The following is a 72,089-nucleotide window of genomic DNA, read 5'->3' on the forward strand; positions in this document are numbered from 1 at the left end:
TTTCAGACTACAATTTTTGGTAATAGAGGTATTCATTGCAGAAAGATCTAGTACATGGCACTTAATAATAAAGGTACTGGTCATTGTAGACTTTCTGTTGCACAGCTGTTTCTTGAAATCTGAAAGGATGTACCCGCCTCCTTATGTTAGCTAGAAACGGAAATCTGTCAGTATGTTTTGTTTAAAATACAGCTGATCAACCCGATAGTTAGGCTGCTTGCCAAATATAAATCATAACAATAATAGTGAAGGACCATAATAACAAAGTGATGCTGACTCATAACTATGCCCAGCTACATCCACGCAGCTGTGCCATACAATGTGCATGTGTTCAGAAGAGCCAAATGCCCCAGAGAGAAAGCAACAGTAACTCATTGTTTGTCATCTTGTTCAAGCAGATTATGCGCTAGCTGTAATTTATGCTCAGTAAATACATAAATCAGTCATGTCAGGTGTCTTACTTTGGGGTTGCAAGTTCGAAGTTCTTGTAATCTTGCTTGTTTTTATTTTGTTTCCTTTGTGAGCATGAGTGACTTGGTTGCCTTCGCACATATTCTCAAAACTGTTTCATCACTGGGAATCAGGAAATTTAATTTACATATGAAATTCCCAGTTACTAATTTGGTAGGCTTTGAGCTTAATTCTCTTAACTTTTATATGTTTAGCTACCAAGTAGTCTTATCGTGCATTGAAACATATCCATGCAATGCAGAGAGGGCACCCAAATTATAAATATCTGTTCTTGCTTTCTACCCTGCTCTGGTGTTTTCAAAACCTAGCATTGGTGCAGTGGCCTGTCTGCAGAAAAGTAGTAAAGTGGCTAAATTTAAAGGTCAACAACATAATTAAGATACAAAGCAAAAATATAAGTTCGCAATTGTCCCCCATAACAAGAGTTCTGCTTAGAATTTAAAAAAAAATTGACATCCTGCTGTGGTGTGAGAATTGCTCTGGGTGCCAAGGGGACTACGTAGCACCTCTACTAGTGTATACAAAGCAAAAAAAAAGGTCACTCCAGATTGGAACGGCAGTGGAAAGTCAAGCACAGATGCTTTATTTCATGCACCATTAATGTGGCTTATCATCTGCTCCTGTTGTATGGGAATGCATACGTTGGGAAGACAATCCTTCGCACCATTGTTACCTTAGCGGGACACCAGAGAAAGGTAGAAATCGAGAACAGGTATTCACACTTGGTTGCCCACAGTGTGTTATTTGGATGTGTTTCACTCTACAAAAGACTACTGTGGTAGGTAATCATAATGACAAAGACAAAACAAATAAAAGAGGTATGTGTCAGTCATCCGTCCGTGACTTCCAGTGTTTATAGAAACACTTCTTTGTGTATATGTGCCAAGCCGTAGGGAGGCTTTACGTAACTCAGTCATGCTTGCTAAGCTAAAGATTGGAATAAGGAAAATCACAAGAACATTGTATGAGTGATTTATAGATGTGGCACCTAAAGTAACTTATTCATGTATGTCCTGAGGATAGATTACAGCCAGTGCATAATGTGCTCTTACAGGATGACTTGTGATGAGTAAAAGAAGCCTTCCTCACATCTTCCTCTTTGTTTCTTTTGGATCTTTGTGCACTATGAGTATTGTTACAGCTGCGTGCATGCAGCTGGGTATAGTTTGTTTATGTGTTCTGCTTCCTCTCTTGTCCTCATCATTCATGCGCTATCTTTGCCGTAACAAAATACAGCTGCCTGTGCTACTTATTTTGTCAACGTGTTTGCATTATGGAAAGTTTTGTATTAGCGGTTATTTCGACCTGTGAAATTGTCTGTGTCAGCTATTTTACTTAGTCTTGCAAAAGTATGTTTCTCAACATAAATAAATGATCAGTATAAGTGTTGCTGTATTTATTTTTGTAATTTTGTCAGTTATGAGATTTTTATACACTGTTGCATGTTGTATGACAGAATAAAATTGATGCACAACTTTTTAATGTGTTTTTCAGATCAATTTTCATCTCACGCTAACATGCACAAATTGTGTGGGAAAAAGTGCCAACAAGAGTACCATAAGGTAAGACAGCTGTCTTTACTATTAGACTGGATTATCAATTGCCAACCAGTTGTTTTCAGCAAGCATAGCATAATGCATAGGTAATGTAATCTAAGTTGGAATATTGTTTTTATTGCACTTCCTTATATGGGTCTCCTTTATACATAAGTGCAGCCTCTCTTATTTGTTATGTGTAGCTTACTTGCTTAGAATGTTAAGTCGTAAGTTAAGTCTTTTAGAACAGGGAAATAGGTGGAACTTATGAATCTTTTGACATATTATAAGAGACTTGTGCGGTGGTGAATTAACCTTCTACATGAGTTACATAATATTTTGGGGTCTCATTATGGTTCTGAGTGGCATTGCAGTGTCATGCATATGCAGCTGCAGGCTACATATTGGATATTTATTTAAGACTGTTTTGCTTAGTTGGCTATTGATTCCAGTTTAATGGTAAAGAGAACTGTCTTGCTTTCATAGTGATTCTGTGCTGACTTATACATTTGAATTTTCCAGAAGACAATAACAAAAATTGATGAAATATTAACTTTTTCTTGCTAACCTGCCATGTGCTTTTTGTCAAGTTTACTGTGGATTCTTTGTTATCCTATGTTGTCTTTTCATAGTAGTCTTCTTGAGAACTAGCCGTAGTCGTGTGTACTTACAGCAAGAGTTGTTGACACATTTTGAAAAGCGGCTCGACACTGCCATCCAAGAGTGAAACGACTTACATAGATTAGTTACCTTACTTTATTTGCAAGAGGCCGGCACCACGCACTAAGGGTAACTTGACACACTGCTGGAGTCATCAGACTCATCTAGAATAGTTCGGTGAGTCATTCTTGCAGTGTTCATGAGACACTTTATCTTGAGTCGTTGGACTCATTTAGAATTGTTAACGGACTCCCTCAGCACTAGTCTTGTGACCCTTTTGAGAGGGTATAGGTGACTATTACAACAGAGTATGCATGACTATTGTGTGCGGAGTCACGCAAACACCTTGTATTGAGCAGATAGTCTCGGGACTCTTTGCCAAAAGAGAGTTCGGGTGTCTCCCACAAAGTGAGTCGTATACGTGACGAGTCCAGACTCTTCGAAAAGAGTAAGGGATACTCTTTTTTTTCTTAGTGTGTACCGTCTCCGTTCATGGTTGTCGGACCGGTTAAGTTTTTCTTCGGTGGCTCGAAGCCTTTCTTTTACTGCCTTCCGTGCATCTCGCTGCGTACCGAGTTCATTTTCCAGCTCTTCTATCCGCTTCACAAGCTCATCCTCTATATGTTCCATTTTCTTTAGTCTAACATCCGCGTCCCAGTGTATTTCAGTCGACTCCATTTCCTCTCAATTTTCATCCTTCCCCTCGTCTACCTTGAGGGGCCCCTGTACGCTGCACGCTTTACCGTAATTTTTTGCCATACCTTGCGCTTAGCTTTTTGTTATGCAAGCATCGAACCTTTCAAAGCATGTATAATCGCGGTGAAAAATACGTGGCCCACGGTTCCGGGCGCAGGAGTGGCTGCGGGGCCACACCGCGGCGCTGCTATCTCCTTCGGCCTTAGCATGGGGCTCAGGGACATTGCTTTGGGCGCCTGCTTTGATGAGACGTTCATTTGAGGGATCGCGAGTCGTTTGAGCGCAGGCACGAGTAAGAACGGGCGCGAGAGAGAAAATCTGGGGGCTTTTGCTCCTTGAATATATGATTCTGCCTATACATAGTATGCAAGTGTCGTCACATCCGCTGCTGTCGTCGGCTTCCGCACTACCTTCCGCCATCTTGGGGTACCTGATCAAAAGGCGCGCGCATAGGCTGGCACAGACCTATAGGTTCCCCATCATGGAGCTACCGTAAACCGGAAGCCGCGGAGTATCGTTGAATGACGTACGTGCATACTATGTATACTCCGTTTCAAGATCTGGTGCAACGCTGTGGATGTTACGCAAATAGTACGATTTCTTAATTTTATTACTCCGCGCGTTCAGGCTATGCTTCGCTGGGCGCCAGTGGCGTTTGCTCGCGCGAGCATGCAGGTATGGCTGCCGCGACGGGATGCCAATAAAAAACAACGAAAATAAAATTGGCATAAAACGACGCGTTAGCAGCCGAATGAGCGCATGATTCGCCTGTTTCTAAGGGTGAATTATTATTTTCATTCAGAACTGACCTTATACAAAAAACATCTTCACAAAACTACGTCAGAAGCCACTGAACTGTTTCCAAGTGCGAACGCGGCCACTGCAAGAAGTATATCTAGCCTCCACAACGTTGCAGCTGCTGTATGAAACGGAGTATAGGCACTACAGAGGAGGTTTCTTAGCACGTGCTCTAGTCGTCTGTCCCTAGGCGTGCCGGCATTGCGTATTGGGATCGAGTTTGCTTACGCTCTGCCGCTGGCTGCCTGCGCGTTGAGGCAGTGGGTCCGACGCCCCATTAGGTGATCGCAGTGCCTGAAGTGGCAAGGTTCCGACTGGTGTTGTATGAGTCGCGGGTTGCTTTTTTCGTCGCGACGATAGATTGGATTTTTTCAAGCACTGCTCCAGCAGGGTACATGTAAGTGGCAAACGGAATACTCAGGAGAGCACCTGATGTTATAATAAAGCAGGCGGCGCAGAATCTCCAGTGCACCCAAGGGCTAGCGGGGGGATCAAAGCTGGAAGCAGGGCGGCCCGTGGGTTGGGGCCGCGAAGGCCGAAGCGTGCCAGGAGGTGTTCGCATAAAAAAATGGCTATATTGCCAAAGAGTTATTGTAATCGATGTTCGGCTCACCGGTGGCTGCGACGCAAGATACGCACACAAGGTAGAAAGGTTCCTCCCCTTTTTATTACCTCGAGAGGCCACGACATGTGAAGTGCGTGCGAAGGAGGAACTCACCGGCTTTGAGGAGGTAAGCTGCTGGTTCCGTCTTTTTCGCTTCCTTTTTTTCAAGAGTGTAGGACCAGGTAACTCAACAATAAATCCTCGTATGTCACCTCATGTGCTATTCTCAAGTGCTACCAAAGTGACCACATTCCAATGGAGTCGGAATGCGAAAGCACTCGTATAATCACATTTAGGCACACGCTAACGAACAATAACGGAAAATATTGTCTAGCTTGATTATAAGATAAACGAAATAAGAATTTTTAGCAATCGCGGAGCTTTTGTATGCAACAAAATGAAAAAACAACAACTAAAGATTCGAATTTTCTACTGTCATGTGACGTAAGCCCTGGCTGATTCCCATTAATCGGCATAGAGGAAGGTCGTGTCAACTTGTCCGTTGTTACGCAGGCGATTAATATTGAGGGGCAGCAGCGGGACTAGTGTTTAAGAAAATTATATTCAGTGAACTCTCGCTAAGACGAACTCCGTTAAGCAGAATTCTCGCATATAACGAAGAATTGGGAACGTTTGTTTGGTTTTCCATAAACTCAATGCAAAAAAAAAAATCTGCTTAAGATGAACCGCCTCAGAAACGATCTTCGTTTAAGACAAATATTCGAAGTGACCGCAGCCGGGGTTGCACCCATCAAGGCACCCTATTGCAGGCCTGCGGTGCACATCGTCCGTGGACAGAGTCAAAAACAAGAGAAAAGAACATACATACAGTGACATTTTACTTCGTGAAAACGGGTGACGCGAAAACGCATAGGGTCTACAGTACATACGAAACCATCAGCCCTTGGCGCGCCTAGACTGTCCGCATCGCAGATCGTATTTAAGACAGAGTTCGCAAGGCCGCGCCATACGCAGCAGCCGCAGGAGTAGAACATTTCCCTTGTAAACATTCGCTTACTAACCAAATTAACTAGTATGGTGTCAGCGCGCACAGGCAAACATGATTACATCACACTCGATGACCGTGTACTCTTGCAGTCAAAACGTTAGCGTGAGGAAGCACGGCAGCAGCAGCGACCGAATTGACCTTCCAGCTGTCTATCGCTTCAACGCGAACTGAGCGGCGAGAACAGAGCGCACGCAAAGCTACCAGCCATCGGCCTACCTAGAATATGCCCCTAAAGCACATCGCGTTCAAGATAAAAGTCCGCGAGACCTCGCGCAGCCGTAGTACAACACCCCCCTCCCTCCCTTCACCGGTACCAAGCGCACGACGGAAGTGGGCGCGCTTCCCCACCTCCCCTTTCATCTTTTGTGCAAGCGAGATCTATGCGCCATCATCTGCTCGCCGTCGCACGCTTTCACCCGCATACAGCTCGCGGCGCGCGAGGACGATATTATAAGGAGACGAACCCAGTACGTCCGTATCGCAAATGAAACCTGTAGCAACTGCCAGAGGAGTTGAACCCAGCGCGCGTAGGCCTAGCTTCCTCCTCCGCGACGCTTCGCCTCGTTTCTGCTTCCGCACTTCGCTGAACATCACCTAGGCTTTCCTCTAGGTTGCTTTGTTTAACCGCGTGCCCAGCGCGCTACTTCGTACTTCCCCTAGCTCGGAGCCTTCACCCATGACCTGAGAGGCGGCAGATGCCTGCTTTAACTCCCTAGTGAACTTTTTCCATTAGCACAAAGGCACTGAAGGATTTTTAAAGCCATTAAGTGAGATGACATCGTTTCTGGCTGCTCACCAATTTACACAGAAGCGTCGAACATCCATCACGGACTGGATAAAACAAAGAGCACCAATTGAAGAAAGTTTTCTATTAAGTTGAGCTAAACAAATTCCTTGTATGTCATCTCCCCACCCCCGTTTTAAGTCTACTTCGCTTACTGTTTAGAAGTAAGATACTTTGATACACCTTGTCATGTTACCAATTACTCGTCTGATAATACGAACAAATTTTCATGGTCCCATCGAGTTCGTGTTTAAGCGACTCTACTCTGTTGGCACGCGGAAAACGATTACGGATTTCTAGAGGAGTATTCTATCTATCTAACACTAATTAGTATTTTCATTTAGTGTCTGTTTAAAGGAACCCAAGGTGGTCGAGTATATTCCAAAGCTTCCGCAGCGGCATCTCTCAGCTCGCGAGTTGGCCCGTCAACAAGGCAGTGAAGGCGCTCCTGTGTTTCTTAGGGCAATTAGACTGTGTGGACGTCTTTGACTGAGTGAATGTGCCTGCTTGCAAGAACTCATCGCGTGTTTCCTTCCTCTGCGTGTCTTCTTATTCACCTGTTTCCAAGGAGACGCCCGTTTCTCATTAACATTCCTACCTTCTGTCGTTCTTTACCCTCCACTTCATGAGCCCCATAATTTGATTTGACTTCTAAAGTGAATAATACATCTTACTGACTACCGCCGTTAAAGAAAACAAAATAGGAAAACAAGGACGGCTCTGCAAATGCTAGCGCTTAACAGGTAGTGATATGCAAACGGACCGAACAGCGCAACCGACAGCGCAGTGACAGGCAGAGCATGCCTCCGTCAGCCGCACAGGAGTTTACAGCGGCCCTCTTTGACGGCACGTGGCTTCAAATGCGGGAGCTGCCAAGCAAAAGTCGACAAGTGTGAGAGCAAACCCGTCATCACGGCATCACGTTCTTGTCCTCCCATTTGTTCCGGCTCGCGCAACAACAATGACCTTGTTCAACTGCCTTCATCGTCTTCCTCCGGATCGGCATGCCTGAGGTTGACGTGGACATCTCAGTGCCTGTCAGCTCAGTGAGTACCTGCCTTTCAACCTGCACGTGAACGCACGACGGTAAAGCTGGCGCTAAAGGATACAATGAATGGCAGAACAGCGTGTAAATGAAGCTGGTCGACATTCACGTTTAGAAAGTCTGAATTGCAGCAACGAATGAAGCACAATGAAACCCCTGAGAAAGACGGCTAAAGGCATTTTCTGATTCACGACGCAGACATACATACTGAATGCGCGAAAGTAAAAGGGTGGGTAGTTTCCAGTAATTGGGTGCAGCACCAATAAAGCCACAGTAGTAGCAAGAAAGCGCAGCTGCATCACAAAACTCGCGTTCAGGCCGCTTTTATGCACGTTCCTCATTTGAAGCTAGCTAACTTGATCTTCACCCCCTCCCTCTGCAGAGGGTAATCCTTTAAACGAACTTCAAAAAAAAAAGAATTATACGCACAAACATCTTGATGCCATAAATGTTCGTGGACGCAGACCTTGATTCTAAGCTAAAGTGTCTGGTTTCAGACATTTGAGGAAGCCATCGTAGCTGTGGTGTATAACATAAATAACAACAAGGATCAGGAGATGACGTCCACCACTGAAAAAAAAAAGGAGGGTGTCGGTGGTTGTAGGTTCGTTGTAGAACTTTCATCCCCGCTACAAAGTGCGCGTGCTGTTACGCAACCGTGCTGTGTGGTGCATTCGTCGCCCGACAGCAGATATTAGACTGTCTGTTAATGTGAACGTAGTTTTGCCAAACTCATGATTTCTATGTGCGGCAGTTGCGACGGCAAGCTTTTCTTTCTTCAAACTTCATGGACCCCCCCGGGCTATCGCGAAAGTTTGGCAGAGGGTAATGGGCGGCAATGTGAAGGTTTTACCGGAAAAGGCAGTTGGAGACCGGAGGGAGAGGCTTTCGTCCTGCAGTGTCCTTAAAATAGGCCGATGATGATGATGATGATGATGATGATGGTGGTGGTGGTAGTTTGGCTCCATTAAAAGGACGCCTCCAGAACATTGTTTTCTGTGTAAGCGTGTAAGCGAAGAACCTTGCGTCTCAGCACGTGTTGCCGCGCGAGAGCAAACCGGTGCCTCAAGGCTAACGCTCGTGCGGGGGTGCTGTTTTCGGGAAGGATTGCACGTCTCTTCTCGCACCGCCTTTTCTCAATGCGGTGGCAGCAGGAGAAGGCTCCGGCACTGCTACAGATGTACTTGGTAATGATTCTCTTTTACTGCGAAGCATTTGTTGGCGAACATTTGCCACTTTGACAGTATCTATCTATCTATCTATCTATCTATCTATCTATCTATCTATCTATCTATCTATCTATCTATCTATCTATCTATCTATCTATCTATCTATCTATCTATCTATCTATCTATCTATCTATCTATCTATCTATCTATCTATCTATCTATCTATCTATCTATCTATCTATCTATCTATCTATCTATCTATCTATCTACCTATCTATCTATCTATCTATCTATCTATCTATCTATCTATCTATCTATCTATCTATCTATCTATCTATCTATCTATCTATCTATCTATCTATCTATCTATCTATCTATCTATCTATCTATCTATCTATCTATCTATCTATCTATCTATCTATCTATCTATCTAGCCGCCTACGTCTTGGTGCTCTCGTGGCCGTTTCGTTAACTTGGTAGCTAGCAAAATTGGCATAATATGACATGAGTGTATGACGAACATAAATCATAGGTCATTACATGAATCGCATCGCATACTTGTCATGTAGGTCATGAAACAGCCGGCTACGTCTTGGTGCTCTCATGGTCGTTTCGCTAACTTTGTAGGTTCCCCCGCACATTGCTTCGCATAACATCGATTCCCACACCGCGCGGGATCTGCCGGCTGTTTTATTGGATAGAATTTGCCAAAAGTCTTATGGGTTCTGTTCTCTACAGAATTACTCCATCAAGCAGAAAAACGCTGCCTAAATTCTAAATGTCCACGTTACAATAAGTGTACGCCTTGAAGCGCGCCATTCCTTTAATACTGCGAATAGCTTTTATGAAAAGATTTTGGCTCTTCCCTTAAACAGATGTTAGCCGTCGTCAGTGTGCGCATGATTTTAGTGCGTTAGCATTAGGAGTATCAAAGTAAAAAAAGTGTACGAGAAGTGTGCGATGTCGGTCACGCGAGGTATGTAGATATGTATATTTATATTTTGTGGACCCTGAGGACGATCGCTCCACCTCTCGAAACTGGTGAAATTAAATGCTTGTTCTCTGTACCCTGTAGCACAGCTCAAGTTCTTTGCGTTGGAAAGGTAGCCAGAATAATTCCTCTTTACCTACTATATATATATATATATATATATATATATGTGTGTGTGTGTGTGTGCGTGTGTGTGTGTGTGTTGCTTAAATCACGGATCCGGTACCTCAAATGAGTGCGACGTATTGCTAACACATTTATGTCGCATTTAGCGCTAAATCGCCACAATTGTTTTCCTGCTCCCTTGCTTTGGTGAGCGCGTTTCCGTTGACCTCAGATAGCGACGCGTGGTAGCTTTGCGTTGTATGGCGCGAATTGTAGCTGCAAAGTAACCAGTCAGGGTTGAACTAACTGACGCAGTTTGAATTGTAGCTGAGAATCTAGCGTAGGTACGATAACGAAAATTATATTCTCACCTTGAACTCACTTACCGGAACGCTAAATGAGTTAAGCAAATATATGCCAAAGCTGCTACCACGTCTGCGCATAACGCGCGCAGGCGTCCTCGATTTTGGCGGGACACGTTCCACTGTTGCATTTTCCACCGCTTTCACTTGCCGAATTCAAGTTGAGGCCAGCGGCACGGCCCTGCAAGCCACGCTATCGCAAAACGTAGCCTGTGGCACGGAACATTCCCGACGAAACAGACCATGTAGCCCAGCTCAATTTCAAGCATCAGGCGTGTGTGAGAACGCCCTAAGTTGGATTGCTCAAGTGGAGAGAGAAAAAAAAAGTAAGCGGTGACGTGTCGCTATGGAAAGGGCTTAGACAACCTACTCCACTATCCTTTCGCCGGTCACGTGAATAGAGTCCGACATTGCAGTACACACAGAGCTTGTTCGTGCTGCGTAGGTGTATTCTAAACTTTTGCGCTCGAACGAGACGTAATGGCCATAGCCTAGGGCACGTGTGTTTCGTTTTGCTTCCTTTTGAAAAAAAAAATGTTTACCATGCAATTCACAATGCTTTTATTACGTGTCTGCACTGAAAACGTGCGCACACCTAGTATACACTCACAGTTTTCCTGAAACTTGTATTGTAAGCAAGGTTTAGTACTCATCACGTGGTGAATACACCCACCGTGATTGCTTAGTGGCTACGGTGTTGGACTGCTCCGCACGAGGTTGCGGGATCGAATCCCAGCCACTGCGGCCACATTTCGGTGGGGGTGAATTGCGAAAACACCCGTGTACTTTGATTTAGGTGCACGTTAAAAAACCCCACGTGGTACAAATTTCCGGATTCCTCCGCTACGGCGTGCCTCATAATCATAAAGTGGTTTTGGCCCGTAAAACCCCATAATTTTACCGTGGTGAATATTTATTTATTTATTAAGTCGGTTACATGTTTATCTAGCTAGCTAGTTAGTTAGTTGGGTAGATGGGCATGTATACAGCAGCCGTGAATTAGTTATAGCAGAATTGCAGAAAAGCAGACACAAGAGGCTAACAAGGAGAAAGACATCAAAACAAGCACAAGCAAATAAGTGTGCAATTGGGGCCCAGTCGGTTAAATATGGCAATGGATAAAAGCGCTGTATTGCACAAGAATGGCTTTGAGACGGGACGGATCAGGCTCTGTGTGGTGTGCGTTCCTTCCCGTTTCAATTTCGTTCGTGTGCGGGACAGCGAGTTTAATCAATACAAGAAAATAATTGACGCGGTTGACATGCTTGTCTCGACATGCAATTGACAGCTTCGTTGAGCTGTAAACTCGAGGGCATATCGCCTCGCAGAAGTTCCTCAATAATCTGAGGTCAAATTCAGAAAATTATTTGTTCGCATAAAGTCCTTGCCACTGACCCGCTGCCTACGGGAATTATATTTCCACCATCAGGATTACATGACATCTGCTCTTACAAAGAATTGAAGCGTAACAAAATGTTTGTGTACGTGCGCACGGTTTTTCAAGTGCGTGGAAATACGCTGACTTGCTAATTTCTTAGCTTTAGCATCTAGCGCGGAAATTCTCATCGAGAAATATAATGAGGAACCCAGTATGTGTACAACCCTAAACGCTTCTTGGCTACAATAAAGTTACAAAAAAAGAACTAAAGGTGCTTTGTCTTGAGCATTAGCCAAACATGCAAGAAATTGCATTTTTTATAATGTTGTGTACCAAACGTTTAGAGAATTCAGACAAGCGTTTAGGCAATTATCGTATTCCTTTTCATTTTGTTTGCGGTTGTTGATTTGGCCGAGTCCACGCTCCGCGCTCCCAGCGGCTCTGGCAGAGATGGAGCGAAAAGTTGGGCTGGCCGTGCCATAAAATCAGACACGCCAAGTTAGGCGTGCCCTTTGAAAGCGCAGATGGCGGGGCAAGTACATCTGCGCAGGACACGCATGTCGGGAGCGCAAAGTAAGCATTGTTTAGGCTCGGCGAACTGCAGGCGTCGGCCGCAAAGCGCTCGAGCCGACATGTAGCCTGCGTGTGCGGCTCCACGGTGTTGTACACGCCCGCGATAGATGGTGCTCGTAACAACACACCTGTGATTGTGTTCCGAGCGTACGAGAAGCGACCCCGGCGAAATGAGATCAGCTGAGGCGGCTTTCTCGTTACTTCCTTGAGTGACACCTCACGGTCATCATGTGTCAGGCGCTGGTGGCGTTCCGTGTTCTTTTCAGAGCAACGGCGCTCTTTTGTGCTCGCTTTGAGACGCGACGGAATAAAAGCGCACGAATGGGCGTCAAGATATTGTCTTGTTATTGATATTTGCCATGTCTCGCAGCATGACACGCGTAGCTGGTTCACAATACCATTGCGAAAACTCTGCAGGAGTAACACGCTAAAACCGATGAGGGACAGTATTCACAGAGGTGTACGTTCACACGGGTTTCTTAGAATGTCAGTGGCCGGCCATCTAACAATGAATGCAGCATCAGCCATGGATTCTATTTGTTGTTGTCGCTCCTCTTTATTTTCCTTAAGTACCGCTGACTGGGGCGGTATTACATAAGTGGTGAGTTTGCATATATGTGCACACACAAATAAAAGCGTTTATGGGTAAGATAGTTTTGTGAATACAAGGCCAGACTGTTTCTAGATGAGCGGCTTTAACTTTGTACAATAGCCATGGGGAACGTGCGCAAACCTCATGTCACGTAAATATTTCTGAGGTCACATGTTGCTTTCAGGTTGTTAGTTTTAACCACAGGACAAGTAAGGTTTGTCTACCAAAGGAACTTGATGAAATCTGCAGTTGAGAGCGCAAGCACTAGAACGGCTCTCCATTTATGAGGCAAAATAGACAAAGCTCTGCCAGTGTAGCAAACACCTTTATTATCCTAATCTCCTTCGCTATGATATTCTCACTAAAGCTTTCTTTTTTTTTAATGTGCCCAGTGAGCACTGACATTACTGTGCACGTTACATATGCAGGTGGCACACCCAGTGTCGCAAGGCCCACTAGGGGTTCAACAAAGTAAAGCGGCATTCAAACGTGCAACGTACTCGAGAACATTTCAGGTGTTAAACCTACTTGTCCACAGGCTGCCTCTCCCGTACCCCGTTTGAATTATAATATGTGTGTTGCAGACACGTACTCCAGAGATGTGCAGTTCTATCTCGAAGCAACAGAAAGACTCAGCGCTTCGACAGATACAAGCCTCTATACGCGTGCTATAGAGTCACCCTAGGCACAAATAATTTCGAGGGCTTCTTTGTTCAGCTCATGGCTATAGGCTGCTGTCTATACTTCCTTTGCAGTCTAATTAGTATTCTTCTTGTGGTTCTAAAACGCTAGAATATCAGATTTTTTTGCCTGATACACATTGTGCCGTGAATAATCTTTAATATCTATTGGGAATCTTCAAGCTGCTTGAAGGTTGCCAATGATATCTTGCCCATGCGGCCAATTTTCCAAGGCTTCCTTCAGATCGCGGAAAAAAGTTTAAAATCCAATTCTTGCAATCATCTGGCACCGGCGACATCCGAACTAGCTTAGCTTGTTTTCATGCCATCCAGGTTTTATTGCGTTTATCATTCAACAATGCGTATCTCATATTCTCGTAGTTGACTAGGACAATCGCTAAAGCATGCATTTGGCGTATTCATAATGAACCAGTTCTCAACTTTTTTGCAGCCTTTTTATAACTACGTAGAATACTTAGTATATATTGCCGCGTAGCTTTGACTCGAACTTAGAGCAGTAATATTCGATAGACGATATTTTAGATGGCTGGACTTAATTCTACGAATTGTGCACTGTTCCATAGCTGCTGGCAAAATACGTGAAAAACAGAGGAATCGAGGGGCTGAATTTTCGTAAGAGGTAAACCATCTTTATCCAACAGGAAATGAAGTCAAGCAAAGCGTGGGCACACTTAACTCTTGTGTTAGGTTCAACCAAGAAGTAATAACGAAGCAAGATATGAAAGAAGACGAAAAGGCAGCTTGCTGAAGGAGGGAGCCGAACCCGCACCTTCCGCATTTACGTGAGCGCTGGTCAACCAACTTAACCTGAGCAACATCTTTTCCATCTTTCCGTTCCATGGGAATTTACGTACGAGCCAGATGTCTAGCCTTGCGAGTGGTAGCCAGTGCGTCACGGCCATCATGGTAACCAGTCTACTCCACTTCGCTGCTTAACCCTGCAAAGCTTTAAACGGCGAAGTACGAGACAGTTCATTTTTTTTGTCCATTATATGCCAAACGTTAACATTGTATTATTGCCGCCACATCCACAAGCAGTCCAAAAACTGCATTTGGCGCTGCTATTCTACTGAAGCTTGCGTGCTTTCGGAACCTGTCAAACCGCCTCGGCCACGCGAAGTGGCTTTAACGAGATCGATTGTTAAGCGCTCGGTTCAAGAAACAAAAATGGGCGCAATTTTACGCATGGCACGGCCCTAGACGATGTAAACGACTCCCGCTTTTCATGCTCAGCAACAGCAACAACAAAAAAAACCTCTATCGCAGTTTGTCCTATAAAATGCAACGCGGCTCAGACACGCAAAACTGTATCCCTTAATAAACGTATACAACAACTTCCTGCAACACAATGCATTTTTCTCTTGCATTAAATAAAAGATCCATAAACACCACAAAAAACCTATCATTCTTCAATAACGGCGGCGCTCGTGTGATTTACATGCCGTGGCACAGCGGTAAGTGGCCATTGTCCGGACGAGTTTTCAAAATACGCGATTTTGCTGCCTTCGAGCTAACAAAATTCAAACGCTTTTCGGGTGTTGATCCGATCAAGGAGAAAGAATTGCTTTCGTGGTGATGTGTAGCGGCAGCTGCATGGACTCTGCGAGTGCTAGACTTTCTTCCCGGAACCGAGAGCTGTATCGCCGTTGAGCCACCATGGCAAGGAAAGTCAGCAGACAGAACAATACGGTGCACCGGAAAGCCGAGACATCACAGAGTTAGTATCTCTGAATAAATCTAGAGGTAAGCCCGTGCGAACGATTGGCCACCGCGAATGCACCGCCATGATTTAATATTCTTTTGTCAGCTCAAGTATTTTCAGAAAGGCTAAAAATAATAATAAAATATGCCACGAATACACAACACAAATACAAAAGTACTCATCCGCACATTATACGTGACTATGTCGACTACATGTGAAGTTAATTACGCATGTGTTTAAACAGATTGATAGGTATATTGAATTTTCAGTGCGTAAAAGTGGGCGTTTTCAGACGCCCTAGTGAACTATAGATGGCTCTGCCTAGTCATGGAAGGCCCAGCATTGCGCGTTTATTCTTAATCGCACGTGGTCGTCCGCTGCTTCTGTGGTTAGCCCACCATGGTTGCTCAGTGGCTATGGTGTTGGGCTGCTGAGCACGAGGTCGCGGGATTGAATCCCGGCCGCGGCGGCCGCATTTCGACGTGGGCAAAATTCGAAAACACCCGTGCACTCAGATTTATTTGCCCGTCAAAGAACCCCAGGTGGTCGAAATTTCCGGAGTCCTCCACTACGGCGTGCCTCATAGTCAGAAAGTTGTTTTGGCACGTAAAACACTATAATTTAATTTTCAATTTCAGTGGTTACTCGTACTGGAAACTCAACGTTACCCTTACTCAGCGCGTCAAAGACAGCTTCGTTAGATATCATGAATCTGTGTTTTGCCATCATTATCGTACAATAACGCTGTCTACTGTTCTTGTTCTTACTTTGAGCTTATATGTGGCAGGCGTCCGAGAGGCAGACAAGCACTAAATCGATGTATCATGGTGGTGCGCTTGAGGTTGCCGATTGCATACTTTGGCGCGATGAAGAGCTCTTTCCGTAGCTTTACCCATTCCATCATCATGCCACTTACGGAACTCTCCGTTGAACTCCTGCTCAATTCGCGGATAATCCTATGGCAGCTAATTGACATAAGCATCACCAGTGAGCATGAAAACAGTTTTGCACTGAACTGTGATCTAGAGATTTTTTTCTCCGCGCTGTGGCAGCCATCGTGTTTGTGCTACCAGTAAAATTCCGGTCGGGCGTCTTTGGTGCCCAAGATGACCAAGAAAACAAAATCATTTTGTCCCACAGTTAAATATATGTACATGTTCTGCAGCTGAAACAAGCCGCTTTTGACGGGTACATGTATATGTAGTGTTCCTGAGCACTTCAGCCAAAATTCATTTATCAATTGCGTTTTATACGGGGGACAACTAGAGTGCCCTATTTTGTAGGGTCCACAATCGTGCTTTTGGTTGCCACCTAAATTTTTGAGTGCCATTTTTGTCTTCAACGCTTTTCAATTAATATATTTCTTCCATGTTAGTCCTCAGCTTTGCTTTGCGATATCAGAAACGGGCTTTGTACTTAACACAGCACACGCTCGTTACAACGAATTTTCTCTTGAACTGATTCACCTATTCCAAAATTGTTCGTTGGTATGACGTTGTTATCGCAACGCACGCAATAATCGGGAATTCGATAATTTTTCCATGTTACCTGGGCATTAGAGGGCTTATGACATAGTGAAAATATAGAATGCGGAAATCTGCCGCCAGTGCAGTAAGAAAAAAAAAGTGACCATTTGCTTTCCTTAGTTCTGATATATAGATGCAAAGTGCACAATGAAGGCTACTCAGTGAGGGATAGGTATAGCGCTTAGAGCCTATGAGGGTTTATTGGAGTAATAACCGACAACCTAGCCAGTTGGCGTTAACAGCTGGCGTTAATAGCCGGTTTGCCAGTTTGAAATGTCCGCATCCACGCTGCACCGGTTGCTTGATGTCCCATGACGGGAGCAAAATCTTACCACAACGTGGAGATAGAGGGGTGACTGGATGGTCAGGACAAAGAAACACGCCAAGTACCCTAAAAATGTTTCAAATCACTGCCATCTTGATTAGAATCACGTCCATTCGTTTTGTCACCTTAGATTCCAACCATGCTTAGTAAGATTCGAAACAAAGTTGCTTTGTAGTGGCAACGAAGAGATATCAGATCCCCCAGTGTAGCATTCATGAAGAGCATGAAAAGTGCATGCGTGCTTTTATTCTACCTTTGCTAGTTGCGGGGCACTCGCGAGGCCACGGCAATCTTTGTTTCCGCTCAGCGCGATCCTGAAATCACTTGATGCCACTAAGGATATGAAGCAAACCAATACAGGCACAGATACAACACGAGCCCCACCTTGCACCTGTTCTTCGTTGTTCGATGTACGCTCAAGTGCATTCGCGATGTGTGACCAATGATCTGCATTCAAAAATGCTGTTCTTGAAATTCTCGCAAATATGACAACAGTTCTTCTACGCAACACACACTGCTCGAAGGAAAAAGCGTTGAATCATTTCTTCGTCGTGGATAGACAAGAACACAACATTTTTCTTTCAACATGTTTATTACAACAAATTTGCGCAATATAAACATCCATAAAGCTTCAATGTACAGCTCAAAAATTCATTCAAACAAGGCATCGGCAAGGTATCGCTCCGCTCACAAAGCTAAAGCAGAATTATTTATGAAATCTGCCAACCTTAAAAAATAACATGAGCGAAATGAAAAGACTCATGTTGAAAGGCCGGAAGGTGAACTATTCATGTTACTCCGCAGCAGAAGGGCGTGCGTTACTCAACCAGAAACGTAACTATCGCATAGGGTGTGATAACCTTTCCGTTAATCGGGATGTACAAGACTCAAAAATGAGAACGCGCACCACGTGTTTTCAATACAAGAAGGCAATGCTTACAATGACACAGCGGGCACTGTACACAAGAGAGCACTTCTCTGCTGCTTGTTTAAAAAAAAAATGTGTACACATATGCGCAAACCACGGCACATGCTGAAACTTAGAATGGCAAGTAAGTGACTTATGGAATGTGGAATAAAATGACATTGTACATGACCAGAGACAACAAACTGGCATACAACATGGCTATACAATGAGGTGGCTACTTGAGATTAGAGCTGTTATAACGCGTACCTCCTATAAAAAACAACAAGCACTCGTAATTTCCACAGCCATAGGAGAAATAAAATAAAATTACAAATGAAGGTAGCGCCCGGAAGAGCATTATCTAGATATTACATTGACACGTGTAGTTCTTCATCGAGTGACCCCGTTTCATCTTCTAACAAATGTTATCGCTCAGCGCAGGACGCGCTTGCATGTATCGGAAGCTTATAGAATGTTATCGATGGCTTTATTCGCTGTCGCCGAATCCTGTGTAATCTGATTGCATGTACGCGCGACACGAATGGTGCGGAACATTCTCGAAGACATGCGGGCACCAGCGATTATTGTGGAACGTTCGATGGCTCATGTATAAAAGCCGACGTGCTGGACCCGGTGATCAGATTTCGACGACCGCCGCGAGCGTTCGCCGCTATCGTTTTTCTTCCAGTACAGCCTGTTTTTGAGGGCACTTGTTCGCCCAATAAAACCCTAGTTTCACCATTCACAGTTTTGCTGCTTACTTCACCGTCACTACTACGTGACATCTGGTCGAGGTGCTTTTCATTTATGTATCGGATGCCCCTGACAAGCCGTGATCCAAGCCTGGCCCGCAAGGACAACACCAACGTACTCCCGGAGCAATGAGCAAGCCACCGGCTATAACAGCGGCCCCCGGAGCACGGACGTCTACCTGAGACGACCAAGGATATCATGGCCAAGACAATCTCAATGGCAGCCGCAGCGAACATCATCCTGCTGCAAAAGCCCAGAGAACCACCTACCTTCCATAGATCATCATCTGAAGACCCAAAAACCTGGCTGGAAACCTGTGAACGAATTGCGGCTTTCAACAACTGGGACTTCGACGACAAACTGCGGCATGTATACTTCGCCTTAGAAGACGTCGCCAGAACGTTGTTTGGGAACCGGGAGTCGACCCTAACAACATAGGATTTGTTCCGTAGAGGCTTCCTGCACATATTTACGAGTGTCGTCAACACGACGCAGCTGTGATCCGACGCCAAGGTCAAACTGCAACGCACGACAAAGAGCCACCGACCTCGACGTGCTTCTCTACGGCCACGCGGTCACTCGATGAACAAATACACGTGTCAATATGTCGCCGAGTGTCTCACAGGTCTGAACTTCGAAGAAAAAGCATGATCCGTACTTCAGCAGCTGTTTCTTATCATTGAACTTCTGAGAGAAAAAATATTATGCCGCACTTTTGGAATCTGTCGCCAGAAAGGACACGGAACTCCCATGCAAATAAGACAGTTGTGGCCGTTGTGAAATGCGTAGCGAATGTCTTATTATTTTACAATGCTTGTTTACCTCGTTTTCTTTATTCCTTACTTCCGTAAATGACGGCGGTGACAGATAGTTAGAAGCGATAATATATGGCCACTGGCTTCTCAGTACAACATAATATTCGCCACACCCAAACAGAAAGCTCATGCGAGTTTTCTTCTTCGCCCGGGAAATTGAGTACTCCATTTTTATGACTATCCGCTATGTAGTAAATACGGCACAGAAGTAAGGATGCAGCTATTTATTTTTAATTGACACCCGGGCTTACGGACGCATCGGAAATCCTCAATGGACTTTGGCGTCACGGTTGATGTTGTGGGCATATGAGATACCTTCAGACTTCTCAGGTCATATTCGACATTTGCTCTGCGTTGCATGACAATGTTCACTTTTTCTGTGCCTCCCTTATTGAAGTAAACATATCTTGTCTTTGCTGTCGCCTACATATCGAGTAAACAAAGGCTTAGTATAAGTCTATATTAAAGACTATGCTCAAGTGTTTTGGAGGCCCATGGAAACGATGCAAAATGTCGCATACCCTCGAAGGTATGAAATCTCTTGATGCTGTGAGAGCAGTCATAGTTGGAACTAATGGCTAACCGTCTTTCTCACTTTTGCCGACAAAGAGTTTTTTACCCGCCTAGCCACACACAGGAGGAACGAAGTTTTTCTCCGTCTTACCCGCGTTGCCAGAATTCGCAAGAAGCTGCAATGCAATTATTGGTACACTAGAAGGCCCCGCTGTTCTATGCGACATACTGAACACACGTCAGTTTTTATCGAGGTGTCTGAAAGCTGGGTAAGCCATATTATAATTAGGAAATGTGGAATATCCTGCACATAGGTGCCTTTTTTGCACTTTATTCAAATCGGTTATTAAACAATAAGAGAGAGCACAGATGAGCGGACTCCCGTATCACGCTGTTCGCGAAGATCACTCACAAAAGAACTATCCAACGCTATCGCTGTTCCGATCATTGGAATAACAAAACACTCTTTCGCATTGAATTGACTGATCAGTGAAGGCACGGGCCCACAGGAAGGTGAGAAACGATGGCGCACTCAGCACGACATCGTGAGTTGCTCACAAAGCAGCAAACAAGATATGCATACACAAGAAGATGGAGACTTTAAGGCATCAGCAGTTCTCGAACAAGAGATGTTTCGTGAGACAACGCTCCAACATGATGACTTGTCTTCGTCGGTACGTCCTCGTGTCGAAGTCCCCACATCAAGACGTTGGCTCTTCGCTCTTCCTCTCTTCGAACACTGTTGACAAAGCAATGCAGTGTCTCGAAACAAATTTTATCGTACAATGCGATCCTTTTCCGGGAATAACTACGTTAACCATGGTTACGACATTTCCAAGAGCGCTCGTACTCCCTAGTGGAGCGTTATCTCTATCGGAGCCGGATCAGTGAAACGTCGTGAAGCATCACAACTCACGAAAATGGCGCTACATATGGGACACGCAGTGACTCACGCAGAGGGGTTGCCAGTAATGTACAACAATTAGAATGTGACAGCTGCTGTCAGCACTGTTGCAAGTGTTCTTTCGCGTGCGTTTTAGTAGGAAGGACGTCCCCAGCTGTGGAATGACGGCGGCACTGGCGGCGGTGGCGGCGGCGGCATCGGTGGCGGCGGAAGTTTCTCAGGCCGCAACAGGCACCAAACCGCGGGTGGGAGGAAAAGCAAAAGCAATAGCGGTGCCAGGAACGGCCACAGCGGCATGGGACGAGAGAACTCGGGTCCCGTCGCCTCGTTGGTCGGATCAGGAGCCGCGGGCCCTTCTACGGAAAGCTCGTCATCGGACACGTCAGAATTGTGGCTCCCGTTTCCTGCCGAATCGATGGGAACGGCTGCTGGTGGCAGGAAAATCTGCTGCTCGCGCGTACTCGGATCGTCGTCGTCTTGGCTCTTGGTAGGTTCACCACTGGGAGCCTTTGTCCCGACATTGGCTTGTTCGGGCAACTGGTTTCCGTTGACGTCGGTTTTCGGGGAGCTATGGTTACGGCGACCCTGCGGTGAATCGTCGCCGTCTACGAAATAGACGTCTTCGTCTTGGACGTTGACATGATCGCGGTCGGCTCCCAAGGAGTTGTGTAGTTTAGGCTGCTTGGTGGCCGAGATTGACCTTGCCTGTGTCGTTGTTAAAGTTGGTGCCTCCCTTGACCGAACACCGGAGGGATAGCCAGGGGATGCGAGGTGACTGTGAGATAGAGATGTTGACCAGGGAATTACGGAAGAGTTAGTGACAGAAAGTGGCTTCTGCGACACATTGTAGGAGTCCGTTACAGTGTCTGGGAAACCGCGCAGCGTAGGCAGTGCTCGTGTTAGAGTGGACAGTGTGTTCTTAAAAGCATTGTCCACAGCTAGCGACGGACTTAATGATGGCGACAAGGATGTTGTGGATGTGATGACGCTAACAGTGCTCGTCGATAACACGTTGGGGTGAACTTGCGATGGTTGTAGAGTGGGTGTTACATATTTCGTACCTAGGGTCCGTGAACGAGATGAAGAGGGAGGCTTCGAAGGTGTCTTTGTTTTTCCTGAACCTTGCGAGCTCTTCCTCGTTGACGTGCGTGCACTCTTACTCCTAGACGAACTTGAGGTATGACTTTTCACTCGACTGGATACGTTTTCTACATTGCTTGAGTCAAATGAAGAGCTTTTAATTTGTAAACGTGGTGTTTCTTTAAGTTCGTGTACTTGCGTGGCGTACACTGAGGTGGTAGTCGAAGTTTCAGTTGTTGAATTACTTAGGAAATTTTTTGTGTTGTTCTTTTTCGAGGGGGCCTTCTTCACAATTCTCCATTCTGAAGTATATCCGTGTGGAATAATTCTGCGGCTTTTTGTCACACGAGAAGTGTCGATTCGCGAAAGCGACGGCTCAGGCAAAACGGCAGTTGTCGGAGACGTATTCCTTTCAGTGTTTTGTTTACTGTTCAATCTAGTCCAATTAGTTGCACTGCTAGCCGTTGAAGAGCCCTTTGATTTTGCCACCACCAGAATTCTTCCTCTAAGCGTAACATGGGAGTTTTTTCGCGAATTTGACGTTAACGATTCGGGCGGCGACGAAGAGGCAGGAAGAGATGGAGTTGGTGAAAGTATAAAACTGTCCAATGGTTCGCCTGTGCGAGTAGCATTAAAAATGTCTGTAGAGCTTAATGAAGGCGACAGTGAAGGCGATAGCGAGGGCGTAGGGAGGCCGAATAGCGAGAAATCGGTACCTAAAATTTGCCTTACGTCTGATGACAGGCGCTCGCTGCTGTGCTCTGAGGACTGCTTAGATTTCCGCTTGTTCGCTTCCCGAGGTCTGTTTCGCGCGCTGGGCAGTAACGCTACGCTAGAATTTCCACGAGATTCTTCGGTGCCGAGGTCGGATAATTGATCAGATTCGCCCTCCATTCCCAAGGAAGATCGCATGGGTAATGTTTCGTTTCTGGACTGCGAAGCGGGGGCCGAGGATTTCTGAGTGAGACCACCAACCGAACGACGACCGTCAACTTCAGTTTTCGCTCTTTTGCCTTTAGATGATCGTGCACTTGTTTGGTTTACGAGGGCAGAGCTGAGCAAGTCTCCTGAGCTGATTGTGCTGCTTGACACAAGTAGTACAGCGGGTGTTGCGCTGACAGCTGTGCCTGTCGGCGAACTTGTGGCAATGTTTGCGACAGCCGACATCGGTTTGCTGCGGCGAACGAGAGTCCAGAAGCACGTATTTTGGCACGTCGGAAACTCGTCATTGTCAAAATTGCGCGTGGAAAGCGTTTTCGTCAGCTGTGGTGTCGGAGTCGGTTGCAACGGGGTATCGTACAAAGGTACGACTGCGGCTCCCGACTTTGATCTCTCCAGGACATCAGTGACTGTCAAATTCGAAGTCGGACTTCGTGTGCTGCTAAAAGAGGAAGAGGTGAGCGGAGTCGGCGTTGGTGTAAGTGGCTTATGATTTAGTGTCGTGAGGTGCTCCACGGAAATACTTGCCCCTACGGTTGAGCATACACTAGACAGCAATTGCGGATAAGTTTCTTGGGATGACGAGAGGGTTTCTGAAGTTTTGACGGGTGTCTTTTCAAACGTAAAGGACTGCGGAGATTTAGAGGCCACTTCAGTCGTCGATGGGAACACAGCCGTTTCTTTTCGTACGGCTTCCGCCTCTTCGTTTTCTGATTTTGCTTTCTTCACAATCCTCACTGTAGGCGTTTTTGTGCTCGTTGACGTAGCGGAGTGAAACAAATTTCGTGATGTTTGGCTGGCTTTGTTCAGCTCTTTCTCACTCCTCGTAAAAGTGGCGAGCAAATTTCTCGCATTCTCCGCGGAAGCATCAAACTGCGGCCGCAAAACCAGATCAGATGGTCCCAGAAGGCTCTCTTTCTTTAACAAAATTTCTTCTGGTGAATCAGTCGGTGCTGCTGTTGTCGTCGTAGTCACATTGGTGTCATCAACTTCGGAACTTGGTTTAACTACAGAATTTAAATAAATATTTAGTACTCGCGCTGGTCTAGCCCGGCCTGATGACACAGGCCTTTCGTTTTTCTTTGAACCAATGACTCTCGGAATTTTTTGTTCGTGGTTCGCTCCCATAACAGTTGCAGGCTCACCCAGAGCAATGCTTAGAACCCGAGATTTGTGCTTGTTTGTTTCATCTTCACTGTTCTCTCCGTGTTTTACGTTGTCATCAGCTGACGTCGCCTCGGTCACGCTTTCTGAGCCTTTGTCGCTCTTTTCGTGCAAGTCTTCTTCCTCAGAGGCCCCGGGAGACGCAGTTACTAAGTCAATTTGCCGCGGCTTCTGATAAGGTGGTCGAACGGTAAAGGGCAAGTCATCTTGAGTGTTGGGAACAAAGGAGCGAGGCATTGAGCTATCCGCCTTGTTTGAAGGAACCGATATTTTAGTTGCTCGTTGGCCAGCGTCGTGTTCATAATCATGGTCGTACTCCTCGTCAAAGGAATCTACCGGTGCTAAATTGCTCTTCCGCTCACCATTGGGTTCCGCTTGTTCTCTCTGTGCAAGGGTCCTGTTGTTTTCCTTAGAAACTGGGTCAATGTACGCCTTCGAACCTACTGACTGTCCCGGTGGCTGTACGTCAGACGTCGCGCTCGTCGTCGCGGGTTCTCGATAATTCTCGCCGCTGCCGTCTTCGTAGGCCTTATCAGTAAGCACTCTGTCTTGCGCAGGCTGCCGCGTTCTGGATAAAGTGATTCTCTTCGTGAGCAGTGGCCGTCGCGATCCGCGGCGCGCCCCACTTCGTTGCTGCTGCGCTTGTTCGTCCGCAGACGCGCCGCTAGGATACCCGGAAGTTGTGTCGGTGTTTTTTACTCGTACGCGAATCTTCCGGCGCCTCGGGGATGTCCTCGACGCCGGGTTGACCTTCGAACTGTTCGTAGCCACGAAAATCATACTGACCCCTCCCGTCGTTCAGCACGAGAGGGGTCTTGACGTGGTTCTTCACCACAGACGACGTGTCTTGGCTCTGAGAAGTCTGCAAAGCAACCGACGCAGTGGTGGAGGATGACTTCTCGTCACTGCCAGTGAACTGCCTAATGTTTTCTTCGTCTTCATATGTAGGTATGGATTCCTGAACGCCACTCTCCGGTACCGTACCATTGGGTTTCTGCTCACGTTCGTCTGCAGGTCTGGATAGGGGAGATACCACACCTAACCTTTCGTGGTCAGCATTTGTGAAGGGCACAACCTCTTGAGGGGGTTTGCGCTGGGCGCTGTACACTTCATCTGCTTCGACTTCCTGAGGTGCGAGGTCGCCGGCCTCAAGCGCAGGTGAGGGGCGAGGTTGAACCAGTAGCGTAATGACGGCAGCTTTTTTTCTGGTCACATCCGGCTGACCCGGGAACGAAGTAGCCAGCGGTGAGCCAGTCTGAACCACTGGCCCCAGCGGCTGTGACAGCGCGGGTTGCGACCTCACGATGGCCGAGAACGGCTGCTGCTGTACCGGTCCATTGGCTACACCGGGCGCGACGAACGGGACTGTGGGCACGGCGCGAGTACCGATTCTGGGTCCGAGACTAGAGAATGGAAGTGGCTGCTGAGAGTGGTCCACTTGGCCGATGAAACGCTGCGTCGGCACCGGAGGCCCCTCGGCGCCGAACGGTTGCGCGTAACCCTGAGGAAAAGGCACCAGCGGCGGCACGCCACTCTGGTAGCTCGGGTGGAAAAAACCGGCCGACAAATGGTCGGGCCGCTTGTTGTCGTAGTAGACCACGCTACCGTGTGGCATGCCTAGTGCGAACTCGACCCGGGTGAGGGCGCCGCCATGAGCGATGGAGCTGGTGTAGCGCGAGGTCCGGCTGTTGGGAGGCGCCACCTGGGCAACGTCGTCCACCCGTACGTCCGCAGCACCCGTCCGAACGCTGTAACCGTACCAGAGCACGCCGGGCTGCTTGGAGCCCGTGGGAGCCAGGCCAATGGGCGGCGGCGCCGCGAAAAGCAGCGCCTGCAAAGACAAAGAATCAGTACGCCACTCAAACATGTTCGCTGCACGAATACAAATATTTTGTACAAGGGCTAAGAAGCGAAAAAAGTTACGACTCACGTAGACAACTCTTTGAGTGCGTACTGCTGAGTGATCTGCTAAAAGCGGCAATGTGGAGACGCGTTTGCTTTCGTCGGCTCATACAGGATTGTGGGCTGTTGTAGTGCACGAGCAAAACTTGAGACACAAAACAACAAACATACATGGCGCTGACTATAAAAAAGAATGAAACCCCTCGCTTGTTTTTGTTATCTAAAATTAGTCACCCGTGAAAGAGGAAGACACGTCGTATATATATTCGGAATGCGACCAACGCACCGAAGTAACGAATGTGAAGGCTGTGTGAAAGATGCAAAAATTTCCGAATTTTTAAGGAGGGCGCTTTCCTTATGTCAGGCATCGCAATCGTCTTCATACCAGTAATGTTATCAGATCGTCGGAGCGAGTTTTGTCTTTATTGGACGACAGCCGATTTCGAAAGAACATAATTTAGGAAATGTTAACCATGCGCCGGCACGTGCCATGCGGTATACCCAAGAACACTCCAGTTATTCCTGAAATACAATCATGGGGTTGCGTAAGGTCTAAGCCACTTGCTCGACGTGGTAAACAGGACCGTTCACTGACATCCCTCCTGACAAAAGCTTTTCTGTGGAAATGAGTTTTACATAAAGTAATGTTTGCACTTAGAAGTACGTGCAAAGTTTATGCGTAATTTGGACTTTGACTTGTACGTTATGTGGGCTTCCATGTTATTGAGATTGCTTTGTTTTAAGTGTGTGATGGCCTGAAGTATCAAGTAAGAGGAATCTGTCAACCGAGAACTTGTAGCAGTAAACACACACTGCGGCTCTAGAGCACCCAACACATGGCCATCCCACTTCGTGCATTGTACATCATTTCGAAGAATTTGCACAGCGGGACGTTTAGGTCATGTCAAGAAGGTGAAAGAAATTATCGACGAGACAAATTTTTGGAAAACGTATATTTTCGAACAAACCAGAACAAAATCAAATAGCCTACATCATGATGTCGCTACTGTTATGTCATTTGATTTATTTGCTTCTCCATTACTAATGAATTGTAAATGATGCGATCGGTGAAATATGTTTTCTGCCGTCAAAAAGTGTGTTTCTTCTTTTGATTTTCGGTTAATAGCCTCATCCTGTTCACTTTCTTAAGTCCACCTTACCCACCCTCCTCTTCTTGGACATCTGCAATTGGAGTTCTGTGTATGTGGTTAATAAATAAATACTGAATAAAAAACATAAATATTTCTTTAGTATTTCTGTATGATGCCTTGATATGTGCACTGAGAAAAGCATTCCTTCCAGGCATCTCTCACCAGCCTGTACATGACAGTCGCAAAGAGACAGCTGTGATGAATAACTGCATGTTACAAGCTTAGAAATAGCTTCCCTACGTTATTATACCCCTGGATAAACTCAGTAGAAATTTCTCCACATTGTGTGGAATTATTCCCGTTTGAAGCTTTAGCCATCAGCCTTAATTTTACCGTTTGCGGATGTGACTGAAATTTAAATACATAATTTGCATACTGATATGACACATACTGACCAATAGCTTTACAATCATGTCTCAGTTCACTAATGCGCAGATCAGTACTTTCAGTAATGAAAAGACACAAGATGTTCTGCTTTTGTGCTGACAAAGTGTGCTGTGTCAATGTTGTTTCTAATGTTCCTGCGCAGCAAATGCTGCTCGTGTAATTCTTCTGCAGTAAAGTTCGTTTGAAGTTCGGCCACTGTCCTCGGTGTATTGTTTCTATTTCGTGTCCTAAAAACTCGCCGTTATAACCATGCTCCATGAAGCTTAGCATGAAGTCGTGGGATTGAATTCCGGCAGCGACGGCCGGATTTCGATTTGGGCCCATGTACTTAATTTAGGTGCACGATAAAGAGCCCCAGGTAGTCCAGATTTCCGGAGTACACCGCTGCGGCGTAATGAAATCGTGCTTTTGGCACGTAAAATCCCACATATTTTTTAAAATACTCCGCTAATCTATTGGCGTAGGCTGGATTAAAGAGGTTGCGTTAGAAAGTTACTGCTGGATTTTGGAACAATGAGCCACATCACAAATAATAAATGGCGGTAGAAAACTCACTATTCGCTGTTAGCCAGTCTGCCCCCTGCTTCACATTTATCTGCAGTACTCACGGAATAATTTAACGTTATTATGACGCGTATAGTGGACAATACAAATGATTGCAATGCCGTTAGGACCGTGGTTACTACGCTTGAAGGTTGTTCCATCCGGCACTGATGGTGATGTCGAGTGAGTAGATTTGGACTTTAACGGCGCAGCAACCGATTGCTGACCATAATACCCACGAACAAGATTATTTTTCTCGTCAACAAATACGGGTAGGTACCAAAGTGCGACAGATGCAAGATTTGCCAATGTGGGTGACACGCGTACGGGTCATTCACCATTTCATTTTTTTTGCACAAATATGTATGCGTTTGCTAGCGAGAGTAAAAGTTCCTCTCGTAGCAAAAGTTCTGGATCTATAGTGGCGTCCGACACGTATAATAAGTAGTAACGAAGTTTTGCCGATTCATTTCATAGTGTGAGCAAGAAATTAAGACACGGAAAATCGGCAATGACTCCTAATTTAAGTTTTCGTATTAAACGTACAGGCTATTTTTCAATCTATACAACAACATCATTCGTTAGTCTTCTGTGTCCAATTCAAAGGTGACAATGAAATGGCAATTAAGACGGCTGAAGCGGAAGAGGAAGTTTCATTCGAGCGTATGCGAGGCTCGCAGCAAGAAATTCTTGTGCAAACAATGCCTCCCGAAAACATAACGAGAGCGCGGAAGAAAGCGCTGTCGCCCGCCGACTACTTCAGCCGCCAAAGTGGCGTGCAGTAAGTTATCGACCTGATTCCGTTAATGCCAGACGTGAAGCACAAATAACCGGGGAAGCTGCATTTCCTAGATCTAGGTTTGCCGCAGCAACTCAATCATGATCGATATCTATATACGCCGCAACTCGACGGGCGCAAAGGATTTATGTCCCGTTCGCGGAAATGCTTTTACGAGGTAAACTAGTCACACGGCGGGCGGAAGCCCCTCTTTCTGGCGCCCTAGCATTCGTGTCCAGCGCCATTAGCGTTGTTGCCTTATCGACGCATCGAGAGACTCATGGGAACAAGCAATGAGAGAGACAGAGAGAGCGAACACGCCAAGCACACTCCCCATTCTTCGCAGCTCCAATACTAAGCTATTCTTGTCCAAATTATTTCGCGTGAGAAAGCCTAGAAATACATGATCCTGCTTTGCTGTCCTTCTAATGACAATGCTGGTGCGCTACACAACAGAAAGACATGGTTCGACAGAAATTCCTTCGTGTAATTGCGCTCAGTTAACGAAAAGAAACGCACTGTGTTGATGGCATTCTGCATTGGAAAGCCACGTGCTGTAACAAAGAGATACGTATCGTGTGTTGATCACAACTCTCATAACTATTTTTCGAATGCAGCACTTTGTTTTCAAACTCAACCACAACAGAGCTCGAATACTCCGAGAGCCTTGACCAAAAAAAAAAAAAAGAAAAGCCTCGCGTCACGCCTGTCTGTGATTCTGTGATTCTGTCTGTGATTACTTCGAGTAATCAGCGGCAATTATAAACGTTAGCATTCTGTTCCCGATATGGCTTATGCCTGGAAGCTCTGACGTCCTTGGCCCAAGGTAATGCGGTCCTTTGTAGCTGCGGCTTTTGTTATGCTATAGTAGGCTTCAGTGAGCAACTGCATCTATCTTGTATGTATGTGTTTGTGTCTTCACTACGTGCTCAGCATCTGCGCCTGTTAAACGCGGTTACCTCGTCTAGATGACCGCTGTTCAGAACATGTGACATCACCTTGAGCTTCCAGGTTCACTAAAGAAAACTGGAGACTGCAAGGTACTGGAAGCTCAATTATACCTAAACGGCCAATTCTTTCGAAATTCTACATCTCGTTCCGTACATAGATCAATAACCCTTGTTGAAACCACACCAAAATGGGTCAAAAGTAAAAGAAAAAAGAACATTCACCGACGATTACGATATTTCCTATTCAGATGACGCTTATAGAGCAGGAAAGGACGAGGACACAGAAAGACGTGGTACACACAGGCGCTGACTTACAACAGTGTTTATTTTGAGTAAGAGAACCACATATACAGGCAACAACGGGAGCTGTAACAAGTGCTCACTATACAAGGCTCACCTTTCTTTACGCAGATAGGATAGGTAAGTCTTGTAAACTCAGCCCTTGTGACGATTCCTGATGTGGGCTATTTATGTGGTTCTCTTACTCGAAATAAGGACTGTTGTAAGTCAGTGGCTCTGTGTACCACATTTATCTGTGTCTTCGTCCTTTCGTGAGCTATACGCCTCAACATGCAATACCAACACTCCAAAAATGCTGCGTTCCTTTTGAGAAATGTGAGACCTTTGATCAGATAAGAGAAAAAGGCCATGACATCTCTTTTCAATGGATACCAGGTTATTGCGGTATCATAGAAAATGATGACGCACATAAGGCAGCTCATATGTCAAACCAAAAAGAACACTGCCTCCGCATTCCTCTCTCAAGGACCGACGCCGCGAGACAACTGCGCAGTCTAGCTCGCACGATCTCCTTAGCAGAGTGGAATACCGCACATACAAGGCGCACAAGACTGCACAGACTTAACCCGTCACTGCAACTCAGACCTCCAGCCGGTCTGCACCACCGTGAAACGTCTCTTCTGTGTCGGTTGTGGCTTGAAGTTGCCCTCACGAATGCATACTCAACACTAATTGTAATGGCTGATAGTCCTGCATGTGATGCTTGCGGATGCGAAGAGAATATAGACCATTTCTTCTGCCATTGTCCTCAATTTCAAGCACAAAGACAATCTTTGTTCAACACATTGAGGAAACTTGATCATCGTCCTCTGAGTGAACAGACAATACCAGAGCACCGTCCCATAGATCATCGGCTCAGAAGGCAGTGAAGACACTTTTGTGCTTTCTCAGAACGTCTGGTTTGTACGAGCGCCTTTAGCTCAAGTACTGCCCATACACGTCTCTACACATTCTCTCTCTCTTCCCTCTCTCTATTCCCTCTCGTAGGGTAGTCAACCAGACCCTTGACTGGTTAACATCCCCGCCTTCCTATATTCCTCTCTCTCTATCTCTCTTGAGACCTTTTCATTGTTTACAAACATAGGCCCTGGATTGTTTCCGGTTTTGCTCATTGACGTAGCCCGCTAAATTTAGGGAGCAAGAAAGACATTGGCTGCGATATTGACTAGCAACAGTGCGTTAAAATCAAAGCCCGCAGATTTTCCACACCGTTCCTTTGTACATAAGAACAATTATACCAGTGAATGTTCACCTAAGTTACACGAACATTTTTATGTATTTGTCTTAAGACGTAAGGTGCTTGTCTTTTATCTGAAAACTTTAAATTAGACCTTCCGCCAGTAAAACAACTGAAAAACTCGCTTTGTGTTCCGGCGCAGTAGACACATGAGGCCCGCGACCGGAAGTTTCTTGGGCGCGCACTCTCGCTGCAGTTATCGCGCAAGTGAAACCGTCTATTTGTCGCGATATATTGGCTGGCGCGGACAACCTGCCTCGTTCGGCACATTGCAAACGGAACAAAGTGCCGCACGAGTGCCTCGCTAATCTGCATATCGCGAGAGACAGCACGTGGGTGACGCGTGGGGGCGATTAACAGCAGCCTCCACAGACAGAACTCTCATACAACGCGTGCTACTCTGGCGCCATCTCGTAGCCGTCGTCACCCCACTATGCTTTTCTTCAAAGTTTTTGCCATACCCTCCTCCTCCACTTTCTTCCCTGCGTCTTTCATCCCCCGGCTGCGCTCCGTGTTCGCCCTTTCCTTCTTCGCATTGCTCGTTCGCTCGGTTGCGCCAACGCCGACGCTCGCCGTTGGAACGGGTGCCTAACCGCTGTATGCAGAAATGCATCTTAACTTGAAACCCACACTTGATCTAAATGACGCCTATCATGAACGCGCCGAAGGAAACGCAGTGAGCGTTTTTGGGCACGTTAACGCCAGGCGTCGCTTAACTCAAGTCAAGCATTGCCTTCAACTGAAGTTGCATTTCTGAATGCGAGGGTAAGAGCTGCGGTCTACAATAGGTCTTCACCTTCTCTCCCTTTCAACATAGCGGCGCTTTCATTAGGTAGTCCTTCCGCGAGAAAGCCCCGATGCTGCTTAGAGTTCGAGTAAACTTCCTTCTAACAAGGGGATCTCCGCTCCATGCTTTTCCCATTTAGCGTCCAGGCAGGACGTGACAGACAGCAAGGCACCCGGAACACGCGTCGTGTGGACGCAAACAAATGCAAGTGTCCATCGCGTGCAAGCTATGGACTACGACAGGTCTGCACCAAGATGTGGAGGCAGACGACTGCGGGCAGCGTGCCGAACCGCTTTACAAGCCCGCAAGACGCGTGGCGAAAGAGCGACCGAGAACAGGAAGCGAGAATCGAGTGGCGGCCGACGCCGAAGTACCGCGCCTCGATCACTTCGTCGTTCTCGCTTTATTTTCTTTATTTCCTTCGTTTGCTCGCGTCGATGCAGATTAGCCCCGTTTACCAGCGCGACGGCACTGGACAAAAACCTCCGCTCTCCGTCCGTCCTGTATCGCTTGTATCGCGCTCTCGAAACGGCGCCGCTGCAGCTGCGCGACAGCGACAGAAAGCAAAAGTGGCCCGCGCCGTCACAACGCGGGCGAGCGGCCACGTGTGACCGTCGTTGTGCATTTATTGCGCGCCGTCATGCCACGAAGAGCTGGGTGCACCGTCTAATGGGAGCGCGTTAAGTACGCTCCAACTCTTGTCCCAGATAAGAATTGACTCCGACGTCACATTGGTAGTGTGCGCAGCGCGCAGTATCGTTGAAACGGATCGCGAAAAGTCCCCGCAGGACCCAGCCTCCGGGTGCCACACCGCGCAGGCATATGCAAATAATGGCACCGGCTTCCCCACCCCCTCCCCCCTACCCCCCGTCGAGGCTGCCTGAGCTATACGTGTTTTATGCCGTCAAATGGTTCTTATAGAAGGGGTGCAGCCATATATGGGCTTGACGATACGCTACTCAGGCGCCTTATAAGACGGTAGAAAACAGGGCATGCTTTGTATGACGCTGGCGGGGTGCACGTGAGATTTGAATACGTGCATTGTACAAATGATTACGTTGATAAAAAGTAAGTCGAATTTCTTGCTCGCTGTACTACATACTCAATTCCGTCGCGCCAACGACCGGTATCTACATGTCAGGAATGGAGCCGACAAATCACCGCGAAACAAACTTGGGTGTTTTTGTGCCTCATGTATCGGCAGTAGGAGTGGCATGGAACGGTATTGCTTTTGGAATTCCTTTGGATATAAAAAGGACTCGTTTGCGAGGTGAAACGTTTTTAAAACTGTTCAGAGAGGGTCACTTGATAAAGCCGCATGCAACGAAAACATCGTATACATTATCGCTTACATCTTTCAACCATACTACCCGCTTAGCTTACGTTGATGCCGTTGGGTACAGGAAAGACGCCGTTCTCCATCATACGTACGTCGAGTGCACTGATGGCGTACTTGTCGAATCACGCATGATTTAATCTAAAGCTAAATTTACCCTCGGGTGTAGCATTCCCAGATACACAAGTTGATGCCGTTGGGTGCAGGAAAGACGCCGTTACTCGATCATACGTACGTCGAGTGCACTGATGGCGTACTTGTCGAATCACGCATGATTTAATCTAAAGCTAAATTTACCCTCGGGTGTAGCACTCCCAGATATACAAGTTGATGCCGTTGCGTACAGGAAAGACGCCGTTACTCCATCATACGTACGTCGAGTGCACTGATGGCGTACTTGTCAAATCACGCATGATTTAATCTAAAGCTAAATTTACCCTCGGGTGTAGCACTCCCACATATACAAGTTGATGCCGTTGGGTACAGGAAAGACGCCGTTACTCCATCATACGTACGTCGAGTGCACTGATGGCGTACTTGTCGAATCACGCATGATTTAATCTAAAGCTAAATTTACCCTCGGGTGTAGCACTCCCAGATATACAAGTTGATGCCGTTGGGTACAGGAAAGACGCCGTTACTCCATCATACCTACGTCGAGTGCACTGATGGCGTACTTGTCGAATCACGCATGATTTAATCTAAAGCTAAATTTACCCTCGGGTGTAGCACTCCCACATATACAAGGTGTCCTAGCTACCTTTAGCCAGAGTAAAAAAATATGCGAATGCCACGTAGCTGGACAGAAACGAAGGTAATGTGATTTGCCGTCGTTTGGAGATGCTCAGATCTTTTTTTTTTCATTCCACATAATTAGATAATTAGTCCTAATTAATTAATGAACTTGTCAAATAATATATTAAGGAAAAGTGTCAATGAAAAAATGTGGAGCAACATGGAAAACTGCCGATACAGCTTTCTGTTGCTCAATACGTGCTACATAAAAGTGTTTTTCCGAGTGCGAAAGAAGCCTGCGAATATATCGAAACTGCGTCGAGCAGTCCAGTCGCGAAGAAATTTTGGGTGCATTTTCGGGCTTCTTTCACGCTCGGAAAAACACATTTATGTAGCACGTATTGACCAACATAAAGCTGTATCGGGAGTTTTTCATGTCGCACTACAATTTTCTCATTCACAGTTTTCAGCTTATTGCAATATTTGAGAAGGTAATTAATTAGGAATAATTATCTAATCATGCGGAATGAGAAAATAATAATTTGCCTGTCTCTGAGTGACGACAAATAACATTTCCTTTATTGTGTCCAGCTACATGGCATTTGTATTATTTTAACGTTTGGCTAAAATTACGTGGCAAACCCTGTACATCTGGGGAGTACGTCTGTCCATTACTGCAGGAATTAATGGTCGCGTTTCAGACAGCTATGCCATAGCAGGTATGTATGATTTCTTGCACTCAAGCAGCACCTCATCAGGCGGTATGAGGCCTGTAAGTTCCCACATTTTTTGCACAAATGTCACGCTTGCTCGGCTGTGGCTCCCCTGCGTTTACCACGTATATCGTCAAGGAATGTAGTGAAGAGACTCAGCCAGCAATACAAGGTGATGGAGATTCGCCCCCACCTCCTTTGACCACGGTGGGTCCATTGCCAGTAGAGAGCGAGCAAGATAGCAAAATTAGATCCCAGTGCACCCCTCTAGGTGTGACAAAGGTTACTCATGTAACATTTCTAATGCGTGAATAAAGTAACTACTGTATTTGCTTACGCCATTTCTCTACCCTAGTGCCTCTGCCCATTCTGCACTACGGCTGCCTCGCTGATACAGTGTAGTCAATATTTTTATTATTTATTTATTTATTTACTGCATATTTTGTAGGAAGCGAGCGGTGGAATCTGGTGAGTTTTACGGTTTTTGTGCGTTGCGAGTCATCGCAAAAATTGCGAATCGAAAACTTCTGCGAGTTCATGGAGTCATATTACATCAAGTAGAATGAGCAGGCGCACCTTATGGATGCACTAATTAGGCTGACCTGCTTCGTGACTCACTTGCTAAGTTTATAAAAGAAATATGTACTGTGACGTTAAATACACCAGCCATTGGGCCGCTATACCCGAAAAATTGGCACATTCGGGGTACCTCTCGCCCGCTTCATTATATCAAATCGCAGTAGTGAAACTGTGTCCACGTCTTGTCCGTGTGTTCATCTTCGCGCCATAATATAGTCTCTTTTTGGCAAATATGAAAGATGCAAGGAACCAGAGGGAGTGCAATTGAAAGTGCCGTTCCTGATAATTGGGTGAGGGTTACCATGACGGAAAGAATATGTTTCCCAAAATGAAACTGAAATGAACGGAAGCGATTTGTGGCAGTAGTGCAAGTTCAAGAGACTAGAGAGAGAGAGGCAAGAAAGAATAAAGGCACGGATAGATAGCCAGCATAGGAAGTCTGTCTTGCTACCCAACACTAGGATATAGCGGTGGGCTGTAGTAGGAAGAAAAGTAAATTAGAGACATTTAAGAGGTACTGAACAGAGGCGCACAGAATCCCGTGCAGCAGAATGAACACCGACAGACAAAATGTGCAGTGGATCAATGAAAGATCACGTGACATGTGCCTGAGTGAGAAAAAAACAATGTTGGTCAGCATAAAGTGCGGGAGCAAAGTGGACAGGCCTATTATAGTTATCACATTGTTAGTGCCTGGATAATTGAGCTTAATTACCGCCTATTTCTCGCCGTTCCCTTCGAATTCCGCTATTTTCTGAAGGTGCCAAGAAAATTCATTTTCATGGTGCACGGGACCACAGTTTATGGTATCGAAAGACAGGAGATGTCATCTAAGTACGGATAACGTGGCTTTGTAGTGGAGTTGCAACCATGAAAAATTCACGAACTTCACAACAATTATAGCGGAACAACTTGCTCCATTGTGAAAAAAGTGGACACGCTATGATGCCTTTCGTGACAAGTTGCTCAAACTCTGATGAACGATAGTATCCAACATGTGGCGGTCTTGTAATGGAACCCAAGTTACCTAAAAGGCTCTTCGGCGCTGGAATAATTATAAATAAGTTAAATGTGGAACAGACTGCTTCCACAACAGTGACCCCAAACATGAACGACGGCAGAAAAGAAATAAATGGTAATAACGAAAAACCGCATTTCCCCCCAAAGAAAGATAACATTCACGCAGACCAATGTAATGATTGCAGCGTTGCCGCAGCACTTAGTATACGACGGTTGTGGCCATGTCGCGCAATCGGCGAATCGCGTCGTTTAGTCAACAACAAGTCGTTTCGTAATGTCGCAGAGAATGGGAAACTGCCCTAGGTCCATTTTTACGGCATTGCCGCGAGCACACAGTTAACACTGGCAGCTAAGCTAGGCAAGGAACGTAGTCGTAATCGCCGTTATAACACGGCGTAACGCACAGCGCACTCTGACTTAACGAGAGGATAAAAGAACTAGGACATGCTCCACAGCGACAGCGCTTGGTGGACGGAAAAGACTACCGAGTTAGAAGGGAAAATTGTTATATCGCCCCTGGCTGCGGCAGCGCGACTACGAGTGATATTGAGTAATCGTGCCTGATCAACGGACCTCGGTAATTAAAATTCCCACACAGGAATTGCTCGCTTGCTGACGGACGACAGCGGGTGGTGCAGCCTTCGCTAATGGCGTGTTTGCTTGTCAGCACAGGAGGTTCCGATCAGTGCACGTCATTACTTGGATCCTCGTGCGACTTTCTGCAAGAAACCTTGCGCGAACCTGTGGATATATAATTGCGAAGACTGTAAGCGTCGTCGACCAGCAATTGTTTAATAAGGAGATATATCGTAATTCGCGATACCTGCGGTCAGGACAGGCTCGGAATGTTGTCCCGGAGTGTAAGCAGAGTAGTGTACTTCACGTCGGCGTTAAATACAGCGCAGAGGTCTGCTCTTTCTCTTTTTTAAAAAATCTTTCTAGTCGTTTTTTTCTTGCGAAAGGCTGTACAATTTCACAGCAGGACCTTCGCTAAGTTTTCTTGTCAACCACAAAGCTGACTTTTGTGAAAGGCTAATTGTGACTTTATCAGTGATACGAAAGGTCGTGTCATGGCTAAACTTCGTTAGCCGGCTCAACTTTATTCGAAAAAGGTAAAGTCGTTTGCTTGTTTGTTTCCTTGCTTGTTTCTTTCTTTCTGTCTTCCTTTCTTTCTTTATCAGATAGACGACAAAGCCTTCCACACACTGACCTCCAGAACCTGTATCATAAGAAATGAGTGTGTTATGTGAACTGGTGTGGAGGGAAGGCTTTCTTTTTAGGAATAACGGCCTTCAATTCGCCATAATTGAGCGATTCACTAAAACACTGACAATTACAAGCTGACATAGATAACAATTCTTTTTCTGTTACTTCCACAACTAGTCGCGTATAGCAAACACTGGTAGGCTTATCATGTACCCAGCTTTAAGCCGGCAATTGTGAAAGACCTGTCTCACTTTGCAAGATTTTGGAAACATGGCCTCGCACATCACAGCTGAAGAAAGCCAAAAGAGCACGACTGTCAATTCTTCCTTGTATGTGTATCCAACGGCGGTTAAAACTGCATTTCATCGGAACTTAACTTTAGTTCGAGGTTAGCGCATGTCCTGTCGCTTTTTCTCAGGCCATCGCCTTCATTGCGGTATTAAGACAAACATGCGACAAACATGCATGCGTGTTACACGATGAAATGTTTGATATGTGTTGTAATTTTCACTTCATGTAACTGATTTTTGGAGTCAGCCGAATTGAGTGATCATCCGTGACACAACGCTGTTAACTCCAATGCATCGCTGATTACAATGTGCCTTAACCCTTGACATACTCTCCACCTCTTAACTTCCCTCCATGCAGGGTAGCCAATCAGACTCAGTTATATATAAAACCTCTGCCATTCAATACTGGGACGCGAATGAGGCAGTAACAACGTAGCAATGTTCATCATTTTCTCCATCTCTCGCTCTGTCTATCTCTTACTTGAATTGACTGTATTATTCACTGTACGTTAGCCATACATATTACAACAATGGCAGAAAACTGTGCCAAAGTTCTAGCTATGGCTGCTGAAATAAGTTTAATTCATACCAAGAATCTGCTTGACGTAAGTTATACTCGTGTTTATCGGGTGAACATATTTGCCTATTATACCTAGTCTTGCACTGCGATGTTGCGAATGTGACTTGTTTTCCCGCATGACTTCCGCTTTGTAGTCTTTCATATTTCTGAATTCTTTGCATGATACTTTGGACGTAATGTCTTCTATTTCTTTTCCCTTCCGTTCCAGTTTCTCCATCTTCAATTTCTATTTTTCTATGGATTCCTTCCTGAACAGTAGTCAGGCATTGTGTCATTGCCGGCGGCAGCTGCCCGCCTGCTTCTTACTTTCTTGCTCTCTCTCTCTCCTTCATATGTTCTCAATAATAATAATAATAATAATAATAATAATAATAATAATAATAATAATAATAATAATAATAATAATAATAATAATAATAATAATAATAATAATAATAATAATAATAATAATCCATTTATAAGGTTGAGTGTCAAGATGTTTATGATTGCACAGCCACAAACGCAGCGAGGGCATCTCGCCCATTAGGAATTTTCTAAGGCGTTTTAGAACACGTCAGGCCCGAAAACTATCGCTAAATGTTTGCAAATGGAATATGAGAAACAAAAATTCTTGTACTAGTTTTCCTCAGCAGCTTGTTTCATGCCAACTTTGAGACGAATATACTTCTTTCCCGGTGACCTCTGTTCCTCCCCTCTCCTGCGTTAGCCGAGTGTAGCCTAATGTGTCAAGATACTTCACGATTCAATTATTCTACTCACCCGTTCTCCAGCCTCAACTGCCTTTTACTTTTCGTTTCAGATGCAGTAATCAGTACGGCGTCTTTCACTACGAGATCAAAATTAAGAGCTGCCAACAATGTGCCACCAATAATGCGACAGTGCCTTACAAGATCCAATTTCATGGAAACACGCTTGTATATACTATTTGTAGTGGACTTCGTAAGAATTAGTGGACTTGGACCCAGTGGACTTCGTAAGAATTAGTGCTCTGCTACAGCGAACAAAACCCTTCTTTTTTGCTATTTTATAGCAGACGTAACAAACACGGAATGTTGCAAAAACATGCACAAGGACCATTGCCACTGCCAAGTGAACCTTGTTTAGAGCGGAAGCAATATTTATATTTATGTAGTTCACCCATTAGCATCGTACAGCAAGAAGGCGCTAGAAAGGAGGCGCATGGAAGTGATATATTATTACGGATAAGGCCAAAGGCAATAAAAAAGACAACTCAGAACCGTGCTAAAAAACAGGCGTATTACTGCACCTACTTCACCATACGTCTTAATGTAAAGCGCCTCCGTTCTCTTAAGGCGGTCTCCTTGGTCGTTTCCTGAATTCTTACATCGCGAAACCACGGCTCATACCCGCAAAATAAATACCCTTTGCCACACGAACGCTGTCAGCTGCACTTATATCTCGCGCATGCTCCCTATTGTGTCATTCACGCATTCCTTCATGCGTCTTGTAAAAAAAATTGTTTCTACTCTAAGCAATTCCAGTTTGTAGCAGCCTTGGTTTCTACGTGTTTCGCTCGGGTCCGTACAGTGTTCGCGGCGGCTACGCCATGGCACCTGAGCGCCAACTAGCTCAACAAAAATCTTTGTTAAAATATTGTAAAAGCTGAGAGTAACACGAGAAAATAATAGGCTTAAAGGCGTGCTCCTTGTAGCAATGCATCGGGCAAACACTCCTGCGACAGGGCGGAGTGTGTTTGGTGACCTGGCCCTGGCTGAGATATAGCAATCACTACCATATTCGCGCGTAGGCCACCTATTTGCATTCTTGTAATGCATCGTCTAGAAACATTCGCTCAGCCTCTTTAAGAAGCGGGCTGTTGCCTCTGCGTAGTTTGTGGCGGGAGTCCATTGTGTTTCAATCTGATAATACAGTTAGCGGCGCCTCGTCGATAACACCCGCTTCGGTAGCCGGCGCTGAGGCCAGCGATGGCGGGGGTCTTGACGCTTCTCGAAGAATATGGCGGGTTAATCGCGGGCTTAACCCGTGTACGGGAGCTAGTGCCGACACCTGCAGCACACGCACCTTTGCAGCATGCACCCTCGTTGCATGCACCTATCGGTGTCAAAACCTTTCGGAGTCCTGCTCGCAGAATGGCGCGTACGGGAGTGCGGCGCTGCGTACGTAACATTGCGTACGTGAGCGTACGATATCGACCCTACACAATGGATGTGCAGGAAAGTTGGCGCAACGAATTGATATCTTCTCCTCGCGAACGAACACTGTTTGAACTGAACTAGGTCGGGAGGCGCAGACACGAAAAGGCGACTTGGAGAACAAGTCTGGCATTACCCATTTTCTTTTTCTTTTTACCATTTAATCTAGTGTTTTGTGGGGTCACTAGGGCGCAACCATCATTATAACCAAGTGGGGAGAGAGAAGGCAGCAAGAAGAAGAAGGTCGGTTGAAGGCGTATAGGAAGATGAAATTTGGGATTGGTAGATACATGGTACGACAAGTAACGTGATCAGCGCAGTGTACGCGGCATTATTCCAGGAAGTGTCGGTAACGTGTGCATGCAAAATGTACAGGATCTATTAATAAATTAGGAATTTTCTACAACTCCAGAATTCAAGATTATATTTTATCCCTTCGGGGTACATTCTTCCGACCTCCTCTGAATAGCAGTCCTTTGCCGAGGTACTTGTTTTTGCAAGGGTCCTTCATTAACATGAATGGCTGCTCCGAAGTAAGGGTAAATGGGCGTGAAATGAACTATCTCGTTGTTCGTTGTTGCTTCAGTGCCTCCGTTTTTATTGCACTTCTTTCAAGATAAATCCGCTCCAAGTATCGTAACTCGCATAGTTTCGGAAGTTCTCGAGAATGACTGTGCTTTTAATCTTTTCCTTTGCTACATTGTGAACTGTTATGCTGAACTAACATATCGGTTTCGGCTTAACAGTAATTTCCTCACATATTCCATTGCACCTTTCAATTGGGCCTCACACTTTCGCGCAACACGGTATCCTGGTATTTCCTCAGTACTATATGCTCGCTGATTACTTGGAGGCCGCTGTGCTGCAAGCCTAGTTTGTACGCTGCCCCCGATATAGCCCGAGCACTTTATCATTACTAGCATGAGCATGTATTTTTATCTCAATATAGAAAGACAACGCCAACTGATTGAACAAAGAATGATGCCACACCTTGTAAGTTGTGACAACCTTGTAATTTCGGAGCGCAAATGAAAAGTTTGTGCTACGCATTTATTTATTTATTTATTCATTTATTTACTTATTTATTATTACCTCAAAGACACCGTTGTTTTGTATTACATGAGGGATGGGTGACCACTTCAGCGGAATGTGGCCTCAATGGCAGCCTTGAAATTATATGGATTGGAGTGGTCCACGGCGTCGGCGGAAAGGTCATTCCAGTCCCGGGAAGTCTTCACAAAGAAAGAATGTAGGTGCGCAGTGGTCCGGGCAAGCGGAGGGTACACAGATTTTTCGTGACGTAATCGGCAAGATTGAGGGTGAGTGGAATGATGGCTGAAGTACTAGGAGCAGAATGATGAAATTTGTGATAAAGACACAGTCTGAAAACATGACGCCTTATATCTATATTGGAAATCCTGCTTTTAATTTTAGTTGAGAGACACTAGTGCGGTAAGAATAATCAGAATAAATATAGCGAGCTGCACGATTCTGAACTGCTTCTAGAGTGTTAGAAAGGGTGGTTTTGTGCGGGTCCCAAACAGAGCATGCGTATTCTAGCTTAGGTCTGACAAAAGTTCCGTGGGTATTCCTTAGGTCTGGCGGCCGAACAAACTATTACGCCCTGCCATTAACCAACTTCAGGAAAGATAATGCAGAATGAGCACGAAAAACAATGGCTAGGCACAGAACACTGCCATTGTCTCCTCCTTTAAGTGCTATGTGAACGAGATCGAAAAAGCAAGGCGAATCGCGAATACGCAGGTGTTGTGCCCATCTACGCCTCGTATCTTTACCAGTTACTCGCCCACTTCCTCCTTCACGCGTACAGGTTACTAACAGAAAAGAAAGGTAATGGATTGGTGAAGGCGCTCTGTAGGTGTCGACAAGGACAATCCAGGAGTAATCAGAGCAGTAGTGGGAGAGCTCAACGACTACTCCCTGACTCCCCTAGTTCTTTTGTTGCCAGAAATATGAATGATAACTTTCGATTTTTACCTGCATTCCTAAACGGCGAACGCGTTTCCCCGAGTGTGAAACGCTACTACTGGCGCTATTATTCTTTCCCGTTGTTTTCCTTGCTTTTTCTTTTTCCCGCGTCATTTCTTCCTGATGCGGCTTGGCCCGGCGGCGAACAATGCGCAGCCAGCCGACGGTGACAAGGACGTAGGCAGCTTGCCGGTTGTGTTTGTGCGTGTCCTCGATTTTATAGCGCGATTCTTTTGAAGCGGGCCCACTGACCGCATTTTTTCGAACCAGCGAAGGCGGCGTCGCCTTAATCGGACGCGGTGGCTGCGCACGCGATGAGCGTGGCCTGCTGGTGGCCGCCGGCAGACGGGGGCGAGAGAGAGGAGTGGACAAAACACTTTCTTCACGCATCGCCTGGCGACAGTGTACGCGAGACTGTAGCGCACACAGACACCTTGTAGTACACAACGAATCTGCGAGGTGAACGACGCGGGCGCATGTTTATTGTGCTGGCGCTAAGAAGACACGGCCAGTGACCTTTAATTTATGGCGCTATGGTTCTCCACGACCGCCTCGGGTATAGGGTCTTGTCGGTTGTCGGGAGCCAGTGCTGTGGGACACGGTGTGTTATTAAGCAATTTTCTCTCTCTCTCTCTCGCTGCAGCTGTCGGGCGTGTCGCAACGGGCGCTTGAAAGGCTGACCTCAGGCCGAATCTGAAGTGTAATTCGTACTGTTGTAAGGCGAGTCTGCAGCTACCAGTCCGCCGTGTCTATTCTGGTGTCACATTTAGGAAGCCCACCGGCGTCCAACTACCATTTGTGAGCCAAAAAGTTTGCGGTCCTCTAATGAGAAGATACGTTTCTTTGTGCCTCACGCTGCTCCCTTAAGGCCCACTTCTGAGCTTCGAGGACATGTTTGGTGCTACTTTAGTGAACGTTGACCAGTATAACGATTCATTGTACTACCACTGTGACATTTCCTAATAAATGGCGTAACCCAGAGTTAACTGGAGTGCAACACGAGGGATTCGAAACAGCAAGCTTCAAGATTGTTAATTTCATATGAACTGAGTCTTGTATGAAGGGTTCATTCTGAAAGGCAGGGAGAAAGTCGGAAACTCTGACGTTTCTGGTAGCGCCATTAATGTTCTATCTACCACACAGTACGTACTACTACATTGGTGGAGCAACGACGCGCTTAGTGCAAAGAAAGGGCACTGCAGAACAAGCACCTTGCAATGGTATCCCGGTTACGCGGAGTCCTGAATTTGCCTTTTTATGTACAGAACAAAAATATTGAACCGACCATGTCCAGTGGCATATTTTATTACTCTGAACACGATTCACTAACATGGAAAATCAAAATATCCATAGCAGCTTGTCATTCATGCAGATTGGCTGTGAGTGTTAGTGATAGAAATTATCAAAATAGCCACGTAAACTAGCTCATATAATAATCAGCTTCTATACGTTCTTCTGCTTGGTGTAACGGCAACCACCTCTCATTGGGAAAAATCAAAGTGTCTGTTCTTTCACCCCATTTGCATTGGCCCAAGCATAACAGTGCCTACCAAACCTTTACACCAACCAATGCGACAATAAGTTCATTATACGAAATCGGCTTCCATGGAGCGTGGCATGTTCAATGTTCCCAGGATAAGTTGTCCGGAATAAGACCATTCTCAATTAGTGGTATGGGAAGTAAAATGCCAAATAATAAATGTCATTGAGCGATCTGTTTTTCATATTCGAAGAATTGTTTGCCCCACATATTTGAGCTTACCTTCAAAGATCGAAAAGTGAACCTTATTTCAAGATGCGTATTATATAAAAGCACAGGTATACTGTTATCGGACACATTTGAGTAAGCAATGTTGGCCCAAATTTACACAGAGCCAGATGGGCTCCATGCAAAAAAAAAAAAATATTGCCTGCAACTTTTTAATTTGATTGACTTGTGTTTAAACAATGAAAGGGCTGAATACCTCTCTTTATTGCTGTTTTTTTTTCTGTATTGACAGTTAGGGACGTTTACTGAATGCACTTTGTTGCGGGAACGTTTTTTGTAACACCGTATAATAATATCCTTTGAACAAACAATTAGTGCATGTAGCAAAGTCGCCCCACAGTATTTCACATTTCCGATTTCATCCAAATAAATCCGTAATACAACTTCTTAAACTGAAGCATTACTTTGGTGACATGCTAGAAAAGTAAATGCAGCTGTGTTACGCAGGTATAAATAAAACAAAGAGACAGCAAAAGCTAGCCAACAATGCAATGCCCCGCCCTCAAAGCCTTCAACGGCCTCTACCAAGGCAGCCTCTAGGAGCTTGATCTGAAAGGTCTTGCATACCAAGGGACGACGTAATTACACAAGCGGCCGACACGGGAGCAGCCAGTGATATCAGTCAAGCCGGTAGCAATTATCGTTCGTGAAGTATCAAATACAAAGGCGCTAGCACGAACACATTGGCAGTCTGTTAACCTCGTTGACCTTGTTCATCTTACTATGGCGAGCTTCAAGACGTAACGTTGTATCGATTGTCATCGCAACCGAGTAGTGTTTATGTTTGCCAGCCGTCACGAAATACCTTCTTGTAATCTCTGTCTTGTAAGCAGTAGAGTTGGCACGAGCTTGTAACGTTTCTGTGCATTTATTTGTGCAAATAACTATGCAAAGCCTTCTTTCATAACCACATGCTGAATTAGTATTATGATGCTGACGGCACACAACGTTTACTTGAATAGATCCTCAAATGCCGTGAACCAATTAGTGTCTAAAGTATTTGAGAGGAACATATGTTTCTCTCATTTTTCTGCATTGCAGAAAAATTAATGGCAGCTAGATGACAAGAGTTCCAAGGTAGTGTCCTCAACTACAGAAATAACTTTCCTTCCGAAATGTACTGTGAAGGCTTTCCAACTTGCGCGTGTGGAGAGGCGGATGAAGACACAATGCGTGTGTTGCTTAAATGTCTGCTTCATGTCTGGCACCGGAACGAAGGATGCCACGCAACTTCTTTCCCTTGTCACTAAACGTCATCTCTTGTTGCATTATATCCATAACGATGGGGAATTATTTGGAGAAAGAGTTTTCGATGGGAGATCGTCGGTCATTTCTTCAATATGTTCTCTTATATGCTGCCTGTGTTTATTTGTGTCCACGAGCAACGTGTACTCTGCAGCATATTCGAATCGGTGCCGCGTTCATCAGGCGCTGTGCACACATTATAGGTTGTGTTGACAGTTGTCCAATCTTTTAACGCTGTCAGGTACCACGAACACCTGTGTTGAATTTGTCCTGAGCACGAGAGAGAACGAGAGAAGCTGGTCACTATGATTGCGCAAGTCCACGGATGGTCACTATCTGAGAACGTTGTTTGGGACCCTTGGCTTGAGGCAACCAGTGCAGTCCCGAAAGTTAGGATAGCCCCAGCACCGCCACAAGCCGCGATTGGTCCGACACTGCAAAGTAGTTGACTTGCATATGTGCACCTCCTCCTCCCATCGTTAGGATCATCATTCTTTTTCCTTCCCGTCTTTTTCCCCGCCGGGCAGAGCAGCAGGCCAGATCAAGCTGTAGTTCGGGCCAACGAACATACCTCATAATGTCCTCTCTCCTCCGATAAAATAGAAAGAACGCATAATTTTTATTCGCATCATGGTTTGAGGTATAACTTAGAAGAAACCACGGCTCCTCATTTTTAATACCTTTCCATGCATGTAGGATGAACGTGCATGGGTGTTTTTTTTTGTAGAAATAAATAAGACGTAACAAAAACTCAAAAGTAAGCAGTTAAGGCAACTGGACCTCTGCACCCTGATCGCATTGTTCAATTACGGGATAGGCAGATGTCACTGCTGATTCCTGACTAACGACTGAATTGTCTGAAAACATGTAAGCCCGCTCTACAGGCCAGCAAATAAATAAGATAGGCAATTATGATAGAACTCCGTATGGTTTCTTTTCTCAGTATTACTGTGTGCTGTCGTGTCGATGAGAAGCGTTCTCAGTGTTCCGAATCCTCAGTGGCGGTCAATCAAAGCGACCACTAGCTAGCCGTCCTAAAGTCCTTGGCACATTTTCAAAATGTACATGACGAACTCGCATATCTACCCTGATGTACAGATTGCTGCTTTTGTAAGTAAATTTACTATTGCAGATTCGATCGAATCACATACAAGGCGCAAAACTAAGAGAAAGAAGTCGAATGAATGGTGCCGTCTGATAAAACATTAAGTACCAATAAACACTTTCGTTACATAAGTTATAAACGTTAGTGGTCAATAAAAGATAATAGGAAATATGGCGGTGCAATGCGCCGAAGGGCATAAGGCCTATTTGCTCGTTAAGATATGACACCACAAACGAGAGCGAAGCGAACGGTCTGACAGCATCGATCGTTTTGCCAACGTGCCACAAAGGCAGTATAGTGCTACCACTCATTACAGTGGCACCTTTGTTACCACGCGGTCAGCCCCTCCCCGCAAAGGCGCGTAATTTGCATCTCATATGGCCACGTCTGTCTTCCGGTCGACGCGCCCTACCTCGTACGGTCTATCACGGCACGCGCGCACCCGAGCCAAATGGCTGTGCCTGTTTGCATTTTGCTTATGAAATGCGTTTACGCAGCCTCAAGTAGACAACACAGAAAACGGAAGAATGCTTTATACTCTGTTGAGGACAATAATAGTATATACCAACGGAAGCACAGTTTCGCACGAGCCCACCCACCCACAGAGGGTTATAATATTTTTTGTATAGTCTTCGTATACGATTTCTTTTATTGCTTCTCCTTTGCTGGTTTCCCTCCCCACCGCAACCACGGCCATTGGCGCCAGAGGCAGTGCCTATGAAGGTGCGATCCTAATTGGCAGGCAAATTACCCACCGACAATGGAACTGGTCTCCCGCTACCTTATCGGTCTGTTGTGTTTCTGGCAGGCCGAAAGAGACTGGTACATACGCAGTAACCGTTCAGCACGCCCCAGAGAACGGTCGTTTTCTGCGTTCCTCACGGACAGTGAGATTGGAATGCGATTAGTTTCGAGGGTCGCCGAACTTGACGCATGGGACTCCAGGGGGCGATCGCTTGATGGTAGAAACTAACTTTCATCTGCTGCTGCTTATTGGTACGCAAGCAAACTCGAAGTGCACTTTCTTTAGGGCTAATAATATTGCGAACGTTTAAAGCGTTAAGAGGCGAAAAAGCCTCAAAAGAATTTATAGTTAACAAAAGCAAAGCCGAAAAAGCAAACAAACTCCTGAATGTGTTTGTACTCTTTTGAAAAGCTTTAGTGGCACCATGAAATTATTAACGACGTCCAGGGCACATATATTTATTATAACTAGTTGATGTAGCACCCGAAGAGATGTAGTTTGCCCAGTTACGTAATTTCGCAATTATCGATTATGCACCTCTACAAGCTATTGTATAGCTGACCCACGTATACCCCGAAATTGCAGTTCAGTTTGTGTCTCGTGAAGACTAAGGTACTTCTGTTCTATGCTTCTGCTCATGTGAATTCAGGCTGATGCATCTTCTTCCAGACTCTTTCAGACGTAATACCTCGCATTCACTAATGTCGCAATTTAAGGTATTGTGCAAGAACTATACATAAGCATCTATCGCGCAACCTCGACCTATTTGTCAGTGCAGAACCCTGGGAATGAAAGAATTCGCGATGTACACGGTCAAAAACAAGACTACCCCGGTTCTTAAAATATTGTACCTCCGAGATCACTGCAGGCGTTACTGTGCAGTTGCGGAAAACGTTGAGCGTATAGAAGCCACTAAGCAATGTCGGCCTCGCCTGGTGGTGATTCCCGGTGAAAAATAACTTTCAACAGGAACGAATCTTCGCTTGGCGACAACACGCCTTGCGGTAAGGCCGGGAAAACCACGAAACGGGATCAGAACCAACTGCTAAAAGTGTTCTCACGCACACACCATCCGGTTTGCCGCGCGCGTTTACGGCATTTATTTTTTAGCACTACGCTGCTGCGTCCCTTATAGTGCGCATAGGAACGATTTCCTTATTCCCCCCTCTGGACTGCGTTAATATGAATGAGAGTTGTTTTTAGGTGCTGCAGGCGAAAAAAACACCGAAGCTATTTTTCTATGTGCCGGAAAAACATCGAAGGGTTAGATGGCAGAAAACATTGTTGAGTCAGTCGATTAGGGAAGCGAACACGGGAAGAGACGAATACGCGGCTTCCTATTGCATAAGCTCTGTATATTACACGCATCGTTACATAGAAACGAGACACAATATGTCGTTTACGTATCATATTTTGCTGTGCGTTGGGAAATGAGCAACGGCAGAAACCACGATATTTTCAATCGTAAAGCGTGCAACGCGTTCTCCCTAATGGCGTATGTTTGAACTAAACCAAACAACGTTAATATCTTAAGGACACTGTGTCGGAACAGCAGAGATCAAAAATAAATAAAAATACCTTCAAATAGCAATTCCAATTACGCTTAGTTTTAAGATGTCATCAAGTGAAAAAAAAGCAGTGAGCCGCGAAATTCCTGGGATCACCACAGGCGATTTGTAGGTATAGTCGTTATTTAGAGGTAAGAATTCGTCATCGATGAAGCGGCACTGCTTTACTGAAAGCGATTCACTTCACGTACAGATTGAGAAAGACAGAGAAAGAGAAAGGGCGCTAGAGAGCTCTTTAATAAATTCGAGAGAGGTTTGCTTGGCTGCGTGCTACTCCAGATAGATGTATAATGAGAAATGAAATGTACAGCTCACGTCACAGATTTACAACATATGCAAGGCATCCCATAGTACGCAACACACTAACTAATTTACGTGTCTCAGTGTGATCGCCGTCTCTGAGGAAGGATGTGCGATGCACGTATACAGCACACACGGCGCACCCATTACTGATGACAGTGGAAAGGAGCACAGGACAGCGTTCGTCCCGATTTCTTGCCCTTGCATAGCCTTTGCGTGCTGTGTATCAGACGCAAACATCTCAAACCAGTTAGCAACCTGGGACACCCTCGTGAAGACGCCCTTCAGTTAAAGTACTAAAAGGAAAACGAGCCGCTTTGTAGGGTACCGATCTTTCTTTTGCGATGCGGGTATCGCATGCCTGGAGCCCCACTGACCGAGCGCGCGATCGCCAAGTTATCGGGGAAGCGAGAACGGCTAAATTTATATGCGGAACGTGAACTGCGCGGGCGACTGTGTCAGCACTGCGAGCTTCTCGAGTAAACGGACAAGTGTTATCTTTGTCTTTGCTTTTCGGTGGCCTGCACGAATGTGCGTGTACGGTGATCTTGCGCGTCATTGCGAAGGCATGTACGCGTCGCCGAGAGATTTGTGTCTTCTTTCCCTGCGCGTGCAAGGTTTTGTAGCTGCGCAGAAAATAGCGAGAGAATATTCTTTCTTCGGGTTTATTAGATTGCCGTCTGGTAAATCTGATCGTGCAGTCCTGTCGTTGTCTTCTGCAAGTTTGAACAGGTAAACATGCATTCTGGCTTGAACAATCTGCTTCATCACCTTCAGCACCGTCATCGACAACTGAGCACTGGACGTCAACTAAAGTCACGACTCTTCGGTGAATGAAAGGCGCACATTTTAATCCAGAAGATGTATTATATTTTGTAAAACTGCATTGCTCTTGAACGAACTGTTCATGTGCTACTATACGTGCGCAGCATTTGGTTCTCCAGGAGCTTTTCTTTTCTGCCATGCTCCTACTGGAAGTCAAGGTACTAGAAGCAAAAGAACTCGAATCAAAACCACTAGGTATGGCCAGTCAAACAGATATACCTCGAATTCATTACATATCGTCACGCACCGCATGTGACGTTAATCGATTTGTGCTCATACTCGAGAGCACATCGGCATTTCGAGGAAGACTTTACGCGCTTATTCTCTTCCCAAGAGCTTTTGACACGTTCCTGCATAAGTCGTCACATTACGTGCAAAGGAGCCGAGCAAAAAAAAAAAAGCCATGAACTGAAGATCCACGTGTTTATGAATCACGACATCAAATTACTATCCTTATAAGAGCACACGTAGTTCCATTCAGGCCCATGAGGCAAAGGGTGAAGTGGGGGATCGGCGCTGACCGAGACTGAAAAGTGAACTTTGTGGTTTTCTTCTTAGGTGTCACTTTTCGGTTTTGAACGGCTGTCGAAAGCTGTCGTAATATGTTCCGCTTCATTTCTTGCGCAGAAGCAATTTTGTCTGCATGCGTTGCAAAAGGAAAGCCGACAGTAAACAAAACGGAACACGGCGAGACCGTTTCTTTCGACCTGTGCTACGCTCGCCGTTCCGGTGGCGTCAAGGCCGAGCTTTCAGCCGGGCCATTTTTCGTGTCATAGAAAGAGCGGTGATCAATTTTCTAAGCCGCGCCGGTGTTTGGCGGCCGTGGCCAGGGTGCAGTTTTCCGAGTGCAAGAAAACACCCATCGACAACGCCTGCCAAGCCACCAAGCCCTACGTGTTCAACGCTCGCCTCCTCTGGTTGTGTCCCTTCCCTGATCAGCGCACTGTTCGGTTAGGCTTGCTTGTAATTCTTCTCCGGGCTTGAAGGTCACGGTCGGAACAGCGGTGTTGTATATACGAGCACCGAGGAATGATTGGTCTGTCTAAAAATTCAAGGCCAAGCGAGGCGTAGGTTTGACAGGCGCTTTCTTGACAGCTTAAACCAACTTTTGTACTGACCTCTTATTGGAACGTCATTTGCACGCACGTTTAGGGGAGCACTACTTATCGATTGATGATAAACGCGCGTTTTACGTATACAAGAACAAATCTGACTGATTTTCATCTTACGTGTAAGCTTTGAGCGCAATGTCAGCCCAAGGAACTCTTCAAATGTGAACAAATATATCGAATGTGTTGCACAATGTGAACCATACCCTTACGACGATGTTTTGCTATAGGCGGAATCACTATTTCCTAATGTATTTAGGTGTAATTTCATTGTTAAAATGCCTCCTCTATTTACAATTTCTTCTATAGTCGTAGCTCTCGCACAAGAACTGTGTGCCGGTGACCACAATGTCATATTCTGACGGCAATTGAATGAGAACACTAGTCCAAAAAGTCTCAAATTAAGTATTACAAACAAAGAGCAGACAACATAGCAAACAGGTGGGTAAACTACAATGGGCCACGGCTTATGCCACATGCCATTTATAGAATCACAATGCGTAAAGGTAGCGACAACAACTTGCGAAAATTTCAGTTCATTTACAAGTAAGCGGTCTTGCGAATCAAGTTTCATCTGATGCAAAGAAGTTAATATATAGGAGAACACAGTCGACACTAATTGCGGCTCCTTCCTGTCTAATGCGAGGTTCTGTAAAAGCAGTCGGTAAAAAAGCCGGCTGACCGCAGCACGCAACGACTTCGGGATAGCAAGACGGCCAGAAACTCAGCTATTCGGTTCACACCGACGTGGTTAAAAGCCCGGAAGCATTAGTCATATAGACAGCCGGCGAATTTACCTTATCAGAGATAATTTTCTTTCTGAACCACGAACATTCTGAAGATGTCTCGAGGCTGCTTTGAATACTCTAATATGTTAGATTACGTGTTCCTCTATACTGTCAGAGAACGACGATGAACAACGTTCTATTGCATGTGTGCGCTTGTCCAGCGAACTGCATAAATGAAACAAACTCAATTTGATTCCCAATAAGACTTCTGGGCCATGCATCCTCAGTAATGGCAGCCTAAATGTGACTTGTTGAGAAGGAGCAGAAGAAAATTACAGTAAAAAAGCAACCAGGAGCAACAAATAGCGCGCGAAATTTTGTGAATTCGTCAAGTTAACAGCCTCATTGTTTAATATTATCGTAATATCATTACGTATATTTCAAGGGCTTTTGATTATAAACCACAAAGTTCACGTCGTACTGGAACGCGCCCCCGTGCTTGTCTTTTCAGCATTTTCCGCACTATGAATCCTCAACTAACTGAAATCGCCATGCGCACCTTAGGCAAACCTCAAAGAAAGCGAAGTTTGAGTGTATAGAGAAACCCTCGACTCACCGCAAATAAGACGATCATCGCTGGCCGACTGCAGTCAGTGCCAGCCGGCAGGAACGTCGCAGCAGCGCGACGTCGTCAGCAAAAACTTCCAGGGACGCCTGTGTCCGAGCGAGTGTAAGCCTGGCACCGCACGCATCTTGTCGCGGGCGGGCCGCGCGGATCAGTCGTCGTCGTCCACTCTCGAGCGAGAGGCGAACAGCCCGCAGAGTCGCACTGCTTCTGGGCGGTCGCCGGTTGAGCACTGGAACGACTCCTAGACCGCAAGTGAAGAACGGGCACGTCGACGATGTTTCACGGCAGTGGCTAGAGAGCGACGCCGCGACCAGGCGTAGCCGACAACCGCGCACGCGCGCACACAGGGCGGTAGTGACGCTGGCGAGACAACCACGTTCGGTGCTGAGGGCGACAACAGCTGTAGGAGGCACGCGAGAGGCTGCTGCGAACGGTCCGGCGCCAATTACCGGTACTGGGGCCTTCGGGGCTTTCGAAGCTGGGGACGTTCCGGGGAAAGCACGTCTTCTTCGGCATGCGCGGCACGCTTGCCCGCCACTCTTCTCGCCCCGTGCTCTTCTCTCTCTCGGTCGCTTTTCTTCTGCGCTCGAGATTCCGTCGCACGCGAGTCCTCTCGGCGAGACAGAAACACACACGACGGCCACAGACAGTGCAGCTCCTTACCCTTTCACTCTTCACCGAAACCGTTACGTGCCCTGTGTACGCGCGCGCGCCGCGAGAGTGAGCGAGGGAAGCTGGTAGATGAAGAAAGAAATATCGCTGGAAAAAGAACCAGTTCTCTAGCTCACCCTCTTCCTAGATCCCTTTCTCTTCGCCTTCAGAGGAGGGGGATGAACACGGCCAACTGCGCGGCGATGATCAGCGCGCCGGCGTCGGAGAGCGAACGTTACCGGCGGCAACGTATACGCGTGCCCGCGATGTGGGCCAGCGATAGATTCCACCGGCGGCACCTCCGAAAGTCTGATCTGTCCCGATGCCGAATTGCACGCTCGCGCGCGCGAGCGGAAGGACCTGCCTGCTTCCGAGCAGCTGGGACACTTCGGGCGAGGGTGACCGCGAGAAAAAACCCACTCGCCGCTATTCCGTTCTCCTCGCCCGTTTCTAACTGCTGCGTGGCCGCGTCACCGAATAACAGTGAAATTTGTTCGCGGTACGACGTGTCCGAGTAGGAAGGGAGGAAGGTACGGGGGGGGGGAGGGGAGGGGGTGACCGGTAGTCGCCCACCTCCGCGTATGCTGCCTTCCTTCGCCTTCTGCTGCGGCTGGCCCATTCTTCCGGCCTGCTTGTTGTAGTGTGTGCCTTGCGTCGTGCTTTTCTTATTAACCGATGCACGCATGTGTTCGAGCTGGCCGGGAGTCGTGCTATAGCGGTTGACTCTCCCACGAGCCTTTCCCTTCCGCTTTTTTTCACTGATGGGGCGCCTTCTACAGTTTCCAGTCCGGCGTTCCGGCACGTCACAGTGCTGCGTGACACAGTTGGCGTGCTGCCTCTCGGTGATCTCACGGGCCGGCATTCGTCCCGGTGTTGTGGTCCAGAGGCAAGAGATCTTCATCTTGCTTTATTGCGAGATGTACTGCGAGTGTCGTACATTCGTCGTTCGGGTGGATTGCCAATCGCGCCGTTCTGGTCCACTCACTCGATGCCACACTGTCCACTTGGGCGCACGTAGTCATCATGTGGCCGCAGTTCATGCGGTGCGATGGCACTGTGAATCCATTGACACGTGTAGGTATACACGTCTGCTGGCTCAACACTCGCTAGCAACTTCCCTCATCGCTGGACGTGAACGAATCTGCAATCGAGGCATTGCGAGTGATTCGGAGCTATGAGCCCCCCGGGAATATTCGTACCCTAGCGCAGTAATCGCGGCTTTCAACCAGTGTTGGGGTGTATGGGCCCTCTGTCCTCTCGGTGTCTGTTTTCACGGAAAAGTAAATGAAAAGAACACGCAGGACATTTCTGTACTACTGCACAGCCAGCTGCGCAGTTCGACTGCTGTCCGCAGTCGAATTGTGCAGTTATTTTTTTAGCCTTGTAGTACGTCGACACCACATTACACCTTGACACGACGCTATTCCCAGAGAGACTGATGAAATGACGTATTGAATATTTTTAAATACATACCAACTGGCATATATCATCATTGTTTCGTAGATAAATCTGAGTAAGAACGTAATCACCGAGAAAAGATAAATGTCCCGTAAAGTGCCCGCAAATTGGGTAAAAGCCTCGTTTGGTATAATAAAATGCAATACGGAAGCCTTTTGCCAATTGTGGATGAATTATGAACATATGCCAACGTGAAAGCGCTTGAGAAAACAGGCGGAAAATTCGTATCCTGACAAGACCTTACCAAAGCTTTCTTGTAGGGACTGTCAGGACTGGGGGCACAATCCCATCGTCCGTGGTCCTTTGCCAAGATTGGAGTACGGCATGAATTCGAAGGTAGCTGGCCCATGCCGTCGTCCAACTTATTTACGCTGAGATCGTTGATGAAGTGAAGAACTGCTTCTCATCGAGAACGAGGAAAAAGGGGTTTATTTACAGAAAATTAACTCAGTCTAACATGACTGTTTGAGAAAAATAGTATTAGTCCAACAGGACTGCATGAGAGAAGTGAACCAGACTAACATGACTGCTCAAGAGAAGTGTGTCCAACAATCGCACAACCACAGTTTTTATACACTCGATCCGCTGGTCCTACGACGCGGCGGCTGTTTGTTTACACACCACCAACTCGCAGCTGCTCTGAAGACCAGTTTTCAGACACAAAGGCACACACATTCCGAAGCCCAAGCGACGGCGTTGAAGGTGGTGCCGTTCCGGAAAATCGACGCCGCTCGAGGGACGCTCGTTGTTTTGCAACATGCTGAACCGTGAGAGCGCAAAAATAAGACGTTCCCGCGGTAGCTTCTTCAGGCGTGTCAGATCAGCGCCGCGTTGAGGAACTCTGGAATCATTGTCCACACACCAAACTCGTCTTGTCACAATGTCGAAGCGGGCTGGAGGAAGGCGGCGGATTCCAGCGCAAAGGTCGCTTCTTTGAACGCCTCGCAGCTGCAGCGGCGGAGAGCGGGAGGTGCGCGTCTTGCACCCCTTGTCGTAATCGGGTGGCAAGGTGACAATCTTGTTGTGCAACCCGCCGTTCTTTACAGCGCCTCCATGGCCCCAAAAGTCTCGACTGTCTAGCGCTGACAACCGCTAGGCAGGAAGAGAACGGCTGCTGGTCAGGGGGGGATTGATGTCTTGGCTCGCAGCGACCACTTGTGCATTGATGTCACCGCCCCAAAACATCCAACAAGGACAGGCAACTGCAAAATGAACCCCACAACACGGCTCTGCGCCGAGATGACGTGCATTGGCTCTCACTTTAGACTCGCTAGGCTTCAAAAAAAACAACAACAACATAAGTGCAGAAACAAAAAAAAATGCTGCATTTCACTATGCCAATTTCTGAAGCAAATTCCTGCTGACAAATTCAGCAATCATGGAGGGAATCCTGCTAAATGAGAGGGGATCTTCTTCGCTTAATAAATTTAACACTAGTAACCCTAAAATTTAGGCGGGACCCTCAAACGCAGAATTCAAATTAGCCTGCTCAAACCATCCGCATTGCTATGCAACTTTCCCTTCTTATATCTAACGGAGAAGTTGTACTCTTGGAGAGTGAGGCTCCATCGGAGCAAGCGGCCGTTTTTGTGTGACATTTGATTGAGCCACGTCAGAGGACAGTGGTCGGTCTCGAAGATGAACTTCGCTCCGTACAAATAACACGACAACTTCTGGGCGGCCCAAACCAAACAAGCGCATTCCTTCTCTGAAGCGCTGTAGGCTTCCTCTCTTACATTTAGTTTACGGCTGGCGTAGAGGATAGGATGCTCCTCGTTATCGTCGCCGACTTGACTAAGTACCACGCCCATACCTCTGTCGCTTGCGTCGCATTGAACTATGAATTCCTTTGTGTAGTCTGGCGCGCGAAGCACAGGGCGAGAAACCAATAGCGTTTTCAAACTTTGAAAAGCGTTCTCTTTGTCCTTATCCCAGTGTACGTTACTCGGTGCTCCCTTTCGGAGGGCGTCTGTTAATGGACTTGCCAATTGTGAGTAATTCGGAATGTACCGTTGATAGTACCCCACAAGTCCCAAAAATGAACGAACGTCCGTTTTCGTGCGCGGCTGAGAAAAATCTCCAATCGTAGCTATTTTCAGCTCAGCCGGCCGTCTCATGCCCTGACCAACAACATGGCCCAGATAAGTAACCTGCGAACAACCAAACCTACACTTTTCCGCTTTCATCGTTAAGCCGGCTTCCCTCAACCGTGAGAACACCTGTTTGAGGTGCGATACGTGTTGTTCCCAGCTGTCCGAAAAAATGGCCACATCATCAAGATAAGGTAAGGCGAACTCCTGCAAGTCCTTTAGGACAATATCCATTAACTTAGAGAAGCTAAACGGCGCGTTCTTCAGCCCGAAGCTGAGTGCGAGAGGGCGAAAAGTGCCTACAGGCGAGATGAATGCGGCATAGCGGCTGGCACTTTCGGAAAGGGGAACTTGCCAGTACCCCCGCACGAGATCTATAGTTGAAATGTATTTAGCAGCGCTAACTCTTTCAATTCGTTCCTCAATGTTGGGTATCGGGTACAGCTGATCCCTAGTGATCGCATTTAACTTCCTGTAGTCAACACACGGACGAGGGTCCTTGTTAGGGGTTTCTACGAGTATTAGCGGTGACGTGTAGTCACTCTCAGCGGGCTCAATAACTCCCAACTCTAGCATGCGCTGTATCTCTGCCTCCATAATCTCTCTCTGTCTTGGAGACACCCTGTAAGGTTTTGATCTTACTGGTTCGGCAGAGGTCAGCTCAATTTCATGCGTTATCAGTTCGGTTCTACCCGGCCGATCGCTGAATCTGTCGAGATATTCCCCTAACACCCCTTTTAGCTCATCTAGCTGCTCGGGTCTTAGAGCATGCGAGCTTACCGAGTGTTCTACTACTTCTTCTAGGCCGATTTCAGAGTTGGAGGTTGCCCTATCCTCCTTAAACTTGGTACCAATGCCATCCGGCTCTTTGACAGTATAGTTAACGACTCCGCTCCGCTCTACATACGGCTTCATCAAATTACAGTGATATATCCTCACTTCCTTCCTGCGACCGGGCATTCTCAAAGCATAGTTAGTTTCTGAAAGTTTGTGCAACACTTTAACGGGCCCGTCCCAGTGAACTTCAAGCTTGTTCTTTCTTGAAGGTTTGAGGATCATTACCTGGTCTCCGGCGTTAAACGTACGAAGCCTCGCATTCCTGTCGTAATAGAATTTGGCGTTCTTTTGAGCTAGTGCCATGTTCTTTCCGACTAGTTCTTGGGTTGCGCTTAGCCGTTCCAGTAAATTTAGCACGTATTCAACCACGGTTGGACTCTCCCCTCTTTCCTCCCACATCTCTCTTAACATTCTCAGTGGAGAACGGAGTGTCCTCCCATACACTAGTTCTGCTGGTGAGAACCCTGTCGCTTCATGTGGAACCGTTCGCAAAGCAAACAAAGTTGCCGGCAGACAGTTCTCCCAGTCCTCCTTGTGCTCGTAACAGAGCGCACGCAAAACTCGCTTAAGCACCGAATGCCACCTATCTACACTGTTTGACTGAGGGTGATAGACAGAACTGTGTATTAACTTTACCCCGCACTTTTGCAAGAATGTGGAAGTCAGTGCGCTCGTGAATACTGACCCTTGATCTGCCTGAATTTCGGCTGGAAACCCAACTCGTGCAAACACTGTCAAAAGCGCGTCTACTACTTCAGTAGAGCTGAGCTCTTTCAAAGGGATTGCTTCTGGAAACTTGGTAGCCGGACACAGCATGGTAAACAAGTACCTGTAGCCTGATTTTGTTTTTGGAAGAGGCCCTACCGTGTCTATTACAAGCCGTCTGAAAGGCTCTGTTATTAAGGGCACTACCTTCAGTGGAGCTTTCCAAGTCTCTCCTGGTTTACCAGAACGCTGGCAGGCGTCGCATGATCTTACAAAGTTTTCTACATCTTTGAAACAGCCAGGCCAGTAGTATTCCATAAGCAATCTTTCCTTTGATTTGTTTATGCCTAGGTGGCCGGACCACCCATTTCCATGACAAAGACTCAAAAGGTCCTCCCTATACTTAGTAGGTATGACTAACTGATCTAAAATCCTACCCTTTCGATCTCTGTAATGCCGATACAACAATCCTCCTTTCTCATGTATCGTTACGTTGCGCCTAGCAATGCCTTCTTTAGCTGTGTCCCGTAATTTAGCCAAGCTCTCATCATTCTTTTGCTCAGCTGCCAGTGACTCTCTATCCACGCGTAAGAGTTGATCAAAGTTCTTTGAGGCCGGTGATAATAACGACCCTGTCTCGCTTGGGAGCGCGCCTGCATGCTCTTCCTGCAGGCTAGAACTCTGACACTCTAGTGCTACGCTCTCATTGAGCTGGTCAACTGGCAGGCTCTCCTCAACTGTTCTTTTGTCCGTCGGGCCTAGCTCGGATTCGGGTATTGAAGCCATCCCCTTTTCTGCTTCAGCTGGAGGAGCTTGAGCATTTTCAGCCGAAAGCGCCGCGATCTTACGAGCTTGGCCTCTGGTCAATGCCTGTACTATGCCCTCTCCCAGTTTGAGCCCTCTGTCACGCAGTAACTGATTCGAACGATTCGAAAAGATGTAGGGATACTGCAGTGACAAAAATTTGGAAACTGCAGCCTCAGTCTCTAGCTCCCCGAATGGTCCACTGATTTTGACTTTGGCCATGGGCAGACACACGCTGTGTTCTTCTACAACCTGTTTTATCCATGCTACTTCTCCGGTGAAGTCCTCTACCATCACGTAAGACGGATGGACAATGTCCAGCGTGGCGGCACTGTCTCTTAGCACTCGGCATGGTTTTCCATTAACTTGCAGGTCGTGGAGATATGGACTTAAAAGTTCCATATTCTCATCCTTTTCCTCCACGTAGGAAAAAACTACGCTTGGCTTCTCGCAGTTTACAGCTATATGTCCCAGTTTGTGGCATTTGTAACAGCGAATTGGTCTGACAGATTCGAATTTTCTTTTCTGTTCTTTTTGTGCGGTTTCTCCGTTAACTTTCTCCTCGCTCTTTTCTGCGGGCTTTTCCGCCATGTCTACAGGCTCGGATCGTCTAGCTTGCGCACCCTTTTTGAACGGAAATGGCTTCCGCGGTCCATTTCGACCGTCCCAGTTTCCCTCCTCGGCGTTCAACTTTCTACGGGTTGCGTACTCTTCGGCTAATTCAGCCGCCCTTTCCACAGTGTTTACATTACCTCTATCTTGCACCCACAGTTTCACAGCTTGGGGAATGGTTTTGTAAAACTGCTCTAGACACATGCATTCAATGATCATGTCTCTGCTGTCGTACGCTTCCGCGCTTTTAAGCCACTCGACTAGGTTGGCCTTTAAGCTATATGCAAACTCCGGATAGCCCTCGCTATCTTTCTTGCCTGTGCTCCTAAACCTTTGCCGAAAAGCTTCGGCTGAAAGGCGGTATTTCTTCAGGAGACTAGCCTTAACTTTCGCATAATCATATGCATCGTGCACACTCAATCTGGCGATTACTTCCGCCGCCTCACACGGCAACATAGACAGCAACCGCTGTGGCCATGTACTCGGACCGAAGTTCATCTTTTCGCAAGTCCTTTCAAAATTGCTTAGGAACAAGCCTATGTCGGTCCCGACCTCATATGGCTTTAATAGCCTGTCCATGCGGTACGATTCTGTCTCACTTGATCGACCCAGAGCTCCTTCACTTCCTTGAGACAACTCCAAACGTCTGTTTTCAAGTTCAAGTTGCATTTTTGTTATCTCGCGATCTTTATCGCGTTCCTCTCTCTCTCGTTTTTCTCTGTCTCGTTCTTCTCTTTCTTTTTCCCGTTTCTCTCTCTTTTTGAGAAGTTCCAATCCCATTTCAATATCTTGCTCACTGGCCTGATTGGAAATTAGCTCCAATAATTCCGATTTGAGCATTTCCTTGCGTACATCTAGGCCCAGTTCCTCACCAACAATCAACAACTCGTCTCTCAGCAGTGTCCTTAACTCCATGACTGCTGCTTTACTGCCTTGATTCTGCTCTCTAAATCTAGCTAGGAAAACACAACCTAGCTAACACACAACAATCTAGCTTCCCTACTGTTCTAAACAGAACAACCACAAAATGAAGCCTAGAGAGTCAAAGCAAAAACCAAGCACTCACCACAGATACAGCACCATGTCGCAAAGTCCATCTCACCGCTGTCAGCCAGTTGTCAGGATTGGGGGCTCAATCCCTTCGTCCGTGGTCCTTTGCCAAGATTGGAGTACGGCATGAATTCGAAGGTAGCTGGCCCATGCCATCGTCCAACTTATTTACGCTGAGATCGTTGATGAAGTGAAGAACTGCTTCTCATCGAGAACGAGGAAAAAGGGGTTTATTTACAGAAAATTAACTCAGTCTAACATGACTGTTTGAGAAAAATAGTATTAGTCCAACAGGACTGCATGAGAGAAGTGAACCAGTCTAACATGACTGCTCAAGAGAAGTGTGTCCAACAATCGCACAACCACAGTTTTTATACACTCGATCCGCTGGTCCTACGACGCGGCGGCTGTTCGTTTACACACCACCAACTCGCAGCTGCTCTGAAGACCAGTTTTCAGACACAAAGGCACACACATTCCGAAGCCCAAGCGACGGCGTTGAAGGTGGTGCCGTTCCGGAAAATCGACGCCGCTCGAGGGACGCTCGTTGTTTTGCAACATGCTGAACCGTGAGAGCGCAAAAATAAGACGTTCCCGCGGTAGCTTCTTCAGGCGTGTCAGATCAGCGCCGCGTTGAGGAACTCTGGAATCATTGTCCACACACCAAACTCGTCTTGTCACAATGTCGAAGCGGGCTGGAGGAAGGCGGCGGATTCCAGCGCAAAGGTCGCTTCTTTGAACGCCTCGCAGCTGCAGCGGCGGAGAGCGGGAGGTGCGCGTCTTGCACCCCTTGTCGTAATCGGGTGGCAAGGTGACAATCTTGTTGTGCAACCCGCCGTTCTTTACAGGACGCAGCAACCTAAGGAAATTCACTCAGAGCATGTCGCGTCAACTTCAGTCCGGGAGACTTGTGGGATACATAAAGCTGTGCGAAAAAGAAAAGCCGTCCACAGTGGCGTTTTAAGAGAGGACACCGACGGAAAAGTGATTCAAGGTTACGTGCCTGCCTGCATGCGCAATCAAATGAAGCACGTTGCTTTTCTCAGAAGGAGATCATCGCCCTCCACAGGCTTAGCTGCAGACAGCGGCGTAAAAAGCTGCATTCAAAAGGGTCATGCTCTGCATACAGCGCGTGATCACTTTCCTTCTGCACGGCATTCAAAGCGCGAGCGAAAAAAAAGATGTACTGGCTGGGCGAGCACGTACTGCCCATGAGAATTCATGCGTAGAAATAGAGAAAGTCGTCGGCCTATAGTGAAGCTTAGGATTTGTTGCCTTTTTTTTATCGTTCGTTAGGCATTGAACACGAGAGCAGTGCATTATTCTTTTTCGCCTTGATCACTCCGGTCATCGAGGCGAGTATATGCCTTATTCTATGAATACGACACTATTGCTTGTACCGAGGGCAAAAATTGAAACACGAGCAGAAGACAACTTATTGTAATGTGTTCGACTCGTAATTATTTAAAAGTGTGAAGCGTAGCTGCTCGGTTGCTGGTTTTGGAGTAGAGAGTAGTCCCAAGTGTACTTTTAATAAAGGGAAAATGAAACATCCACACAGTCATAGGAATTGCTTCAATGGAAACCCATACGGGTTCCTCGAAAGAAAGGCCTCGCAGTTGAAGAAAAATTCGTCCTAGTCCGGAACTCCAACCCGGGACCATCGTCTTTCCGGGGCAATCACTCTACTATCTGAGCTAGCCGGGCGGCTAGCAGATGGCAGGGCGAAGTCGAACTTATCATCAACTCGAAGCAAAGGAAAGAGTTTTGGCTTAATAGTTCTGTTGGAAAGCCACAAGGTGAAGAGAAGACTTCTCTCCACCTTGCGGGTTTCCCGCAGATCTATTACGTCAAGTGTACAGTTTGGAGTCTGAAATAGGCGACTGTTAAAAACGTAGGTGGGCCCGCAAACGGAACAACACATTCAAGTAGTTTCTGAATTGTTTGATTTGGAATTTTCGCTTATAATACTGCAAATTTCGCTACTCTTCTTGCGTGTGTTTTGTTGGCATTGGCAGCTGTTGTAGGCTCTCAGCGCGCTCGGATTTATCAGTAGTCATGTGTGTTCATGAAGGTGCGGGTCAGTACACTGTAAACAGGCACCGTAACATTTATAAAGATGTAAGTTTGTGATAATTTATGCGCGAACCAGTGTAGTTTGCTTATGTAACGGTAACAGCAACGCAAGCTTGTCTATTTCGCTTTTCTTTTTTCCAGGTCCAGGGTGAATCGCCTATGTTAATAAAATTTACGAGGGCAATGTGGTATTACCTTCAGCACGCGAATCCATCTCATAAGTTGCACGTGGACGCCTGGGGAAGCCGATCCTATAAGTAATTCCTGGCACCCACACCCTTTACGCCGACTGAAGGACACAGCGTGCACGGAAGAAAAAAAAAATGCTGGGATCATGGAATCGAGCGTCACATGCGACGGAAAGGCCGCCGAAGCAGTACTGCACATGTTGAACACAACTAGGCTCAGTGAGAGCCCGGAATTTGGGGACGATGACGTCATCAGGTAACGCGCATCACCTCTTACACCTTTCCTTCGCCCTTTCCCTTTTTTTCATTTCTGCCCGCTGCCCTATCCCCCAGTGTAAGTTAGAAATCCAAGTGAAACGTGGTCATCCTACCTGCTTTTTTTTTTTTCTGCGCCTCTCCTCGTACTCGAGTTGCCTAGAAATTGGTCCCAAAATCGTAAGTACCCGGGCATTAGCGTAGAAATATATTTAGCACGTACAAACTGGTCTGTATGTTACGGTTATTCGCAATATATATATATATATATATATATATATATATATATATATATATATATATATATAGTCACATAATGAGAAGCCAACAAACACTGACACCAAGTACAACATAGGGGAAATTGCATGTGCTCAATAAATGAAATAAAGTAATGATAAATTAATGGAAATTAAAGTGGATGAAAAAACAACTTGCCGCAGGTGGGAACCGAACCCACAACCTTCGCATGTCGCGTGCGATGCTCTACCAATTGAGCTACCGCGGCGGCGTTTCCCCATCCACTTTCTTGGGTATTTATGTGCACTAGTAAAACCCTGGGAGTGTATATATATATATATATATATATAATCTGTTAATACGTGCTCCTTTATGAACTTCCCGCATTTAGAGTGCTTACATAGTATAGGGGCTACTGCAGAATCCACGCTTATAGGAATCGGTGCACCTAGTAGGCTGAATTACCTGCCCATGGGTGCTATGCAGGATGCGTCGAGTTTGGCGAAACTCGGGATCTTCACGAGCTCTGGCGACACCCCAAGATGAAAGCACGAATGGTACCGAGACACAGTTTATCTTTCGACAAGCCTCCAGTTTCATTGGTTGATCTAGATTCACTCTGGCTGGCTATCATTCTTTGGGCGTTGCCTTTGGGCGGTCGACAAACTGGGGCTCACGTGATCGTTCCGTCGGTGCATGGTCGCGCCTTCTTTCACTTGTTTGTCGTTCCACCGAGTGCATTACACGCACAAGCGAGTTATAAAACAAATGCATTTAGTACAATATTATTAGTTAGTTTAACGTGGTTTAACAGCATTTTAAAGCTTACAAGATGTACACTGAATGTATATTCGACTAATTTGTAATTTAGTACGCTTCGCATTATACCACGAGGGAACGCTGTGGTGGCGTCATCACATACATTCATCGGGCGAGCATGGCGGCTAAGCATCGGCGATGCCCAGTGTAAACAAACTCGTAATACGAGCTTGCAGTGCGCGACGTAGTGATCAGGCTCGACGATGACCACTATTTCTTGGATAGTTTTGTTGCTCCGTGAGCAATCTTTCCGTGCACCCCGAAAGACTGCCACTAGCTTAGGCGATTTTACAGATCGCAACGCGCACCTAGTGTTCACGGCACAATCCTAAACAAACAACTTATCCGGTGCTGCTTATGTGAGTGCGCTGAGTTCCTCCACTGTGCGTGACTGCGAGCGTCACGAATATTGCACAGTGTGTGCAAAAGGAAGACAGTCGATATAGCTACGATGCGACAAAGAGGTGGTGCCGAACATGGATCTCGCAACCAATACAGTGAAGGAGGCATCGACAAACTGCAGATAAGTATATTTCTACTGTTTCATATTTAGCATAATAATAGTGCACGGATTAAGTCACTTTCGTAGTAACGAACTGATTGTCCAGCAGTTTAAAAAAAGGCATTGAGAGCCAATGAGTGCTCGTGCTGTTACATGTACGTGGGCCCGCGAAAATATGGAAAAGATAAAGGTAACCTTCACTAACTTAGTGGTATACCAGAAATTCATCAGCGACATTCAGCCCGCAGAATCTATGAAAGACTATCTTTGTCCAAGTGAAATATAAATAGCAGGTACTGATATAAAGCAGGAAACTTATACAAAAATTTAATGGGTTGAACAACACATGGGAGGCATTTCCGAATCATGATCGCCACGTTACCGATATCCTTGAAAAATGTTTAGAATCGTTGGATTCTACCGGTTATCCAATATGGGACATAAACCTGGAGGTTAACAATGAAACTTGAGAAGTCGAGGACAGTGCAGAAAGCGAAGTAACAAAAATTGTTGGAGATAGCATTAAGGCAGGAAGACAGTGGCGTAGTAAACCGTGGCAACTGATATGCTAGTTGAGATTAAGAAAAAAAAATGGAATCGGTGGGCAGGCAATGCACGTCTTCAATCACTTGTTGCCAATTTATAGCAGGTGATTACATAAGCGTGAGAGAATGGATGTCAAGGAGAGAGAACTGCAGCTGAGGATGGTAGAAAATTGCGTAATGGGACAAAAATATGATGTTTGTAGGCATAGGATGCAATCAGCTCGCATAAGACGGAATTGTAGGGAGCGCCATTGATTTTGCAGTGAACAAAAATAGGTTTGTGGTGCTGACAGTAGAGACTCGTGAAGGTGCGAGGACACCTCAGCTGTTGGCACACTAATAAACATTACAATTCGCTCTGAAAAAAAACTATTATGAAAAATAAAGCAATGTTATCCCGACAAATTATTTTATTATGCATACACTAAAGGCTTCCACAGTTAAGGGCAGTTAGTACCAATAGTGCAATGAGCATTTTTATTTGTAAATAATGGTTTATATGCGATTGATTCATTCCAACAATCCACTTTTTTGCAGCAAAACATTCTGCTGCTGGAGGCATTCAACCGCCTGGTGGCAGTAGGCGAGCGCCAGGCACACGCTCTTGAGTGTGGCAACAGTAGCTCTGCAACAGTAGGATCAGTGCCCTCACTGCTTTCCAGTCGAATCCCCAGAACACACCTTACAAAGGAGCTTTCAGTTTATTATTTTGTTTATTATTCAAGAGCATGAATAAAATTATTGCAGTAAACATTGTGCTGTGCATATTGGGACACTTGTAACATGCACTTGATGTCTCTTCAAAATGGGCAAACACGTAATACAACCTGTGCCACTATTGGACCGTGTAAATGAAAAAGACACTAATGCAGCATATACGTCATTGTGCTGTTTGTTCTTTCTACGTGCAAGAATGCAGTGGGTGTTGATTAGCCACAATATGAATGGTGTGTGTATTTCACAATGAAAAGACAGGAAACGGCATGACCTTAATAATGCTATCACTTATAGACTGTGCACATGAATGCAACACTCCCCGATTTAAACGTGCCATTACATGCATGTTCGATACCACATATTCTTTAACAATGTCATATATTTGCATGTACTAATTTTCACACAGCTTAAGCCCATGCGTAGCTCACTTGTGATGTATCCATTTCATAGGCAACATAATTGTACACTTTGTCCTTTTGTGTTGTATGAAAAGTGGCATCCTCTCGTCGGATACAACTTCACAAGACAGGAGAGGCCCCGCCCAGATGACCAAAGCGCAGCAGCCGATTGCCTCCATGTCTAAAGAAATAGTCCCTCTCCAGTGAGCGGGTATTAGTGTGTCCAGCGGCACGATGTCAGTGTAGAGTGTGTGCCCATTGGTGCAGGCTTGTGTTCACCTGCCATTAAAGTGCAGGTTCTGCGGCCTCCTAAAGCCGTATCAGACTATAGAATCACGTAATGCCTTACACTGGTTGCATAGCCTTTAGCAACTTGATAGCACACAGTGATCAGGAACAGAAATCTATAAAGGCACTCCAGCAAAGCTGGCTGGCCACACTTCCATTATGAGGGGCTGTAAACAGTTCTCGTCAAATATTCCCATGACATCCTTGAAAAAGAGGTGGTGTTTGGCACTTTAGAATCAAAAACACATTAAAGTGAATGTTGTGTACCACGTTAAAACAAACTGAGCTTGGTTATCTGCACAGCATGTAATGGAAGCTTGTGCTTCACATAGGAAACAAAGTGCTCTGTCCAGTACAATTGTCGAGTTCGCTGTGGCACCTATTATGTCATTAGTGTCAACATACAAATTTTCAAAGGCCATTCATTTCAACATTATTTTTGTATGACGGTTCTTTCAATCAGTGCTTGTATTACATGAGCAGGTGGATTTGATTGCAAAGCTTTGTTTGCAAACCCTCAGACTTCCATAATTGTGTGGCAAGGCACCGGCATGGTGCCCAATAGCTCACACTTCCTCGGTCCTGCACCAAAGAGGCCCAATGCTCTATTTGAAGTTGGATCGCGCAACAATTCGATGGCACACAAAGAAGAGTAATACACACAGCAGAGCGTTCTGCTGTGTGCATTTCTCTTCTGTGTGTCCCGTCGAATTGTTGTGCAATTCAGCTTCAAGCTTTTATACCAATACAATGAGTCTTCAACCTCAACAATGATCTAGTTATTAAGCCAAAATGGCACACGTCTTTGAAATGTCCCAACACGACTTAGCTCTCCAACAAATCACCACAAGCATAAAATTTTGCTGCACAGGTGTATGCACGTGCCATATTCTGTACCACTAAACTCACAGGAATCAAAGGGGCAAGCATTAACCAGCCTTACTGCTGCCGTTACCATCATCATCATGACACCATTAGAAAGACAGTGCTACGTTTCAGTAAAGGGAGTGCCGAAGGGAAAGGCGTGACAGCGAGGCTTACAATAAAAATAGCATTTACAAGACATGTTCAATGCCAAATATGCAAAATATGCATATCGCTCATCCTACTTTGGCATTGCGGCAAGCTTTTACACGTTTGAGCATGTCACAGTTTGTGTAATCATTGGTCGAAAGCTGTAAAAAAGGTCTATTCGCTCTGCAATCTTTATTTGTATCATGACAGGTTAAAGACCAACTTTTCATTGGCATCTGCACCACATTTCTTCCGATATGTAATTTTGCCTTGGTGGTTCACATCTTCACGCACACCGAGTTCTGCAGAGCATTGGATCTCCATTGTTCTGCTGCTGACGAATTAGAGCCCCATTATGAGAGGAAAATATATGATTTGTTCATACAGAATAACGCTGCCCCCCCCCCCCCAAAAAAAAGAAATTACACTGAACCACTGGCACATGCACCAACAGTGAACACAGCAAACACTGTGAAGTATTTTCTTCATGCAAGCCAGCACACTAAGATTCTTAATGCATTTTCATTTTGCCATACATGCATAGGCACAACCGGCTTGGCGCGACATCCACATCTCGCACTGCAATTGTGCAATGCCTTGCTGTTTCATAGTGTGGTCGATAGATGACGCATGACCAAAGTTCAGCATTATGCATACTGAGTAACTTGCACTAAGTAATCTCATAAAAAATCCCAAGTTCTTTATGCGATTAGCATTCACAAAGTATTTCACACGATTTGTGATATCCATTTATCTAGTTATACTTCATTAACCTCTTTCCCCAAAAAGTGAGCCATTTGGAAGGCACCCTGATAGACAAGTAGAACAATCGGTAAAACGTCAGCAACCAGCGAAAAAGTCAGTATCATAGGCTGCCGCATGTGTGATGTCGGTAACACAAAATTTAAGTCGGCTACACAGAAGTGACAAATTTGGCAATATGGTTCGTCTAGACATTGCTTCAATGCTAATCACAGTAACGCTGACATTGAAGGCACCTTAATTCCTACGAACGTTCCGTCGACACACCCGACTACGTTCGTAATGTTTCCGCGAAGTAAGAAGCGTTCTTTTATAAATGCCCGCTCAGCCGCAGTCTTCGGGAAAGCCAGCCACCGCTTCCGCACTGCCGCGTCAATAAGCGCATCAGACATTTATGACACAGAGGCTCACAGTAGTTTTATGACGTCCAATGTAGCACTCGGCGCCGACGCTTCCCTGAAAACTCCCAGTCCCGTAGAAATGGAGGGCGCAGAGGACTTGCTCTTCGACGGTGAGCGAATGAAGCCCGCCACGCTGTCTCCGCAGACGAGAGTCTTCGCCTAGCTCGTCACACAGCCAGTGCACTGATGTCTTCGACAGGCCAAAATGACGCTGAAACTCCACGGCGGTCATGTACGTGAACGGGTCCAGACGGTCATACTGACGCTTGCTGCCGCTGGCTGCAATAACACAGGCTGTTGCTGCCGCCGCCATGTTCCCGAGTTGAACTCGGAAGGGGTTTCGCGATGTACGAGTTTAGCACGAGTTCGCCTGTCAATCAAAGCCAGAGGTCACGCCCCGCGCGAGGCATGTCACTCTTGTGCGCGCACCCACTACAGTTGGGCCACGCACAACTTATCTTCCGGCAACAGCGACGCGGTGTCGAGCTGAGAGGCATCAACAATCTTGACCGCCAACATAAAACGCGCACAACGCACTGTCATCGGTGATGTACTGAGCACCACTATCAAAAACAAAGCGTTGACTGTCGCTGGCTTATGCATACATCTCGGGCTGAGATGGCCACACAACACGGTTTCATGGCCTGCATTGTGGCGCGTAGCGCACAGTAAATAATTATCGGCACGTCACTGTAGCTGCTTACAAGGCGTCGATGGGCCGAGGGTGACGACGATGCCGAGGAGTGCGTATCGCAGCAGTCGTTTGAGATGACTGCTCTGTCATCGGTGATGTATCGGAGCCACAACGTCGTAAACACGATCAGCGTCCGAGAATCGCTCGCTCTTCTAGACCCAGTGCAATGGCATTTCTTCTTCACAAACAGTGCGCCCTCAACAGTTCCAACACCTTCCTCAGTTCGAAGTCTCATTTCATAACCGCACACAAGAGCACTCACCTGCCAAAATGCGATTGCTGCGGTGTCGTTACGATATCCTTCTGCGATCGCTGCTGGCTCCAGCAAAAGCAATCCGCAAGCACCTTGGTGCGCACAAAACACTCAAATACTGCGTACATGCGCTCAGAGGCACTTTCAGTGGGCAAGCGATGACAAGCGATGAATTGTGTCGATGGGAAGCACGCACTTCTTCGCAATGCATTGCCGAGGCTTCACGCACAAAGATAAACTGGTACATTTTCACTAAACTGCGTCACTACGTGCCGCCATTTTACAGCGACAGCCGCTGCTCTCGTATTTATGACTAGTGCGTCGGTTTTAGTTGGTAAAGCGGGGGCCTTAAGGCGCCTGCCATGAACAGCCGCATCACGACGCTGCGTTTCTATTCCCCTAATAGAGAAAGAGTGGTGATCACTGACATTATTGAGAATAGCACTGTAGCGCCCCTAAGCGACTTCTCACCGTATGAATTGCCTCGTGCGTGCGATCCGCTTCAATGTATCCGCTTCTAAGCTTTCGCCTCACTGTCGCCACTCGCGGCAAGAAGTGCAAAATTTAATAATTTGCTCGATCACCGTTTGTCATCAGAAATTTCTAGCATTCAAAGCGAAAAACAAACACTTAAAGAAATAAAAATGTTTGTTATTTTAATTGTTGTATTTTAACGTATTCGTTTGAGCGAAAGCGCAGGTGCAAGAATGCGCCGCATGTACCCTGTTCGCATTCGATTTAGGATAGAAAGATAGTTCTCGAAAGAAGAAGCACGCCCTTGACGCGCCCGGGAAAGGCGTGGCAAGCGGCTCACGGCAAGTGTGCAGACAGGCAGCGGGACAGTCACGGTATTGCTAAGTTGCGATAATCCGTTCATAACAATACGCGGCGCTGGCGCGTTTCGTCGTGCAGCCGTCTGCGCTTGAAACGTAGAAGCAGCGTGCCGCGCAGGGTGCGCTCATGTTGTCATACGTGGCTTTTTGTCTACATATTTTTTTGCCTGCAGCCTTTGCGCGTTTCACGCTATCTCCGTTCACTGACTGCCGTCGAGCAAACTCGGGTAAAACTCGGGTGAACGAGAAACTCGACGCATCCTGCATAGCACCCCATGACAGTTATTTGGAAGCAGAGTTTCGAGCTTAGACTTCTTTCGTTACGGGATTTCTTTCAGGTCCAACAATTACGGCCCACCTCTGCAATAAAATAAACAAAAAAAACGACGTAAACTTGGGCCATATAATGTAAAACTCTTTCAATATGCTTTTATTGCACTTTCCTGACGTCAAACTTATGTAACCACCGACGCAAGCATAGGGCCATGACCCGCTGTTTTGCCTCAACTGCCCAATCAAACGCTCTCCTCATTTATGGCAGGTCACTTTTGTTTTATTTCAAAACAAATAACATTGCCTACATTGAGCGGTTTTTCTTATCTAATTGGCTGACAAGAGGCGAGGAGCACGCTTAAGTGGAGAGGGTTTCGATGGGGTCGACCCAGCGCACTGAGATATATAACCGGATAAAGAGGGAGATGCCGGCATCTGCGATTTGTCCGCTTTCCCTCAGTTTGTGGTGATTTGTCTAAAATCGTGGCAGCATGCAACGGACTGTTAAACATGCCGCTAAAATAGATCTTCAGCAAACAAGAGCTGGTAGAGGGATGTCGTATACGAACTGAAAGGGCTCAGAAACTTTACACGGCCACGCAAGGATTTTTGTTATACGCAAATAATACTATACGCTCAGGCAGGTGCGAGCTTCCAGTGCCTTAGCGATGGGCGGCAGCCATCTTCTATTCCTTTCGGAACGGGACAGTCTCCGGCTATCAAAAAAAAAAAATCCAGTTTTTTTCAGTATAATAATGCATTTTTATGGCGTACACGGGTGCTATAACGTAAAGCTATTCCACATTTTTCTATTCCAACTCTGCAATCAGCCCTCCGCGATTGGCAAA

General features: G+C 46.2%; 1 protein-coding gene across 1 annotated transcript; it reads right to left on the reverse strand.

Annotated features, from left to right (window-relative positions):
• Positions 1-17,599: 17,599 nt before the first annotated feature.
• On the reverse strand, positions 17,600-53,713 carry LOC135900953 (uncharacterized). Its single transcript, XM_065430582.2, has 2 exons — positions 52,768-53,713; positions 17,600-25,932 (listed from the first exon to the last, which is right to left on the reverse strand). The coding sequence occupies exons 1-2, from the start codon at positions 52,783-52,785 to the stop codon at positions 24,766-24,768; spliced, it is 1,185 nt and encodes a 394-aa protein (XP_065286654.1). The 5' UTR covers positions 52,786-53,713; the 3' UTR covers positions 17,600-24,765.
• Between the last annotated feature and the right edge of the window lie 18,376 nt (positions 53,714-72,089).

The sequence above is a fragment of the Dermacentor albipictus genome, chromosome 2 (genome assembly GCF_038994185.2).
Source record: "Dermacentor albipictus isolate Rhodes 1998 colony chromosome 2, USDA_Dalb.pri_finalv2, whole genome shotgun sequence".
Classification (NCBI taxonomy): Eukaryota; Metazoa; Arthropoda; class Arachnida; order Ixodida; family Ixodidae; genus Dermacentor; species Dermacentor albipictus.